This window comes from Elaeis guineensis, chromosome 6, assembly GCF_000442705.2.
Source record: "Elaeis guineensis isolate ETL-2024a chromosome 6, EG11, whole genome shotgun sequence".
Taxonomy (NCBI): domain Eukaryota; kingdom Viridiplantae; phylum Streptophyta; class Magnoliopsida; order Arecales; family Arecaceae; genus Elaeis; species Elaeis guineensis.
Window position 1 is genome coordinate 123684956 of NC_025998.2, and position 60479 is coordinate 123745434.

General features: G+C 39.8%; 3 protein-coding genes and 1 non-coding gene across 7 annotated transcripts; 1 reads left to right on the forward strand and 3 right to left on the reverse strand.

Moving 5' to 3' along the window:
* Window positions 1-4245: 4245 nt before the first annotated feature.
* LOC105060050 (uncharacterized) lies at window positions 4246-25948 on the forward strand. 4 transcript variants are annotated; one of them, XM_073259712.1, is made up of 7 exons: window positions 4275-4833; window positions 4954-5178; window positions 5599-5724; window positions 10000-10068; window positions 12328-12364; window positions 24684-24749; window positions 25075-25948. In XM_073259712.1, exons 2-7 carry the CDS (start codon window positions 5169-5171, stop codon window positions 25094-25096), a joined length of 330 nt encoding a protein of 109 aa, XP_073115813.1. In that variant the 5' UTR covers window positions 4275-4833; window positions 4954-5168; the 3' UTR covers window positions 25097-25948. The 4 variants fall into 4 exon arrangements, with proteins under 4 accessions (XP_073115814.1, XP_029116297.1, XP_073115813.1 ...); XM_073259711.1 differs by having other exon boundaries at window positions 4275-4655; window positions 4834-5178; XM_073259713.1 differs by having other exon boundaries at window positions 4246-5178; window positions 5659-5724.
* Window positions 25949-28059: 2111 nt separating this feature from the next.
* On the reverse strand, window positions 28060-28166 carry LOC114912689 (small nucleolar RNA R71). Its single transcript, XR_003798441.1, has one exon. It is a non-coding gene; the product is annotated as a small nucleolar RNA R71 (small nucleolar RNA).
* A 14477-nt stretch (window positions 28167-42643) lies between these two features.
* On the reverse strand, window positions 42644-47162 carry LOC105036109 (transposon Ty3-I Gag-Pol polyprotein). The gene is made up of 6 exons (XM_073260115.1): window positions 46976-47162; window positions 45982-46558; window positions 44914-45891; window positions 44676-44820; window positions 43392-44561; window positions 42644-42877 (listed from the first exon to the last, which is right to left on the reverse strand). The coding sequence occupies exons 1-6, from the start codon at window positions 47160-47162 to the stop codon at window positions 42644-42646; spliced, it is 3291 nt and encodes a 1096-aa protein (XP_073116216.1).
* Window positions 47163-54732: 7570 nt separating this feature from the next.
* On the reverse strand, window positions 54733-56345 carry LOC105060047 (fatty acid elongase 3-like). The gene has a single exon (XM_010943634.4). It carries the CDS (start codon window positions 55891-55893, stop codon window positions 54979-54981), a length of 915 nt encoding a protein of 304 aa, XP_010941936.1. The 5' UTR covers window positions 55894-56345; the 3' UTR covers window positions 54733-54978.
* Window positions 56346-60479: the final 4134 nt, after the last annotated feature.

Consider the following 60479-nt stretch of genomic DNA (forward strand, 5'->3'; position numbering starts at 1 on the left):
GTTTCCTTCTGGCTCTGGACTATCCAAGTCTATACCTCAGTCATCATCCGGATCGAATCCATTTAAAAAGTCTTTCAAGACTGTCCCAGGATGAGCTCCTGGCCGGCTGTCCCACGTACCAAAGCCGTGAGAGGCTGTCCCAGGCATAAGCTCCTGGCGGGCTGTCCCAGGCATGAGCTCCTGGCCGGCTGATCCACCTGTAAGCTAGTGGGGGCTGTCCCAGGCATAAGCTCCTGGCGGGCTGTCCCAGGCATAAGCTCCTGGCCGGCTGTTCCACATGACAAGGCTAGTCCATACCATATATCTCTTTCTTTTCATTTAATCATTATGTGTTGTATTCATCAATCAATTCTGTCTTCCATTATGATCAATTCAGATATGTCATATCCATATAATCATGCCATCAATCTCTGATACATATATATTAACATAACATACTCATGCTCAAAATCAAATAACAGTATCTCAGATATAATAATTTCATCAATCTCAAATCCGACGATGCAAAACCAATAATGCAAGACCAACAGTAAAATAGCATATATATAATGGTGATCATGTACAGGGATTCTTACCTTTACCGGTGACTGATCCAAACACAGAAATCAATGTTCTTCTTTGATTTATGAATTTCTTTAACAAAATATTCCACTCGATATCATATGCAGACAATCATCTCTTCATAACCCTGATCAAATATAAAAATCATATATAGAGAAAATTATCGATAATCGATCCTAATAACACAGATCGAGGACCTCTCTTAGAATTAATCAAAATTAGGATTTGTCTATGTATCAGGATCCTCCACTGATCCATAAAACTTCTAGAGAGAGAAAATCCATGAAGAGAGAGAAAATTCTAGAGAGAGAAAGTGGAGAGAGAATCTTCGTATCTTTTCGATGAGGCAATCATGGTCGAGACCATCAGAGGTCCTATCAGGATGACTCAATATGAATCAAGTGTTATAATTTTGAATAGAATCAGACTGGAATCAGATCTACCGCACGAATTTCGGAGCAATCTCAAATCATCTTATTTTCATCCTCAAGTTTATTCTAGGGTTCATGATGCAATCAGAGAGGAAGAAAAGATCCTAGAGAGACAAAATCCGTAAAGAGAGAGAAAAGTCTAGAGAGAGAATCTAGAGAGAGAAAATGTAGAGAGAGAAGGTACAGAGAGGAGAGAGAAAAGAGAGAGAAAGAAGAGAGAAAGGAGAGAGAGGAGAATTCTCTCCTTCTTCTTCTTTTTTATTTTATTTTATTTTATTTTTATTTTTATTTTTTTTCTCTTTCTCTTTTTCCTTTTTTTTCTTTTCTTTTTCTTTTTCCTTTTTCTTTTCTTTTTCTTTTTCCTTTTTCTTTTCTTTTTCTTTTCTTCTTCTTCTTCCTTTCTTCTTTTCTTCCCGCGGCCTCCCTTGGCTGAAACAGGGGAGGACCGTGAGGTCCCCCCCCTCGATGGCTCGGGCTCCGACGGCTTGACCGGAGATCCGGCAACAGGTGGAGGCGGCGGTGAGCAATGGACGGCCGGCGGCAAGGTTCGGCCGGCAAAAATCAAAAAGAGATCGAAAAAATAGGGGATTTCTTGTTCATGGATTTTCCGGCGAAGACGGTGGCCGACGGCGAGGCTTTGGGCCAGGGGAGAAAGGAAAGAGGGAGAGGAAGAAGGGGAGGGGCTTACCTCGAGCTCCGGCAGCCGAGAAGAACTCCGGCAATCTTTTCTTTTCCATCTAAGAACCCGCGGATCTTTTTGAAAAAAATCCCTCAATCTCTCAAAATCCCGTGATAAAAACCTAAAGGAAGGGGAAAGGGAATTTTATAGAGGAGGAATCCGGTTTTTACTCGGATTCTCCACTCCTTTTCACGGTGGGAAGAAGACTCTCAACGGGAGTCTTCTTCCTCCCGATTCCTCTGTTTTTTTTTTTTTTTTTTTTTCTAGGTCGTTACAATTGTCTTCATCTCGAAAGCACAAATAATAAGCAAAAGAGACAAATTACAGAACTAAAGAGAATTCAAAATTTTATATGTTTTCTTATAAAGCAATTTGTTTATTTCATAATGTTGCCCGACATTATTTGGAATTGAATACATTCCATTGTTCGATGTTTTAGACTGAAGCCAAATCTCGTCCATGACTTTCGCTGTTGCCATGGTTTTAAGCATTTGTGAAATATCCACTACTCTCATGATTCTTTCTCATTCTTCTTGGACATTGATGTTGGAGAGGCATATCAAGAAATAAATTAATAGCCAGTTTTCAATATCCATGACTACAATGAAGATGTATCATGCTTGATGATTATATTTCTGTTAGAAACTAGATTTGGTATGCGGACTATCTATCCAGAGGACTTTGGGTCTTGAAGTTTAAAAGTTTCCAAAATTACATTTGATATAACCTGTTTCCATGGTTTCTCTATGCATTTAATTTGGTAATATTTATTGTAGATTTTACCATGAACTTTTAATATTTAACCTTGTTGCAGCAACAATGGCTGTAATATATATTGCATATTTTGTTCTGTTGACTTAAAATTGTTCGCTACTTTGGTGGTTGTCATATTTTTGCTACGGTTATCAGTTGTCGTTCACTGGTTCCCTCTTGCCATGTAGAATGGCAGACCAGCTGATTGAAAGGGGAACAAAGGAAACAAAAATCTTAATAACAATATGCAACTGCTCTCTGATTACTGATTTTGTCAAGTCATAAGTTGCCTTTGTTGACCATCCCATGCAATACCTTCCCCAATTCTTCTTCCACTCACCTCCTATTATAATCTGATCATCCATATATTTTGCAAAGAAAATTGAAGCAAATTAATGTTTAAATTACTTGCATACTAATAACTTGAATGGTGCTGGCTGAATATAGAGATAGCTGGACGATGTACTTTCCTACTGCAAGTAAATTAACTAAAATTGATAGGTAGCGCACCTGCACTCTCACCGGAAGCATATATTCACTCACCCCAGATTGAAAATTACTCGTTTCAGTCATCTGCTACTGTTTGGAACCAAATTGATGGCTCCCATAACTTTCATTTACAATGTTTTTAAAACGAGCATTGTTTGACAAATGCTTTTGCATGTGTATTGGGTTGAGTAGATAACTTGTACCAAGTAACTTCAATATGATGTGTTCTCATTGTTGTCTACTTTCATGTTTTCCATGAAGCTGAGGGAGTATGTTGATGATACTGAGGATTACATCAACATCATGCTGGATGACAAACAGAACCATCTATTACAAATGGGGGTCATGCTAACCACTGCAACCTTGATAGTAAGCGCCTTTGTCGTACTAGCTGGCATATTTGGCATGAACATCCAAGTTGATTTGTTTGATGAGAAGAAGTCTGGTATGCACGAGTTCTTGTGGACTGTGGGTGGTGGAGCTACGGGAAGTATATTTCTGTATGTAATTGCCATTGCATGGTGTAAGCATAGACGTTTGCTTGAGTAATACCTTTCAGCCATCTTTATTTATACGAGTCCTTTTAGTTGGGACAATACTAGGTTAGGAGTTCTTCATTATGTGTGTATTTTGTGAACTTATATTAGAAGAGGCTTGGCCCTGGAGTTAGTGTACTGCTTTATTGTCCTTGTGTTTTATGTTGTATGCAACAAATAAAACTCCTACTGTTGTTGTATGAAAATTTTATTGCCTTTGAACCGATCTTATGGCAAGATCGTTTTTTTGTTTATTTTTATCCATTTTAGCATCTGTGAAGTCTGTCTGTCTCCATGTCATTGCATATTTACTATAATGCAATGCTTCCTTTCTGCATCTGATCTTTCCTCAGCCTGAGGGTATTTCTTAGAATTTCAAACAGGCGATCAAAGGCTTATACCACCATCTGGAAGGCTGCCTTTGGGGTGAAATCATTGGAAGGTGGTTGGTTATTCAACAGAAATTTCTCAAATATAGCCGGGTATTTAACTTTATCTTATGGAGACCACAGCTTGTACAAATGGAAAAAAAAAAAAGGGCCATCCCACGGCTTTATTAGTTGGACCAGGTCCAATGGACCACGCCAAATCCCACGGTAGATAACATGCCACGTTACCCTTTGTACTTCACCAAATTTCCGATTGCGCGTTACGCGCCGTGCATATGCTCCGAGATTTGACCTGGTCCATGCAAAGACTCTTCTCCCATTTTACCGTGTTTCCCCGGGGGTTGGCATGAAACTTGTTTGGGACAATTTATGGGTATAAGTAATCTGCGGTTCAATATATAATAACGAAGATAAATATTTCGTTTAATATAAAACCCAAAGCCCCCCATTACGGGTTTGTTTTGGTTAAAGAAATGGGTTATTCACCAGAAATGGACGGTGATGATACTTGCGGCGTCAAGCAACGTCTGGCCGAACTATTCTATTGGGTACCAAATTAAAACGCCTCACATCAATTTTCCGGTATATCTGATCCGCGAACGATACCAATAAAAGCTACGCCCCGTGAAACGCCGCTTGAATACCCAGCTCCCCTACTCTTCCCGCTCTTCCTCTGAGGTTTCCTCACACCTCTCCTGCGATCGCTAGTGGCGCTTGATACCGTCCTGTACCGCCTCAGCTGCGACGTCCGAGCTCACGAAGGCGACGTAGATCTTATCTTGTCTCTCCCTCTGTTTCGCCCTCTTCTCTCGTTTACGTGCGAGCCTTTGATCTTATTCTCCGCTTCGATCTTCTTGCTTCTGAGATTTTCTTAAAGTCATCTCCTAGATCACCCAAATTCTGTTCAGGATCGGAATTTCTAGGGTTTTCAGTGAAAACCCTGGCATCGAAACTCCAAGATTCTTGGTTTGATTGCTCTGAATTTTCGTGATCAGGTTCGTCGCATCTGTATGGCATCGAAACTCCGAGATTCTTTGTTTAATTTTTCTGATTTTTCGTGATCGGGTTCGTGGCATCTGTATCTGTGGCGATTCTGGATTCACGGCGTCCTCCAGGGACAAGACGATTAGGTTCTGGACCCCGAACCTGGACCAAAAGCACCGATACGTTCCATGGAAGACTTGCTGGGCTCTCCAGGGGATCGTTTCGCTGGGGGGTGGGATTGTGTCTGGAGGGATCGACACTCTCGTGTTGCTGTGCGACTTGAGCAAGAGAGAGATTGTGGAGACGATGAAGGGACTTCAGTATTAGATCACTGGTCTCACCGTTGATGAAATTGGGTATATTATCTTGTCATCCATTGACTGGTAACAATGTTCCGGTGATTCTTTAAGATGTTGTTAGTTAAAGTCAGCTTCTACGTATCTAACTGCACGAGATCATAATGATTTCTTATCTTTTTTATCATATTTTTATCTTTTGTTGCAACTTGTCATGTTTGATTCAGTTGTTTCTAGCTTTATGGATGTCTTTTTCTGTGCTTAGTGTGTTCACTGATTTTTGTGAAATAAGTGATTCATTCAGAGGTGCAAATGCATGTGCCTGTACTTCAACCCCTCCTGCAATATAAATTTACATGATCTTGAAATACAATACATGTTGAAACCAGTCCAAAATATTGATTTTTTATTTTTTTTGGTCTATTTCGATAAATTACTCAGTCTTTTCTTCTATTTATAAGTCCTTTTTGAAAATTCTAGTTGCTGTGCCATCATATACTGAGCTCTTGTCTTATGGTGCAATACAATGGTGGTGGAAAGGTCATGCTATTGAGTTTTGGGAGGCTTATAAGGTTGCTGTTCAAGCAGTTATGAAGCAATCTAGTGGTGAGCTAGTTACTGGTATTTTTTTCATTTTTTCAAGTGATATGGAAAATTTGGAAGAAATTGTTCGTTAAATTTTATCATGTAGCATGGTTATTTGCATATATAGTTTCATGACCCTAGAATTCTCTAGCCTTTAAATCATGAAGTTGAGATAGACTATCGACCCTTTGAATTTGAAAATTTTACTTTGGATTTTACGCAAAAAGTCACCACTAGTTTCTAGTGCTGCTGAAGTGTGTAGATTTATATGTGATGTCGTTTCAAATTGGCAATTCTCTCAACCCAACAAACTTAGAAGCTGTGGCATTTGAACATTGTTTCTTTACATTCATCTTATTCTTTTATAGTAAAGAAAGCTTGGTAAACTCACATAATCGATCGAAGGGACATCATATCTTGCCTAATAATTCTTGCAACTCTCTAATTGAAAGCCAAAATTGCTTTTAACATTAGGCATCAAATGATGAAACCTTACAATTTTAGGCAGCACAGTTTTCTGATTAATGATTTGATGAGCTTGGATGACATGGTGATATAAATGTTCTTGATGATGATTCAACTCTGAAATTTTTGGTTTAAGTTGGGAGAATTGTCATGACAAAGAGCCACTTAAGCAAGGTTACTTGAAAAAACTATTGTGTGAGTAATGTGTGAGGCATGTATGCCATAGATTGCTTAAAACTCTTTCATTCAAATCATTAGTGAGCTTCCTAATTTTCAGATGAAGTTTAATGATGAGGTACTTACATAGTTCACACATTTCTACAATGGAGAATTATAGTTAAAAAACGGAGATTACTACTATGAACAACAGTTATATTTGTGGAATGAAAGCTTTTGCTAATTATTTAGATAAATAAGGATACAAAAAGGTTTTGGATGATCCCAATTGAAGATCCAAATGATTCTTTGGGAGCAGTTGCTGCACCATCATGTCAGTAGTGACTAACTTTAAAAAACCAAACAAAATGAAGTTGCTCGGTAGCTGGAAGAAAAGGTTAAGGCACAAAGTGGGGAGGGAGGAGTGCTGGCTAGCATGAATTGGTCCATGCAATGAAAGATGAGGCTGAATATGTGACCCCTCAAATAATCAAAAGTTGCCCTTTAATTTTCAGTTGAGTTCCAAGCTTTACCATGGGATGAAAAATTGGTAGAAGCAATCTAATTTTTGCTTATTTCCAGTGATAGTGGCTCTTAGTGCGAAGTCTTGGATTCGAGAGATTGAGTATCTTAGTCAATTTTAGGTTATTTTCTAAATCAGGATTAGGTCTTGTGGCATTGTAGATTTTCATAATTCTGTTTATGCGTGTTTAGAAGAATTATGCTAGTGTCTTAATAGTATGGTGTTAAAACTTTTTCGCCACTTTTATCTCTGTGAAGTAGAAGAATGTAGGTACCTTCACTTATGATAATCTATGCTGTTAATGTTGGAAAATATGTCTCAAAAGCCAATCGTCAACCTGTTGATGGTTGAGCAACCTTGTATTGTAATTGATTTATTAATAAATAAAATATATTTTTGGCATTTTCATCATAAGTTTTCATTTTCTAATGAACTCCATTGTTGTGATAAAATCCTTAGAACTATTTAGATTCGATAAAGAGAGGATTTATCGATTAGTCCTTAAAACTGTTCACGATCAAATGATAGGCTGTTAATAAGGACGACAGCTTCTATCGAGCATAGGTCGCTGTAGGCCATATGGGTTGGTTGTCCTCTTAACCAAGGAGTGTGGAGACATTAGTATGGCATACAGATGAGATGTAAGGATACATCGTTATTGAACGTGACCAACTCCAGAGCATTTTGCTGTCAAGAATATCTTTGATGGGATATAAATATAAATATCCCTTAGACCTGAGATCACTTCAGTGACTTGCAAGCAACTCACTATGCTTTGGTACTGGACTAACTGAATTTCTAATTCAGTGACGGAAGGCTTCTGGGCACAGTCAAGTACTTGCGAAGTCGGAGTGTAATCAAGATGGGATTGACCACTCCAAGAGTTGGAGAAGAATGAGTCGTTGTATTTTAATTTAGCAAAATCTTGGCCAGGATAATCCATCAGATGGATTTGATATTTTGAAATACAATGTGGACAACCTGATTAGAGTTGACACTTGAACTCTGAGGTGTCCTATGAGCATTTTGGTCAAGGGGATGAATTATATGGAAACTATATCCGCATGGGTTCTAAGAATATTGTTCTACACATTCGACCTATCCGGCCATCGGATACCATTGCTAGATGGTCATTTCGATTGGTACAAAAATTTGTTCCTGTGCTACCGGCTTAGGTTCGGACCTATGAGGTCACGCACATTAGAGTTCACGATCCGATCGGATGGTTGATCAACGATTAAGAATCGTTCTAGGGTTAAACGATCAATATGATTAACATTTAACCTAGTGCAAGTGTTGTAGGAGGATCGATTAGCAATTCGATTGCTAATTGGCTTAATTTGATTAAGCCAATGGGTTGAGATTAAGTCTAATTGAATATGGTTTAATTAGATTTGGTTTGGGCTTGATTGGATTAAGTCCAATTAGTTTATTGGATAAGCCAAGTGCAAGAAAAAACTAGTCCTAGTTCAATTAGGACTTGGGTCAACCTAATTTCTAATTCGATTAGAAACTTAAATCAAATTTAAATCTAATTTAATCTGATTAAATTAGGTTCTTAATTGGGTTAAGGCCTATTTTAATTGGGTTGATTTGGTTTTGGTTTGATTTGGTTTGAGAAACCAGATTGGAACAAGACATAGATTGAATCCTAGTAAGACTAGGATTCCACCTTGCGTCAATTTAGCCCCCACGTCCACTGTCTCTTATCCCATGCCCACTCTCTCTTATTTTGTGCGACAAAATTTCTCTCCCAGGTCTTCACACACGCCCAAAACTTTTCTTTCTTTCTCTCTTACATGGAAAGTGGTTGTGGATCAAGTCAAAGTAAGAATTAGTTTGGATTTCAAATTCTATGAGATAGAGTTTTAGGAAACCAAAACTCTTTCCTTATGGCACTGATTTTATCTAGATTTTTTCTGGGATTTTTGTGGCTTTTATGGCACATAATATGCGCCCTTTGCTGGTGGTCCACCCACAAAAAGAAAAAGGGGGCGCCCAAGAGTTGGGCGCCTCTTGTCTTGCCATGTTTGGATAATCTTTGACTAGGTATTTGACCTAGATAAGGACTCTATCATATCTCTCTATTTAAAACGAATTTCTTCATGAAATTTTCGTGAAAAACAGAGAAAAGAGAGACCTTTGGGGCGTGCAAAAATCAGGGAGAAAGAAGGTTGGGGCGTGGAGATACAATAGATACAAAACTAGGTGTCTAGGTGAGAGCAAAGAGAAGAAGAAGAGGGTCTTCTTCTAGGGTTGCTGTGTTCACCTCTTCCCTTCCTTCATCTTGAGTTTTCTGAGAGTGTCTCAGATTTAAAACTCCTTCTTCTACTTCTCATCTTTGGAAGAGTCCTAATCAAGAAGAAGGAGACATCTGATCGACCATTGAAGAAGGATCAGTGCAGTACTAGCATACTGTGCTGATTTTCTGGATCAGGACTTCTGATCGTGATTCGTGGGCTCATGTGGACGATTCCTAGAGGTCGGACGTGTGTGCGGCTCGCAACATCATCTTCAAGTCCAGATCAGCAAAGTTAGAACATCTAACTTGCAAGCTAATAGATCTGATCTATTATATTTTACATACATTAGATGTAGTATAGAAACATGTTGATATGATCAACATGTAGTTCTTGCTCTTTATATTTTAATTTCTGATTTAATGCCATGTAATAATCATGTAATAGGATCTTAGATTTAGGGATTCTCCGATTTTATAAGATAAATTTTGATTTATTTTAGTCTTCCGCTGCCTGATCTTGAAAAAATTTCAAGATCTAACCTGAAACCCTAGATCTAGTTCCTTCAGTTAAATTGTATACAACATCTTTCTACTAATGAGATTGGTGGTATACAACCTTTCTTGTGGAGGTTAAGCTTTGGCAAACTTTTGCAACAAACAATAAGCAGCAGTGAGTATAAAAGTGAAAAACTTGTAAAAAAGGGTAAAACAAGTTATGCCCATCGACACGTAGAAAATGCCTCAATTTAATTATAACGCTTCCGAAGAACTTGATTATGACTTAAATTGACATCTTAAGTACTTAACATAGTCTGCATGCATGGGTATGTATAATTATTTGTATTGTGTATATATATGTATTCTTGTTAAGAAGCAGCATAATATGACTGATTTGTTATATGCTATCTAGGTTTGAATGATACAACTCTTAAGCTGTGGGGAGGAAGGACCTGTTTAAACACTTTTATGGGGCACACAGGTTGGTCATAATTGTTTTCCCATCAGTGTATCAATTTCTCTATTTTTTTTTTCTAGTTGTCCTATAGATTATTGGTAACCTTATCTCATTGTCAATGTCTTTGTAAACTCCTTGTATGTTCTGCTCCCCATGTTTTTCTCTTTAAATATTCCTTTTCAGTTAAATGTTTTTTAAAATGTTTATGTATAGTTGGTGCACTATTTGTTTTCTTGATCCAAACCAACAATACAGTTCAGGCTTAAAGTATACTTTTTTATACTTTGAAAAGAAATCTAGATAAAGATGCATTTAAACTATGGTCTTATTTACCATAGTAATAAGTGCAATTATCAAATATTACACAATCTAGTTATCTAGAGGCACAAAAGAATGGTTAATCTACTTATCTAGAGGCACAAAAGAATGGTTTCTTTCTTGTTGAATTCATTATGCTTGGCATTGTCATAGTGTATTTGCTAAATTTGATAGGTAAATAGCTGTTATTTACTTATTTGTGGTTGTTGGTTTATTTTTTCTGACTTGTTTCAGTTTGTGCTTGATTTTGCATTAGTGCAAGAAAAACTTTAGGATGTATTAGTATTATGCGAGCCATTTGCGCTTGTGCTGGTCACTTGGTTGCATGGTGCTGTAAAGTTTACCATGCAACCATGTGGTTGGCCATGTGGTTGGGCTCACAGAAACTTTTGTAATTGTAAAATCAGAGTTGCGGGGAGTTATGCATCTATATGTCCACCATCCAGTCTTTTCTTGCCTCCACCTTCCATATTTAGTTTTTTTTTAAAAAAAAAAACTGAAGATTTTTATGGGATATATCAAAGTTTCTTGTATTGTGCCAGTGCTGGTGAACTACTGGTATGACATGTTTTTCATGAAGACTGCAATGCTAAGGGATATGCAAGATAGAAAGGACTGTAGTTGGGGAGCTAAGATATGATATTTTATTCAATTTATTTAAAATAGACCAATTCTGATTGCTTAATAAAAGTACATAGGTGGAATTTTAGACACAAAAATGAAGTTCTGAACTGATATATAGAAATGTAGGTAATATATCCTACATACCAATTATCTTGATATACATCCATGTAAACAGATATAGAACAAGATGATCTGGCATGGACAGTACAGAGATAGGCACTATCTAATGCGCCAACTGACAGGTACACATTATAGTAATTGTTTGGTATGGATGAGTACTTCAGTAATTATTTCATGCCTCTTTAGAACAACTATCCTTAGACTAGGGTACAAGCCCTCGTTGCATTATATGTGTTGATTCACTATGTTAAGGTACTCTCTTTTCTTATTAATGTCTTAGTGTGTGTCTAACTTTTGCACACCTAACTTTAGGTATGGATGTTTTCTAACTTTGCGGATTGTTCTTGTAGATTATACACATGTTACATTTTTGCATACAAATAATGGAAAAATGCATCAAATACAATGATGGAAGGTAAGAAACACTAATCTTGGAAAATGACCTTCTAGGGGATGATAACCTTCTAAAATATGATAATCTTCTAAAATCCTCCAATTTCAAGTGGTTTTGGGAAGGCTTCTTTTCTTGTAGAAATCATGCCAACTGGCATTTCATGCCACAATAAAAGAAAAAAAAGACTGCTGTAAGCAACAAAATCCCAAAAGGAAGGCAGGACAGATATTCTCTGTCCATACAATCCATATGTACAGAGACAATAGCAGACTGATACTAAATTTGTATGTGTTGTAATGTAATTACACTACAACAAGCTATACTGCTACTTTTAACAACCATAAACCATGTAATATTACATGTGATTGATGGATGCTTAACTATTATCTAGATGTTTACAACTTGGTTTGAGTTCCTAGCTTAAATTTCTGAAAAGTATGCTCATCTTTAGATTTGATGCTAAGGCATAGATTAATTGTGGAAACTTTATCCTAACAGTTGTTTCCATATACCCTAACCTGAGGAAATTAGTTAAGGATGTTTACTTATGGTTATCATTGCTTCAGCCTTTTCATCTCTGATTTTGTATTTTCTGATGTGGACTAAGACAGAGGGAATGAAAGTTTGTTTTTTATTTTACAGCCCATATATGTGTTATTTTCTTTGGGAATGAAAATTTCTTTGATGGAAACCTTATCTTAACAGTCGGTTCCATATTTCCTTACCTTGAGTTATCAAGGTTGGCTGCCATTGTTAAAATTTTAAAAGACACATCACATTATCACTGCAGTACATTTGCTGATGTTGACTTTTTCTTGTTGTTGAAGATATTGAAGTCCTGCCCGCCTTCAGTGGTCTTTCCAGGTGAGTCCTCTCTGACATTCAGCACCTTTTCTACCCTTCTGCTGCCAAAGGTGCATTGCACAATGTGTTTGCAGAATTATTTCATATATATTATCATGCATACCGATACTGTGAATATAACTATGTTACATATCTTGGCTTCAAAGCGCACAATGGTGTGATTTACAGGCTTTTGTTATCCATCTTGATACATATGCTCCCAGGAGATTACTGGTTCCTATTATTACATATATGTCATTCTAGTTGTCTCCCAAAATTCTAGATTTTTGTAGATATATTCTCAATATTCTTTTCTTTGTTTTGAACAGATGTTCGGTTATTTTCCTGCAATTTTTTTTTTAAAATGATATTGATTCTGCCAAAGGATCATGACAATTTTCTTAAATTAATTTGGTTCAAAGTATATCTTCTTGAGTCTTTTATCGGTATTTTGTCCTCTCTGGCCCCAACCATTTTCTATTAGGTACTTGAATTCCTTTTTGCTGTTTGTTTTCCTCAAGAGCCAAAATTGTCATCAAGCCTGTTAAAATTATGTGATACTTTCATCCGTTGGATGCCTACCCCCCATCTAACCCCATCTACCTGTACCTACATTTCTTTTTCTTGGTGCCTCTTCAAGTCACATGGCAGATAATCAAAATATCATAATCTGATAATAAACTAATATATTTAGGCTTTTTTCTGATTTCTTAATTCCTATCTTTATCCTTGTTTATGTGATATTTGCTTCAGCATCCTTTTCTCCACTATTTTTAACCTTGGAGCATCCACTCTTTTGGTTTCCCAACATTTTGACCATGCATCACCGGTTCAAGTGTTCTTTATGCATTTCACCTTTAGGTTTCCCCAACATGTACCTATCACTGTGTATCTCATCCACTTGTACTTCTCCAGATATTATAATCCTTGTTTTGATACTCATCAAACTTGCCTCCTATATACACTGTTTTAGAATGTTTTCATGCTATTTTCTGTCATAAAATTATTTCTAATCATTCAAGATGCAGAAGTAGTTTGCTAGTTTAGTGGAGTATCAGAAATGAACTGGCAATCAATTACTATCTGGTTAGTCAAGTTATTTTTTTCTTGTCTGATGGACAGTCAAGGTTATAAAGCCTGTAGTAGCATGTATTAGGCATCACATCCTAGATATTTAACTTCTAATCTCATATTACTTTGGATAATGATAGGAACCCTTGTGCATTCTCCCACATATTCTCACCCACCTGGATATGAAATATGGTTAGTCACCAAATCATTTGCCATATACAAATGATTTTACAAATTCTAGCTATAAATGGAAAGCTGGAACAGAATCATTTGTTCATCCAAAGTTGAGGAGTTGTTGATAGCTGCAAGGTGCCAGATTTCTAGTTATGCTTTAACACCCAGAAAATGTTCAAAAATTCAGTGATGATTTGTTCCATCTGTAGAAATTGGAAGAGGGTCTCCTTATTACAAAAAATGTAGAAGTTTTTCCAAAGGTCCTAAATCAGAATCTTAGGATCTGAAACCATGGAATTTATGTCCAAGTGTTAAGAGCCAGCTTACTAATTTACAAAAGCACTTCAGAGTGTTGGGATGCATGCTTGCAGTCCTCATATTGGCTGCAGGATGCATTTTTTGTGATTGAAGAAAGAAAGTATAGAGTTGTAAAGCACATCGAATATGCATATCTTATGTACTATAAAATAGACATCTACGTTAGAGTTTTGCAAAATCAATCTCCAAAAATCAGAGATGGTCTTAGCCATGCCTATGCATCTCTAGGACTTTTATAGAAAGAGTCCTTACCTGTTTAACATTGCTAAACTGGAGTTGGAGTGCCTAGGGCGCACGTGCCATGGCATGGGTTGCTGGTCTTAATTGCATAGGTCACAGGTCCCTGCCACACGGGTCGTGGAACCAGCATGAGTTTTGTCTTGTTGTGAAAGTTTGATGTTAGTTAATTCTAGAAAATTTTGATTTTTGCGAACTTTTTTTTTGAGAACTTTTGATGTTCTTAGGAAAGTTAGTAGTTAAGGCTCTTATAGTTAGAATATTTGGAGCCCCACATTGGAAGGTTGAAGAAAAGAGTTCTCTTGTGCCACTTGTAAATACCCCAATAGGACGACTCTTGTAATCATATTAGAGATATTTGAGTTATTGATTAGTGAGAATTCTCTTGTGGGAGTTATTCTTGCCTTTTCTCTATTCTCTCCTCCTTTTTAGTAGATTCCTAAAGTTTGTGAGCAAAAATGTGTGAGAGGTATATCCTTGGTATGGCCAGCCAAGATGGTGTTTTCAGCCTTAGAAGAGAGTAATCTACCTCTACTCCTCTTCCAACTACCATCCGTCCATTCTAACACCTTGCATTGTATATGCGGTAGTGGGATTTCTACTTCACACAATTGGTTGCATTGACATATCCTTCCTCTTTCGAGTTTTCAATCCAAATTTAACACCTCCCGGATGTCAGTTGGTATTAGAGCATGGCTTCAAGATGCTGCCTTGTCATTGTAACATTGAAGATCATGTTGAACATATATGAGATGTGCATGACATTGAATTAGATGAACTGCACCACTGGCTTCAACAACTTCAACAAGAAAATTAGTGGCTTCGACAACAACGAGAGCAATGTGAATGCCGACATTATCAAGTTCCAATCACTATCTTGATAGAGAACTCTTTAATAATGAAACTGAGTGTTCCAATGAAAAAGTGAAAAATTTCAATCTGTTCTACAATAGAAAATCGTCTTCGTTGAGCGAAGAAGATACCCATTGTTGACACGAATGAATATATCATATCACAACCATCGCAACTTCGGTATCAAAATAGACATCCCTGACTTTGAAGGATATCTGCAACTTGACGAGTCCATTGATTGGCCCTATACTATTGGTTGACTCTTCAAGCTTAACGAAATTTTTGATGATTGACATGTGAAGCTAGTCACCATCAAGCTTAAGAAGTGCGTATCAATTTGGTGGGAAAATCTAAAGCGAGAATTTAAGCATGAATAATGTGGCAAGATCCGAATTTGGGATAGGATGCATTATGAACTCAAACATAAGTTCCTACCTGATGATTATCGCTAGAATAAATTCCTTAAGCTCCACAATCTTCAACAGCATGACCTGACCATAGAAGAGTACATTGTAGAATTCAAACTTCTCATGATGTACAACATTAAGGAGCTCAAAGAGCAAAGTATAACACAATATCTTGGAGGACTGAAGTCTGAAATTGAGCAAATCACGCAACTCCAACCCTATTAGATGCTGAATGACATGACACAATTGGTAATAAAAGTCGAGAAGTAGCAACTAAGAATAAGTAATTCATACTTCCTGAGGTATAGAGATGGGGCATCCAACCGGAGAAGTTCCATGTCAAAAATGTCAGCATCGTCTAAAGCCAACACCTCCTAACCACCTCACGAGAAGGATAAAGGTATCCTCAGCAACCCTAGCTGTTCCAACACCATCGCTTCCAACTGCTGCAAGTGTTTCAAGTGCCAAAGGTTTGGATATATTATATTCGACTGCCCAAATAGAAAGCTTGTCTCTTTGGTGGAAGAAGAGTCGTGCACAGAACAGGAACAAGAAGATTAGCTAGTCAAGTGGGATGAGGAAGACACGAGCAAAGAAGAGCTAGTCCATGCTGATAAAGGTGAAGCCTTGATGGTCCAGCAAAACGTGAATAAGACCATGTTAGCTAACAAAGAAAATTGGTTACGCCACCACATCTTCCACCTTAAATCAACTCCACATTGCAAGATGGAGGAATCCAGCCAAAATTTGATATTCCAAGTACCTCATGCATGTGAGGATTTTCTTTTGGCATCAGTGGTCAGATATTGCTGATCATGGTCTAGAACTGGAATCAACAATGTTGGGTACATTAAGCAATGAATGCTACCTATGTCTTGCTGAAAAAGAAGATCTGGCTCTTGTGACTCTGAGGCACTCAATTAGTGGTGCTGTTATTGGACTGATACTACATCATAATGGATATGAGGTTGTTCAGAATCATTCTGAAGATTTTAAAGACAGGCAAGGAAGTTTTCAGTATCAAGATGAATGAGACAAGTGGAAGTGAAAATTCAGAACCTTTCTCAATTGAAGGAAACAAAAATCTGCTACAGCTGAATATAGATTCTTTCATGGATCAGTATGTCGATACACTCCCTATGACCTTCATGCAACTACGACTAGTAGATGAACTGGGCTACCTTGGAAGAAACTACAAGTTCTTCAATGAATCCATCTTGTATCCATTTGGCAATGGTCTGCACTATAAAAATTTCTCCTACAAAGTGGTTTCAGTTCAGAAGTCTGTAGAGAAGAAATTGGTTTTTAATTAAAATTGCCTATCAATGCCCTAAAAACAATCAGCATATATTCCATATGTTCTACTATTTTGGTTGAAGATTTGAATTGCAATAAAGACAACTTTGGAGATCGAAGTGATCAACACAAGAAGTGTTGATGGCAGTGATGTTGTGATGCTACTCATGGTTATCTAAAGGATTGCAGAAAAGATGGATGACATTAAATTATGATGCTGACATGGAAAGACTTTTGAGAAAAGGATCTCAAACTTCTGGCTGTAGTGCTCTCAAAGAACAAGTACTAAGACTAGTGCTGAATGGAACAGTATCAGACTATCAGCATCCATCATTTTGTTGCCAAACTTGAGGAAATGGAACTGAATGCCAGTGAAGACATTGGAGCAAAGGGAACCATAAAGAGTCTTCCTCAAAATGGCTGCTGGAGTTTGAGAGAATGCAGCAAGTGGTAGTTGACCTTTCAGATACATGCAATGTTTTCATTGTCCATAGAACTTACTTCTTCCTGCTCTTCAAATGCGATCCAATAGATTTTATCTACATGGAAGTGAAACAAAGGAGGTTATCCTTTTTAAAGGACACTTTCTCTCGAGGAAATCTTGATAAAAATGGTTGTTTTGCTTTGGCATGATGAGCGCCAACTGCAGATTGAATTCCTGCTCCAGCATGCCATGATGAGGTTCCCTCTCTTCTTCTTATTCCTCTCCTCAAATTTTCTCCTCTTCTCCATAAACTGCTGGGCTGGAAACCTCCTACTTCGATCTTGTTGACTCAATGAATAAGATGTTTACTCCTCTTGCTTCAAGCAGGACACCCACCTCACGAAGGAAAAAAGGTAGGTGTTGTGAAGGGGGGGTTCAGCTTGCTTGTAACTCAAGTAAAGACTTTGGGTTTCCAGCAAGCCACTGCTATATCTATTTCATTAGGAATTGATGATCTTTTAATGATACCTTATAAGGGATGGTTAGTCCAAGTCACTAAACAACAAAGTTTGATTTCTAAAAAACACCATCATTATGGAAATATATATGCAATAGAATAATGACATCAGTCCTTGGATGGGAATGAATCAAAAAAAGGTTTATCGTACCTTATCGAATCTAGAATCCTAGTTCCTTTTAGAATTTGTGCCACCTTTTGATGCACATAGTATTAAACCATGGGTCATACCAATCATTTTTTTTTTATTTTTTATTTCTATGAAAATATTAGTCAAAATAAAAGCATCAAATGATGTGTTGCCATAGCGTGCATACTCTTTTCAAGCGTCGTTACATAAGAGGTGGAATTCTGCTTTCAATTTTGTACGGCAATATGACCAGGAAAAAGAAAGGGCTTTTGCCTTGAGATCCATGTGCAAATCATTGGCGACATCATTGAGGGTTGCCTAAGAAGTCTCTTACTGTATTGGGGACCAGTTGGTTGGGCTAGGAAGTCCAAATCATGGCATTGGTTTGTTCTTCAAAAGACATAATGATACACTTGTCCCACCCACTACGTGGTGCCTGATCTGAAGCCATGGAATGATTGAAAGACTTGTTTTTGCACCCTACCCTTTCCAAAAGGCTGGGCATCCTGTTTTAATTGAATTGACTTAGTTCGTGTATCAAATAGTTGGATAAAAGTGGGTACTTACATGAACTTCATGGCTGCTTCCTTAAAGTCGCTATGCTGGGGGTTGAGAACTGGTTCAAAAGTCGAAGGTGGTCCAAAACGAGTTAACGCGAGTTTTCGAATGATGCTTTTTCCCATTTTTGAACATCCCTACACATAAAAAGGTATAGATGCGGCTTTTCGGGGCATTGGATTCTCACCAATGTTTGCATTACTCAAGCCAACATTCTCGCTTCTGCTTCATCCACACCTGCTTGCGCAGGTGCTTCGGCCACTTCTATATGATACTGATTGTTGTTTCATTGAATTCGCTTCATTAATAGGCTCAAGATTCAATTTTAACCATTATGGATTGGTACCAAAATTGAGTCCTAGGTAAGTGGACCTAACTTTAATAGCTAGTATAGTAACAATGAAAATGGCTCCTTAGGGAGATTGTATGAGCAAATGCTTAAACCAAAAAGCTGATTTGGAATTATCTTTCATTCCAAGGCAGGCTTGTGGTCTAGACTCCTCTCACTTCATTCATGATAATACATTCTTATGGCCTAGACTCCTCTCACTTCGTTCATGATAGTACATTAGTAGTCCCTAACTCCCTTAGATGTGTATTAGTCAGACTCGCTACAATGCCTCTATCTCCTATTATAGGCTGATAGGTTCGTTATATTCTCTCTACCCGTTGAGGTACCCCAACTCATCGCCCTCTCTAGGACAACCTCTAGCCTTCTAAAATGAGCTGTACCGAGAGAGAGGAATAGCCTCTTTTGAGTTCCTCGTAGCAAGTGGAAGTGAAAATACTACTCTCTTGTTGAGTACAAAGAAGCCGAGTGGAAAGCACAAAGACTTCTATTGTAAGAATGCCAGCCTAGTTCAGTCAAAATTAAGGATTGTCTAGATGTTTGGTGGCTCTGCTACTCCTACAAAGTAAATGGGGATTATAGCAAGACCTATTTGCTTTGGATAATGAATGCTACAATCAATAATCAACTCTTCTTCAAGGTAGCCAAGCACTCCACCATCGTCACCATGGATGCTAACTACAACTATAGCTTTAATTCTATAGCCGAATACTTGCAGCTTATTGACAATCCAAACTTTTCAATTGGTGGTGTGTTCACAGACTTTCCTTCCACAGCATTAGTGGCTATACCTCACTTAGCACATAACAAGGATAATATTGCTGATGCACTATTGCCTCCAGCCATCAAAGTCTGTAAGATAGCTCCTTTGAAGATTCTGAAGCCTATCAATGATCATGCCTACAAAATTGAACTTTCTAGAGACCATGTAGTTTTGCAATATTTAATGTGGCTAACCTATTGCCGTACTATGAAGATCACGAAGACAAAGAAAATATAGACTCGATAATGAGTCTTCTCCAACTAGGAGAGTATGATGCCGGAGTGCCTAGGACATAGATGCCACCACATGGATTACAGGTCCTGACCGCATGGGTCTTGGATCCTGGTTGCATGGGTTACAGAACCCAATATGAGTTCTGTCTTATTAGCAAAGTTTGGTTTTCGTTAATTCTAGGAAGTTTTGATTTTTTTTTTATGTTTTTGAGAATTTTTCATGTTATTAGGAAAATCAATAGTTAGAATTCTTTAAGTTAGAATAGGACTTGGAATTCCACATTGAAAGGTTGAAGAAAAGTCTCCTTGTACTGCTTATAAATATCCCAAGTGGGGCTTCTCTTGTGATCTTACTAGAGATACCTGAGTTATTGATTAGTAAGAATTCTTATTCTTGCCTTTTCTCTATTCTTTCTCCCCTTTTCTTGATAGAGTCCTAGGACTTGTGAGCGAGCATGTGAGAGGTGTATCCTTAGAGTGGCCAGCCATGGTGGTGTTTTTGGCCTTAGAAGAGAGTGATCTACCTCTACTCTTCCAACTACCACCTATCTATTCTAACATCTTGCATTGTAGATGCTGCAGTGGGTGTTTCCACCTTGCCAGAATCGGTTTCTCTGACATACCCTTCCTCCTTTGAGTTTTTAGCCTAAGTTCAACATCTCCTCAGCATCATAATCAGCTTATTGTTGTTCCAATTATTCTACAACTAGTTTTAATTCCAATAAACAAAATAAGTTTGTCACAACTTAAACATGTACTATAGCAAGCCATTCCCCATCTAAAACTTAAATTTAATTAATTAATATTTAAATATTTCTTTGAAAAGTTTAAAAATGTTGGGTTTCTCTATTGAAGGCAAAAAAGAGATTATAGCTTGATGGAGTTAACATAAGTACTAGGGTAAGAATTATGGGAAAAATGAATGAATGAGAATGAAGATTCAAAGTGTACACTTCTGGAATAATTGAATGGGCAAAAGCAAATATTTTGAAGGCTAAAAATTATGATTGTTTTATTTCTTGTAAAAATATTTGTTTGGATCTTTGTCCGTTATTTGAATTCCCAGATTCTGGACACATTGTCAAGCTGCCAGTCGCTGTTTAACAAGAGTGCACATCTATCTTATGCAACACTACTACTGAAGCTTCTTATAGTGCATATATAAATATCAAGGTTATAAATTCTTTGGTATATTAAATGTTAATCATGAAATTCAGACCCCTTTTCAGTGCCACTAAAACTATCCATATCTGCCATCTCTAAATTTGTTAACTCTGTGAGTCTTTTCTAATGATTTTATGCCTGTTTTGAAACTTCTAATCATTTTTTATCAGGTATGACTGAAAGGGGCCTCAGTCATAACTATATTGTCCAATATTGACTTTTCTTTAGAATGCCTAGGTTGAAATTTGAATTGTTAATGCATTTCATTTTTATCCTTATTTTTTTTTCGGATACATGGAAACTATGATAATAGTTACCTCTGCAAGCTTGTCACATTTATGTTGTATAATTGACTCCTGGAAAATAATTCTAACACTTTATGGGTTCTTCTTAGATATATCCGCTGTATGAGAATCACCCTTGGAGGGGGGAGACAAACTCAAATTGTAAAGTTTATTCATATGGTTTTACTAAGTATATAGGTGTATGTGTTGAAGATCTAAATTTGAAGGTTAAAGGCATTCAGTTCAAAATTTACGTATTAGACCTGCTCCATAGGCATCAAGATCTCTCCTTGGATTGTTTGTACTTATTTAAATAGATTCTGTTAGATTTTCTGGATTTGCTAAGGACTTAGCATCTAACGCTCTAGTGACCATTGCTTGATATCCTGGTTCGAATTTGAAGTTACTTTGATCGGGTAACCATCTTCCACTCAACTGTGAGTAACTTGAGTGGAGAGGTGCCATCTGTGAATATTGGTTTAACTTGTGGGAAAATTGCTAACTTTGAGTCACAAGATGAATAGTTTTCCTGCTTTTTTTCTCCATAAACAGTCGTGATCTTTTTGGAGGTACACTCTGATTCATTGAAGAAATAATTGATTAAATGAAAGAATAAGCTAGATGAGATTAAACATCGGAAGGATCATACTGCAGTTGTAACTTCTCATCCATGTATTACATTCTGCATATGCATATAAAAAGTACATCATTACATGACCTGATATTCATGCCCTGTTATTTAAGCTTGTACATGCCTACTTGCTCTTTGTTGTTGTCAATGATTATGTCTATGGCTTAGAACATATAAAGAGAATTTTATAATCTGGTAATAAATTGAAGAAAAGAGTGTAGTGTGGGTATATTGAGTATAAAGTTTATACCTTCAACAGCACATGCTCAAACAATTTCCTTGGTCGGTTATATTTGACTTCTTCTTCATCCTAAGACAAATGAGAAACATGGTCAAACTTGCCACATAGCACCGTACATTTACGTGAGTAATACTTAGCTATTTCCAGCAGCAATTCCAAGTAGGCATACCATAATCTTGCAGAGGCTTTACAACTGAAGTGACATTTGCAGTAGATTGTTCTTGAGCCACTTTTGCTTAATTACTACCATCTCCAGAGCAACTTGATGAGATTATAGTCCATATTTGAAGATCAATCCTATCATCCTAGATTGTGGTTTTTCAATGTCATTTGGCATCTATCTATTTCATATGCTTTCTCTTGTAGATTTATGTTCTTGTGGCTTGATCAAAGAATTCTTAAGGATCCACTTTGAATTGCTGTGGTCTTTTTGCTGGTATTAATGATTGGACATGTAATTATCATACTTAGATGGTAACGAAGCGATTGCAAATTAGTTCTTCCTCCTCTAGCTATGTAATACCTCTTTCTTGTCATAGTGCGCATGGCCTCTCCTTATAAACTCTGGTGCTAGTGAGAGCTTCTATATGATTCTTATACCACATGCCTTTAATCTTTTCTATGGTGATAACCATGCAATCAATGCATTCATTTCAGACCTTGATTGTCTCATGGGGGTTATCTTTCAGCTTTGTGGTTAGGTAGTTTGTCCCTTGAAAACTAGTATAAAAAAACTTAAAATAATAAAGTGCATCTCTTACCATGCCTGCAGTCAATGGTGTCATCTTCTTGCAGTTTGCAATTGATAGCACTTTTTAAGAATGATTGGCAAACTAGATTCACAAAGCCAATCTTTGATATAATTGAGGTGGCCCAATGAGAAGGCTCTTGCCATTGCAGCACCTAGGGATAATCAGAATTACAGCCTTAGCCCCGCATGCAGAGAGGTTATTTTTTGTGTTTCAGGTCATAATGAATCAAGATAGGCTGAATTGATAGTAGGCCCAATATCACTCGGCCACCAATCTGGTATAGCACTGGTTTGATATGATACCGACACTCAGTATGACTTGGTGAGAACCGGCACGCAATATTTTTATTATTTTTGTTTTCTCAAGGTTTTTTTTTATATTTAATGATATTTTATGAAGATTTTGAGTAATTTAAACATGAATTTGATGTTTTTTGAGGTGTTTTGATATTCTTCGATGTGTTGCTTCCTTTTCTGCATACTTTTTATTTACAAAATGACTATAATGTCAATGATAAATATAGTTAAAGTACATATATCATTATATTCATAAAGAAAAATAAAATATGGAATAGATAGTTAATATAAATACAAGCCAACATTTAAAATCTCGTGGATGGGCAATGCTTCTTATTGATATCGGAGTCATCTTTGTATGCGGGGGGTTCAGCCCAATTCTCTATCTACATGGCCCCTAGGTTCTATAAGCACGTCATGTGCGGGGTGTGAGTGTGGGAGAACATGCTCAGCATCGAGCCTGAATTGGTGCAAATTGCCTCGATATTGCTTTGAATCATCTGATTCAGAGCGCTTTGCTTATTTTTCTGACCCGAGGGGGCCATACGGTCCTGGTTTAGCCCCAATATGATATGATATGCCTATACTGTCCGATTCAAGATGGTACGGCGTATCTTACAATGGATAATACTTTACTATCCATAACAACAAATAACACGACTTACCCCAATTAGGTTATACTCCAAGATTTGCGGACTTGGAGCTGGATCTCATGCTAGCTGGCCAACGGTACGAGTTGGCATGCCCCTTATTGGATCGTATTATGTCTGAACTGACATGAAAATGAGGGAGAATCAAGGAGGAAGAGAGAGGAAGGGAGAGAAGGAAAGGAAGGCCGATGGAGATGCCAGCGATGGCGACCAAAGGGCCGCAGAGACCTTTAAGGCTCCGCGGTCCTCTGCAAGAGAGATAAAGAGAGGGGGAGTGAGAGGAGTGAAGAGAGAAGGTGGCAGGGAGGCCGCCGTAGCCATTGGATGTTGGAAATCCACCCACAGCATTCATAATTTCGAAACAAAGGCGGGTTGCCCTTGTTTTGTCATTTTTTTTAAATTCGATTCATAGGGAAGCTGGCAATAATGAATTTGCCAGCTTCACTTATCTGCCTTCCCCTCCGTCCATTCCTCTCTCTCCCCCTCTCTTGATCTCTCTCTAGTCTCTCTCATAGAGGACCGTGGGAGCCCTGAAAATTTCGACGGCCCTTTGGTGGCCTCGGTGATCCTCCTGTGGCCTCGACAGGCCACCGTTAGCCTTTCCATCTCTTTTCTTCCTCTCCTCTCTCTCTTCCTCTTTTCTTTTCCCTTGCTCCATTTTCACGAGCATTTGGACATTTTGTTCAGAATGCCCGAACTGCACTGGTTGGCCATCGGTACAATTCGGCACACCCCGAACTATCTGGTTGGGGGTGGTTCAGCATTTCATATATACTCCATAATATAATTGAGGTTAGTCTCTTTTTTATTGTGGATAGTAAAGTATTTTCTTGTTATATCTATTTTAGGTTGTCATGATTTTGATTGTGACAGGTTTTTTTTATCAAATTTCATTTTCTAAGTAAATTTAATGTTTTCTGATGTGCAAGTGAAATAATTTCATTTATCATGAAGCCCTTATTCTCTTTTCTTCCAATTTCTTTATTATTGCAGCTATGCTATTCTTTTGGTCGAAATAAAGGATACAGCCAGTGACAAGTTCTCTATGCAGCACTTGAAGTACGGCCAGTTTAAACTCAATTCATATCTTTCTTTCATTAGCTTATACTAGAATGTGGCATGTGCAATGAACATGTTATTTTATTTTTTATTAAAAATAAAATTTATATGAGTAAATAATAAAAATTGCAAAGGACATGAACCTTTAACATTGTGGTTAAAAATCATATGGAGAAAAGGGAAATGCGCGGATGGAACATGATGAGATAGGGAGAGATCGTGTGAGGAAATTGATAAATACTTTAATTAAGTCATTAGAAAGCATTCAATTTTATCAATTACTTTTTGTTTATTAAGATTTGATGGTTTCTGATTTATTTTGCAGAAAATTGATAGATTGGAATTAATTAATTTATATGGACACCGGCGTGACATGGATGCAAAACGGTGCTAAAACAAATTATTTATTAAAGGACATATGCGGCATTAGAACAAAAGAATAAAGTCTTTTTGAAACAAGAGGGATTTAAGAGCATTAAATGATGTGGGACCCGTGTGTACTTAAAAGCAACAGAGGGAAAACACAACATTGGCTGGGCGTGAGTTCAAGGATTTAAAATGATGTGGGATGCGTGGAGGACTTTTGACGTGCGGCTGGGCTTCTTCATGTGGTTGGCACATGGGATTCAAACGGGCAGCAGTTCACGCGGAAGCTGGGAGCGCATGGGGGTGTTTTGGCAGGCTTCAAAGCAATGGAAGAATGGACGCATGCAGGTTCACGGCGGACAGGTTTGTTTGTGCACGGATTAAATGTGAGGCAGACTGAAACTCAAACAAATGGATAGTCACGCAGCATGCGGAAATGACTGCATGCGGCAGACGGGCTTGAGATACAGGACACACTTGGGATGCGAGAACAAAGGCACAATTAACACGGATTGAAGCTCTATTTAAAGAGAGGCGAAGATGCACCGAATAATTTTTCATCCCACCACCCGGCCACCACCATTATCCATCTCTTCTCACATCAATTCTCTCTATACACCTCCACCCTCTTCTCCACTTCCATCCTCCTTCCAAGTTGCAGTTGGGCATTTTTGCGAGCACCAGGATTCCAGCAATCAGCTCCATCATGCGCTGCTAATTCTGTTCAACGCGAAAAAAAGAGGAAGCTTTTGTACTGAGTAGTTTGTTTTTATTTCTCAAACTTTTGTATTCCGTTCTTATTGCAATAAGAGAAATTATTCTCTTATATGTTATGATTTTCCATTTCCATTAAGAATCACGTTTAGAGCATTTTATTCTCTCTCGAGACAAGCCGTGATCTATGGATATAGATTGTGCTCTCGAGAGATAGGCTGTCTCCAACGTGAGTTCCTTCCCAAGTAGGGGATCAACCCTGACTAGCCTATGCTCAAAAGGATACAAGTTGTGCTTTTTCAAGATAGATTATATCTAGATTGATCTCATATCTTTTGTTTGCATAAGTCAAGAATACATCTACTTGGCAAAAGTGAAATCAAAATCTTGAGGCTTTCTTCTCCTGCTTGAATCTACACTATATTATTAAGTTTGCAATTGTTAGTTTAATCTTTTAGTTAATTAGACCGTCACTATTTTTCTATAATTTATTTTAATCTCACTTTTGAAACAAGCGCTCGAGATCCTTGTGGATCGATATCTGGTCTCACCACATCTATATTATTAGTCAGACTAGTTTAATTATCTTTGATCGCCTCATGACAAGGTGTATCAAATTTTTAGCGTCGTTGTCAGGGATCTTGATACGATTGATTTGAAAAAAAAAATCTTTATTACGTTGTTTTGTATTCTCTTGCCTTCTTAAATTGCTTTCTAATATTTTCTTCTTATTATTACAGGTCAAAAAAAAAGGGAGCAAGAAAAAAATATATTTTACTGCTTTTCAATTTTTATTTCTTGCTTTAAATTACTTTTTATATGGTAGATCTTTATGCTTTCTAGCTAGATTGTCTTAATTGAATAGTTAAAATAATTACTTTATTTTGCATAACTAACTTACTACTTATTATTCTTAGAGATTTCTTATTTTTTTTAATAGTTTAAAATAATTTACTATTTTTTTTATAGCTTAGTGATTTACTTTTTTTTTAGACTTAATTACTTAAACTTACTTTTCTGCAACATCTAAAAAAAATCAAAAATCAAAAGAAAAAAGCTATAAAAAGATAAAACCTTAAACCCTAAAAATTTTTTTTTTGACATTTCATAACACTTAACTAAAATAGCGTAATCAAAAATATAAAAATAAAATCTCTAACTTGATTGGACACCTTATTTGATTTGCATTGCATCTCCATAATTAACTTTGAGAGCACTTAACCTATTAATCAGATAAGATAGGGATTTTATCACCTTTTCTTAGCCCAAAAACTACATCTTTCATCTTGCATAACCTAAACCTCTAATTTAAAATTAATTAGACGTTGACCACTAAGGTGTTTGAGCTCACTAGGACAAGGCACTCAGAAGAGTTGAACTGGGTCAGGATTGACTAGTTGACTGGTGTTTAAGAAAGGGGTTTAGGGATTACATCCCGAAGAAAGGTGGTTTTCTAATTAGATCCGTTGTGAAAATACGGAAAATCTCCCACCGATCTTATTCTTACCTGGCTAGTTAGCTAGTTGGTTTATGATTTGGAAGGCTCTAAGACGGCCTTGGCAGTTAGGAGCTGTCTAGATTTTGGATAATCTAGGATAGAAATTTGATTGAGTAAGTGTTTGACCAAAAAAAAAATTTAACTCCTCTCTTCTTAGATTAAGGACTCTTAGGCTCTTCTCTGTAGACTTCTTTCACTCTTCTCTCATTTTCAAAAAAATAAAATCTATAAAAACTGAAACTTTCTGTGTTTGCTCTAAGGTAAAATTGTAAGGTGTATGCTTTGTCGTAGATTGCTACGATCAGAAATTCAACCTTTTGATCAAGAATTATAAAGAATCTTTAGAGCCAAGAGACGTAGACAAATAGATCAAAATCAGGAGAATAATTCACCTAGGCAATTGAAGGAGTACTTTACTCTCCATATATACAGGCACCTCCCGTAGAGGTGACCCAGTATGAAATTAAGTCCAGTATAATTCAAATGTTACCCTCATTTTATGGACTTAGTAACGAGGATTCTTATAAATATCTTGACGAATTTCTTGAGATATGCTCAACTGTCAAAATTCACAACTTCTCCGATGATGCCCTTAGGTTGAAATTATTCCCTTTCTCACTTAAAGACAAAGTCAAATATTGGCTACATATTTTGAATTCGATGACTATATCAACCTAGGACCAGCTTCAAGGGGAGTTTCTCAAGAAATATTTTCTTATAGAAAAAACTAATCAAATAAGAAAAGTCATAACTAGTTTTTTTCAATTAGATAGAGAAATGTTCCATAAAATATGGGAGAGATTAAAGGATCTTATTAGAAAATATCCCCACCATGTGTATCCAAGTGGCAGTTAGTCCAGTATTTTTATGATGGACTATTTGAAAGTGTTAGGATTTGACGCCTCGAGATTCAGCCCACATTGAGCCCACAGTGAGGTTCGCGGCGAAAAACGGAGTCCAACGAGACCAAGATCACCTGAATCGGAGCTCGGATGGAGGAGATACGAGCTTTTGAAGTCGGCACGAGAATCGAGGCGGCGGAGGACCGCCGGCGACCGGCGGCGGACGGCAGCGGCGCGGCCGCAGGCGGCGGCGCGCGGGACGCGCGTCCCAGGCCCGCGTGGGACGCGGGACCCAGGCCCGCGCGGGACGCGCGACCCAGCGGCCTGCTGGCCCACCCCCGGTCCACCATGGGCCGGGTGGTCCACGGCGCGGCCTGTGGACCGCGTGGGCGTTTCCCACGCGTTTCTCGCGGTCCACGGCACTATTCCATGGACCGGAGCGCGATCGGATGGCCCAGAGAGATCCCGGTCTTGATCCAACGGTCCGGAGGGGTTTTTGGCTTTGTTTAGGATTCCTAACCCTTTTCTAATCATGTTTTAAGTCTAGTTTAAGCCTTAAAAAGGCCTGAGAACGAACAGAAGGGGGGTGCTCGGGTTTTCTCGCCGCCGTACGAACCGTGGAGAGAGAGAGGCGCGGGTGTGCTGTGAGAGAAGGAGCAGGAGGCTCCTGGACAGCGGTCGCCAGGCTCTTCAGGGGTTCAGGGGGGTCTCCAAGAGAGAGAGAGCTTTTGTGAGGGGAACTTCATGTGAGAGAGAATTGGGTGTACAAGGGTTGAGGGTGAGGTCTCCTCTTGTAAAATTTTCTTTTCATAGTGAAGTTTGCATGTCCCGTGGAGGCGAGCCCTTTTGTGGCTGATCCACGTATTTTGATTGTTTTTCCTTTTGTTTTGTTTCTTCTTTCTTCCTGCTGCATCGCGTGGTACTGAAAGGATCTTGGGAGGTGGTGTCCTGGCCAGACATCCACCCAACAAGTGGTATCAGAGCAAAGGCGGTACAAGGACGCAGATTGCAGTGGTGGTGAGCAAGACTGAAGATGGAGAAAACAGGAACAATCAGGATGGAGATCAACAAGTTTGATGGTAAGAGCAATTTCTCCTTGTGGCAGGCAAGGGTAAAGGACGTGCTCATCCAACAGGGGTTGATCGATGCTCTCTTGTGCGATGAGAAACCGACCACCATGGAGGTGCGGGATTGGAAACGGCTACAGATGCAGGCGGTGAGTACCATCCGTATGTACCTGGCGGATGAGGTGGTGATCCATGTGCTGAGCGAGACTTCCCCGACGGTGCTGTGGTCGAAGCTCGAGGAGTTGTACATGGCGAAGTCTCTCACCAACACACTTTTCCTCTGGAGGCAGTTTTACCAACTGCGGATGACTGAGGGACAGAGCGTGCAGGAGCATCTGAGCCACTTCCAGAAGATCCTCACCGACCTTCTCAGCGTTGGCGAGAACGTTGAGGAGAAGACCAGGGCGCTGGTTTTGCTGGCGTCACTTCCCCCTTCGTACGAGTCCTTGGTGACTGCTCTTCTAGTGGGGAAGAGCACTATCAAGATGGACGAGGTCACCGCGGCGATACTCCAGAACGAGGTTCTCAGGAGGGAGAACCCAGCTTCGAGCTCAGGTGTCGATAGCTCAGCTTTGGTGGCTTCTGGAGGTGCAGGAGGCGGTAGACGGAGCGACAGGAGATCGCATCGAGGGCGGTCTAAGTCCAGGAGGGACTTGAGCAAAACCAGGTGTTACCGGTGTGAGGAGTTGGGGCATCTAGCCAGAGATTGCCCTCAACTGAAAAATCGGACGGTGGCTGCTGTAGCGACGGCCGGCAGCGATTCAGATGGAGATGTCCTGGAGATATCTGACGAGGTATCTACTTCTTCCCAGCAGTGGATATTAGATTCTGCATGCCCCTATCATGTGTGTTGCAGAGAGGAGCAGTTTGACTCCCTGGAGAACAGTGAGAGCACTGTATATCTGCCGGATGGATCGAGCTGTGCGATCAGAGGCATTGGGACGGTCAGCTGGAGGACACATGACGGTGCAGTGAGGAGATTGGGGGAGGTCCGATACATACCCGATTTCAGGCGGAATCTTATCTCACTTAGCAGACTGGATTCGAGAGGCTACAGGACGGTAGCTGGTGGAGGAATCCTGAGGGTGCTACGCGGCGATAGGATTGTGCTGGAGGGGAAGAAGGGGAGCAGAGGACATTATTACCTGGCAGGGAGCCCAGTGCGAGGTGGAGCATCGGGAGCCAGGTGGAGCCCAGAGCAAGGTGGAGCTCCAGGAGGCGGATCGGGCACGAGACAAGAGACTCGAGAGGACGAGAGGCGACGTCGCAAGGTAAGATTCCTATTGCCGCAGGATGATGCCCCGAGCAGGTCTCAGGTCAGGAGGAGCACAGCATACGACGGAGATGGGATCGAGCAGCCTGGCTTGACTCCCATGTTTGCCCATCCATGATCAGCAGGCGATTGCCCCAGGGCATGGGGGCGCGGAGATCCAGAAGCTCTCGGAGTTTGGAGGAGGCCGAATATCGAGTCGAGGTGGAGATTGTTAGGATTTGACGCCTCGAGATTCAGCCCACATTGAGCCCACAGTGAGGTTCGCGGCGAAAAACGGAGTCCAACGAGACCAAGATCACCTGAATCGGAGCTCGGATGGAGGAGATACGAGCTTTTGAAGTCGGCACGAGAATCGAGGCGGCGAAGGACCGCCGGCGACCGGCGGCGGACGGCAGCGGCGCGGCCGCAGGCGGCGGCGCGCGGGACGCGCGTCCCAGGCCCGCGTGGGACGCGGGACCCAGGCCCGCGCGGGACGCGCGACCCAGCGGCCTGCTGGCCCACCCCCGGTCCACCATGGGCCGGGTGGTCCACGGCGCGGCCTGTGGACCGCGTGAGCGTTTCCCACGCGTTTCTCGCGGTCCACGGCACTATTCCATGGACCGGAGCGCGATCGGATGGCCCAGAGAGATCCCGGTCTTGATCCAACGGTCCGGAGGGGTTTTTGGCTTTGTTTAGGATTCCTAACCCTTTTCTAATCATGTTTTAAGTCTAGTTTAAGCCTTAAAAAGGCCTGAGAACGAACAGAAGGGGGGTGCTCGGGTTTTCTCGCCGCCGTACGAACCGTGGAGAGAGAGAGGCGCGGGTGTGCTGTGAGAGAAGGAGCAGGAGGCTCCTGGACAGCGGTCGCCAGGCTCTTCAGGGGTTCAGGGGGGTCTCCAAGAGAGAGAGAGCTTTTGTGAGGGGAACTTCATGTGAGAGAGAATTGGGTGTACAAGGGTTGAGGGTGAGGTCTCCTCTTGTAAAATTTTCTTTTCATAGTGAAGTTTGCATGTCCCGTGGAGGCGAGCCCTTTTGTGGCTGATCCACGTATTTTGATTGTTTTTCCTTTTGTTTTGTTTCTTCTTTCTTCCTGCTGCATCGCGTGGTACTGAAAGGATCTTGGGAGGTGGTGTCCTGGCCAGACATCCACCCAACAGAAAGACATCGACAAATGATCGATTAATAACTACAGTAAATTAATATAAATAGTATTAAATTAAGTGTTAATTGATATTTAATATTGGGAGTTTGATGCTTGCTATGTTAATTTCAGGTAATCAAGTCCATCATACTCAAATATGCTCTTCAAGTGTATTTAATCAAGCCCAAAAGATGATGTTTGAGCCGGAGTCCAAGTCCAAACGAGAGGAGCGCAGGTGGGGAACGAACCGTATATTCACATGTGCGTGCGAAATGTGTTGGACCATAGCACGGAAGAAACGGGTCGCGCGAAGGTCCGCATGGGCATGGTTTGAAAATCTTATGCATGTGGAGAGTGAGCAAAGTTTTGGTTTGCATGAGATTATATCAAAGCCTGTGATGTTGGTGGACCACTAAATTAATATGGGAGTGTACCATGGAAGCATGCCATGCAAAGAATCCATGTGAAGCATAAGACAACGTGAAGGGGGCATCAGCAACACTACATTTGAGTTTAAAGTGGAATGCAAGTAAATGCATGAATTAAATTTTGGGTAAGGCTAAATGTGGCGTGGTGCGTGGCATTTTACGCATAGAAAGGCATGACGTGGTTGCACGAACGTAAAAGCATGGTGTGGAGCTTGGAGTTTTACGTGGAAAGGTCGGTTGCTGGAAGCGGGAGCTGGTCTATGCACAGGCGTTGTGCAGCTTTGAAACGGGCAGAACCGACGCGTACGAGGATTTGCGGAACAGACGCACGCAGAGGCAAACGAAATCGACGGGCAGTTAGGACGCGGAGCGAAAGCAAGCTACGCGGAGGCATTGTGAAGCGGGCGGAACGGCACGGGAGCTGCGGAATGACGTGGAAGCTATGGAACAGACGCGACACAGATGCAGTTTGGAGTTTTAATAAAATGGAAACCACAGGAGCGAAGGAGGGGATCAGAAGCCGGCGATTTTTCTTTTCTACTTAAAACCATTTCCACCACCCTTCTCCATACCTCATCTAGCCCAGCCATCCAAACACCTCCACCATCTTTTTCCACACCGACACCATCCTTCTCCACACCAAAAATCTCTCTCTTCTTGGCATCATCTGTTAGGATTTGACGCTTCGAGATTCAGCCCACATTGAGCCCACAGTGAGGTTCGCGACGAAAAACGGAGTCCAACGAGATCAAGATCACCCGAAACGGAGCTCGGATGGAGGAGATACAAGCTTTTGAAGTCGGCACGACATTCGAGGCGGTGGAGGACTGCCGGCGATCGGCGGCCGGCGGCAGCGGCGCGGCCGCAGGCGGCGGCGCACGGCCCAGCCGGACGCTCGGTCCAGGCGGGCGTGCGGCCCAGCCTGGCGCGCGGCCCAGCCGGGCGCGCGCAGGCCCGCGCGCGCGAGCCAGCCCAGGCCCAGCGGCCTGCTAGCCCCTTGCCCCGGTCCACCGTGGACTGGGCGGTCCACGGCGGGGCCTGTGGACCGCGTGGGCGTTTCCCACGCATTTCTCACGGTCCACGGTACTATTCCGTGGACCGAAGCGCGATCGGAGGGCCCAGGTGATTTCCGGTGACGATCCGACGGTTCAGGAGGTTGATTTGGCTTGTTTAGGACTCTTAAACCTAATCTAATTAGGTTTAAACCCTGTTTAACCCTTAAAAAGGGTCCTGTGACGAACAAACATTGAGGTGGTTCGGATTTGCGCCGTACGAAGCTCGTACGAACCCGAGAAGAGAGAGAGAGGCGAGAGTGCTGAGAGAGAAGGAGCAGGAGGCTCCTGGACAGCGGTCGTCAGGCACTTCAGAGGTTCAGGGGGGGTCTTCAAGAGAGAGAGAGCTTTTGTGAGGGGAACTTCTAGTGAGAGAGAATTGGATGTACAAGGGTTGAGGGTGAGGTCTCATCTTGTAAATTTTTTTTTTTCATAGTGAAGTTTGCATGCCCCGTGGAGGCGAGCCCTTTTGTGGCTGATCCACGTATTTTGATTATTTTTTCTTTTATTTTGTTTCTTCTTTCTTCTTGCTGCATCGCGTGGTACTGAAAAGGTCTTGGGAGGTGGTGTCCTGGCCAAACATCCACCCAACAAGTGGTATCAGAGCAAAGTAGTACAAGGACGCAGATTGCAGTGGTGGTGAGCAAGACTGAAGATGGAGAAGACAGGAACAATCAAGATGGAGATCAACAAGTTCGATGGTAAGAGTAATTTCTCCTTGTGGCAGGCAAGGGTGAAGGACGTGCTCATCCAACAGGGGTTGATCGATGCTCACTTGTGCGATGAGAAACCGACCACCATGGAGATGCAGGATTAGAAACGGCTATAGATGCAGGCGGTGAGTACCATCCGCATGTATCTGGCGGATGAGGTGGTGATCCATGTGCTGAGCGAGACTTCTCCGACGGTGCTGTGGTCGAAGCTTAAGGAGTTATACATGGCGAAGTCTTTCACCAACATGCTTTTCCTCTGGAGGCAGTTCTACCAACTGCGGATGACTGAGGGACAGAGCGTGCAGGAGCATTTGAGCCACTTCCAGAAGATCCTCACTGACCTCCTCAACGTTGGCGAGAACGTTGAGGAGAAGACCAGGGTGCTGGTTTTGCTGGCGTCGCTTCCCCCTTCGTACGAGTTTTTGGTGACTGCTCTTCTAGTAGGAAAGAGCACTATCAAGATGGACGAGGTCACCGCGGCGATACTCTAGAACGAGGTTCTCAGGAGGGAGAACCCAGCTTCGAACTCAGGTGGCGATAGCTCAGCTTTGGTGGCTTCTGAAGGTGCAGGAGGTGGTAGACGGAGCGACAGGAGATCGCAACGCGGGCGGTCTAAGTCCAGGAGGGACTTGAGCAAAATCAGGTGTTACCGATGTGAGGAGTTGGGGCATCTAGCCAGAGATTGCCCTCAACCTCAACTGAAAAATCAGACGGTGGCTGCTGTAGCGACGACCGGCAGCGATTTAGATGGAGATGTCCTGGAGATATCTGACGAGGTATCTACTTCTTCCCAGCAGTGGATATTAGATTCTGCATGCCCCTATCATGTATGTTGCAGAGAGGAGCAGTTTGACTCCCTGGAGAACAGTGAGGGCACTGTATATCTGCCGGATGGATCGAGCTGTGCGATCAGAGGCATTGGGACGGTCAGCTGGAGGACACATGACGGTGCAGTAAGGAGATTGGGGGAGGTCCGATACATATCCGATTTCAGGCGGAATCTTATCTCACTTAGCAGACTGGATTCGAGAGGTTACAGGACGGTAGCTGGTGGAGGAATCCTGAGGGTGCTACGCGGCGATAGGATTGTGCTGGAGGGGAAGAAGAAGAACAGAGGACATTATTACCTGGCAGGGAGCCCAGTGCGAGGTGGAGCTTCAGGAGCCAGGTGGAGCCCAGAGCGAGGTGGAAGTCCAGAAGGCGGATCGGGCACGAGACAGGAGACTCAGGAGGATGAGAGGCGACGTCGCAAGGTGAGATTCCTATTGCCGCAGGATGATTCCCCGAGCAGATCTCAAGTCAGGAGGAGCACAGCATACGACGGAGATGGGATCGAGCAGCCTGGCTCGACTCCCATGTTTGCCCATCCATGATCAGCAGGCGATTGCCCTAGGGCATGGGGGCGAGGAGATCCAGAAGTTCTCGGAGTTTGGAGGAGGTCGAATATCGAGTCGAGGTGGAGATTGTTAGGATTTGACGTCTCAAGATTCAGCCCATATTGAGCCCACAGCGAGGTTCGCGGTGAAAAACGGAGTCCAACGAGACTAAGATCACCCGAAACGGAGCTCGGATGGAGGAGATACGAGCTTTTGAAGTTGGCACGACATTCGAGGCGGCAGAAGACCGCCGGCGACCGGCGGCGAGCGGCAGCGGCGCGCGGGACGCGCGACCCAGGCCCGCGGCCTAGGCGGGCGCGCAGCCCAGCCTGGCGCGCGGCCCAGCCGGGCGCGTGGCCCAGGCGCGCGCAGGCCCGCGTGCTGGCGCGTCCCAGGCCCGCGCGCGCGGGCCAGCCCAGGCCCAGCAGCCTGCTGGCCCCTTTGCCCCGGTCGACCATGGACCGAGCGGTCCACGACGGGGCCTGTGGACCGCATGGGCGTTTCCTACATGTTTCTCACGGTCCACGGCACTATTCCATGGACCGGAGCGCGATCGGAGGGCCCAGGTGATTTTCGGTGACGATCTGATGGTTCAGGAGGTTGATTTGGCTTGTTTAGGACTCTTGAACCTAATCTAATTAGGTTTAAACCCTGTTTAACCCTTAAAAAGGATCCTGTGACGAACAAACAGTGAGGTGGTTCGGATTTGCACCGTACGAAGCCCGTACGAACCCGAGAAGAGAGAGAGAGAGAGGCGAGAGTGCTGAGAGAGAAGGAGTAGGAGACTCCTGGACAGCGGTCGCCAGGCACTTCAGGGGTTCAGGGGGGTCTTCAAGAGAGAGAGAGCTTTTGTGAGGGGAACTTCTAGTGAGAGAGAATTGGATGTACAAGGGTTGAGGGTGAGGTCTCCTCTTGTAAAATTTTTTTTTCATAGTGAAGTTTGCATGCCCCGTGGAGGCGAACCCTTTTGTGGCTGATCCACATATTTTGATTGTTTTTTCTTTTGTTTTGTTTCTTCTTTCTTCCTGCTGCATCGCGTGGTACTGAAAAGATCTTGGAAGGTGGTGTCCTGGCCAAACATCCATCCAACACCATCTTCCCTCATTCTACTGCTGCAACCATCTTCCAGCTGCTGCTCAGAAGTCTCCTTAACCCCAGGATGTCAGCAAGCAAAAGTTGCATGGCCGATTAAATTTTTCAGTTCTCGAAAAATCTCAGAAGTGCTTGTAACAAGCAGTATTTTTATTGTTTTATTTATTTTTGTACTTCTCCTTTCTATAAAACAAAAGATCTGCTATTAAATGCCTATTTTTTTATGCTCTTTTAGTTATCTTGTATGCATCTCATCTTGACTAATCTGTACTCCAGAGAGACGGATCATGATCTAACAGGTATGGGCCGTGTTTCCATCAAATAGGTTATATCTTTGTAGGTGGCATATAGACTCATTGCATAGAAGGGTATTAACTGTCTGTTAAGTAACCAGGTGAAATTCCGAGAGATCTTCTTAATTCGTGAACTACTTCTCTGATAGCATTTGATTTACTTTGATTTTTGTTTGCATTATTTTAGTTGATCAATTAATTTCAATCATTCTTTAATTCTAGTACTCGAACGTAATTCAACCCACGATCCTTGTGGATACGAATCTGACTTACACTATCTATATAGTTGAGGTCAGTAATTTATCTTTGATCACCTCACGACAAGATAAATTATCGATGCATCATGCATTCGGATATTCGTGCTTAAAAATGAGAATGAGGCATGGCAACTGTTTGAAACTTTAAGCGAAAATTCATTATCATATGTCTGCCTTTACTAGAGATAAACTCATGTTAAACCCAAAGAGGGGTGGAATCTATGAAGTAGGAAACTTCATAGATATCTATTATAAGGTAGATGAATTATCCCAAAAGTTAGATCGATTATTAAATATAAGACATTCCTCTTCTCCATCTAGTTAGATGCAAATTGCATATGCGTTATGTTCAAGCCCCACTCACTTTGTGAGTGAGTGTCCAGCTGCACCACAGTTTCCTGAATACATACAAGAGCAAGTCCATCAAGCCCAAACTACTCATAGACCAGGGAACAACCTCTATTCTAGCACAAACAACCCGTATTCTAGTACATACAATCCTGGATAGAGAAACCATCTGAATTTCTTGTGGAAACCACAACCTGTGGCTCCCTCGATGCAACAAAGATCAGGTTATCCGGATGCGACTTATAGGCATCCACCCCAGCCACAATACCAAAACCCTCCTCAACCCATCTCGAGTATCTCTAGCTCAACTTTTGAAGAAAAAGTGCTACAAGCACTTAAAGGACTAAAAATGAACACCCAACTCCTTTATACCCATACACAATCAATAGCAAAACTAGAGATCCAGATAGATCAACTAGCAATAGCTTTCAATAGGAGGGAAGAAGGCAAATTACTCAATCAACCAATCAGTAACCCGAAAGGACAGTAAATGGCTGAGAGCTCCATTGGCTCTGAAACCTATCCCAAACATGCGAAATCTGTAATGACCCTTAGAAGCAGGATAGTTTTAAACCAGCCAGAGAAAACTCAACAAATAGAACAAGCAGTACTAACTAAGCCAGAAAAGAACAATACTGAGGAGAGGAAGGAACCAATTACTCCAGCACCTATACTTAAGGCTTCGTTTCCCAATGCACTAGAATCCCCTCTGCCTCTCGACAAGAAGGATATCAAGATTAATGAAATGCTAGAATTATTTAAACAAGTCTAAATAAACTTACCCCTTCTTGATGCAATTAAACAAGTCCCTACATACGCCAAATTTTTTAAGGACCTGTGCACGCAAAAATGTAAATCTAAAGCATACACACCAAAGAAGATCCAACTTACTGAGCAAGCCAGCTCAGTCTTCCAATACAGCCCCACCTAAACTCAAGGATCCTGGTACCCCAATCATCTCGTGCGTAATAGAGGACCTGACCATTAATAAAGCTCTATTAGATTTGGAGGCAAGTGTTAACCTTCTCCCGAGTTCAGTGTACGAACTCTTTGATTTTGGAGAATTGAAATCCATGTTGATTACCCTACAATTAGCCGATAGATCTGTTAAGGTACCGTATGGGATGATAAGGGATGTGCTTGTCAAAGTAGGTGAATTCTACTTTCCAGTAGACTTTCTTATTTTAGATATGGAATCTGATGGTAACCCAAGTCAAATCTCGATTATCTTAAGTAGACCCTTCCTAGCGATCGCTAACGCTTGTATTAATTGTAGGACTGGAGTCATGGATGTATCATTCGGGAACAAAAAGTTAAGGTTGAATCTTTTTAATGCTGCTCTGGGATCATCCATAAATGATTATGGCGAAGTAAATGCATTAGAGGAACTTGTAGAAGAAGCTGAGCCTACTGTACTTTCACAGGACCCTCTACAGGCCTGTCTAGGTCATTTTGATGTAGATAATTTCAATATAGATGGGTACATGGGAGAAGTGAATGCCTTATTAGAGTCATCCAATTCAAAGGCCACTCCTCCATGGACTGTGAAGTATGAACAATTACCTACACCCTCTAGCACACCAATGGCTCTATCATTAGAAGCACCACCTATAATAGAATTAAAGCCACTCCTGGTCACATTAAAATATACATTCTTAGGACCCAATAATATCCTCCCAATATTCATTGCGGCAGATCTGACCTCTGACCAAGAATCTCAATTTGTAGGTGTCTTAAAAGAACATAAAGAGGCAATTGGATAGTCAATTGCCGATCTAAAAGGCATTGACCCTCCATCTGCATGCACCACATTTATTTTGAGGAAAATGCCAAACCCTATAGGGACATGCAGAGGAGATTTAATCTTGATATGCGGGAGGCTGTAAAGAAAGAAATGGTGAAGTGGTTATAAGGATTATCTATCCGATTTCAGATAGTAAATGGGTCAGTCCCACCCAAGTAGCACCTAAGAAATCAGGTATTATGATGGTGAAAAATGAAGAAGGTGAACTGCTTCCAACTCATACAACAACTGATTGGCGAGTCTGTATAAATTATAGAAAATTGAACAATGTTACTAGGAAGGACCATTTTTTATTGTCCTTTATTGATCAAATTCTAGAACGATTAGCTGGTCAGCACTTTTTCTGCTTCCTAGATGGTTATTCAGGATACAATCAAATATCTATGTTTCCTGAAGATCAGGAGAAAATCACCTTCACTTGCCCTTATGGAACGTTTGCTTTCCGACATATGCCATTTGGACTTTGTAATGCGCCCATGACATTCCAGCAGTGCATATTGGCCATTTTCTCAAATATGATGGATAAATTTCTAAAAGTATTCATGGATGATTTCTTGGTATTCGAGACCACTTTCGAAGATTGTCTCAATAATCTGGCTAAAGTACTAAAACGATGTATCTAGACAAATTTAGTGCTAAGTTAGAAAAAGAGTCATTTTATGGTCTGAGAAAAGATTGTGCTAGGCCACATAGTTTCTGAAAGGAGGATTGAAGTAGACCAAGCTAAAGTGGAAGTAATTTCAAAACTCCCACCCCCAACTTTAGTCAAACAAATATGATCCTTTCTCGGCTATGCTGTGTTTTATAGAAGATTCATCAAAGATTTTAGCAAAATCTCTAGACCCTTGTGCAATTTGCTTGCCAACGAAATTCTTTTTGTCTTTGATGATGATTGCCTTAAATCCTTCCATACACTTTGCGTAGCCCTAATGAAGGCACCAATTATTAAGCCCCCTGATTGGTTCTTTCCCTTTGAGATTGTGTGATGCATCCAATTTCACAATTGGTGCAGTGCGAGGATAAAGAATTAATAAGAAACCTCACGTGATCTATTATGCTAGTAAAACTCTTTCAGATGCCCAATTGAATTACACTACTAAAAAGGAGTTATTAGCTATGGTGTTCGCCTTAAATAAATTTTGATCATATCTTTTAGGGTCTAAGGTCTTAATCTACTCTGATCATACGGCATTAACACTTGCTCTCTAAGAAAGATATGATCCCTAGGTTGATCAGATGGATTCTTCTTCTTCAAAAATTTGATTTAGAAATTAGAGATAAGAAGGGTTCTGAAAATATGATAGTAGATCACATTTTTAGGATTTTAGTCGAACACACAAAAGGCACCGTTAAGGTCAAGAAAAGATTTTTTGATGAACAACTTTTTACAATCTCCTCTAATCAACCTTCATGGTTTGCCCATATTATCAATTATCTGGTCACAGGATAAATCCCCTCCCATTGGTCAAAACAGGAGAAGGATCGATAATTCTCATAAGTTAAACACTACTTTTGGGAGAAACCTGAACTATTCAAACACTGCCCTGACCAGATGATCCGTTGGTGTGTTCCTGAGAGTGAGTTTCAAAGCATTCTCATATTCTGCCACTTTCTAGCATGTGGGGGATATTTCAGTGGGAAGAAGACTGCAGCAAAAGTGCTGCAAAGTGGGTTCCACTAGCCAACATTATTCAAAGATGCACACATCTTTTGCTGTAGCTGTCCAAGGTGTCAATAGATGGGAAACATATCCAGAAAGGATATGATGCCCCTAACCCCAATTTTAATAGTAGAAATTTTTGACATTTGGGGAATAGAATTCATGGGACCGTTCCCAGTTCCTTATGGGTTTGAATATATTCTAGTGGCTGTAGATTACGTCTCTAAATGGGTAGAGGCTGTGGCAATCCAAATCAATGATCACAAAGTTGTGATCAAGTTCATTCAGCATAATATCTTTAGTCGGTTTGGATATCCAAGAGCCATCATAAGCGATGGGGGTACACACTTCACAAATAGACACTTTGAAAATTTAATGAAAAAATATGGGATAACCCACAAAGTTGCCACATCTTATCACTCCCAAATAAGTGGCCAGGTAGAGGTCCCAATAGGGAGATCAAACATATTTTAGAGAAGACGATCAGGCCCGATAGGAAGAATTGGTCGGTGTGATTAGACGATGCATTATGGACTTACCGTACTGCTTTTAAAATACCTATAAGAATGTCTCCTTACCGGCTTGTATTCGAAAAAGCTTGTCATCTATCGGTAGAATTGGAACACCGTGCATTTTGGGCCATACAAAAATTTAATTTTGATATGAAAAATATAAATTCTAATAGAAAACTCTAATTACATGAGTTAGAAGAGCTACGCAATGAAGCGTATGAAAGTGCTAAAATTTATATGACTCAAACTAAAGCATACCACGATAAATTCATTGCACGAAAAATATTTGAGCCTAATTAGAAAGTGTGGCTCTTCAATTCTAGGTTGCATCTTTTTTTTGAAAAATTTCGCTCTCGTTGGAATGGATCCTTCATCGTGACCCAAGTATTTTCCCATGAAGCCGTAGAACTCAAAGATCTTAAACAAGGGAACACTTTTAACGTAAATGGCCGATGTTTGAAACCATATCTGGAACGAATCAATGATGGGGAACTAATTGAATCTGTTGATCTAGTGGATCCAATTGAATGATACTCAACATAGTCTGGCTGAAGACTTTAAACTTAGTGCTTCTGGGAGGCAACCTGATTTATGCATTTTTTTTCAATTATCTATCTTCTTTTTTTTGCATAGAAAAATCTTAGAAGGACAATCAGCCAAGTTGGGAGAAGCATCCAATCCAAGTCTCAGATGGAGTCACGAACAAATCACACCTACAAAAGAAGAACCTCTCATCTGACATGAACGAGCACATCGAATCCAAGTGGTATCCTTCCTTCCAATTTCTTTCTCTATTTTATTTTAATTTATTATTCTTTTCTTTCATTAGGGACAATGAAAATAAAATTGGGAGGGAGATTAATTAAATTAATCAAGTTCTCATGTATGATCATAATCAATTTTATGTATCAGATTTTGTCTTGATTTAAAGTCAATCGGATATTCTAATTGATGAATGATTAACGACTTAAATAATTTTAGAGATATTGAGGGATGAATTATTAAGAAAGTCCAATAAATGATAGAGTTTAGACCAGAATAAATTTTGGAGTGATTTTAGAACCTAATGCCCAATGATCTCAATAAAGAATCTACTTTATAAGGATATAAGTGGAAAGGTCAAAGTATGCATAAAGTCCACCTTAAAAGTCTATTTAGATTAATAAAATAGTAAAGTGGGTAGAATTGTAGATAAGATTTGAAAATTCAAGAATGCAAAAACTAAGATCAGAAGAGAAGAAAGTTGGGAGGGAAAGAGGCTTGGTTTCTTATTTCATTCTCATAATCCTTCACAATATTCCGAGCCAGCTTATTTATAGCAGTAGATGCTCAAATTAGTACAACACCTCACAACTAATCCAACAAATTTTGTTATATTGTTATTATAACAACAAATTATGTTATTAGCTAATCATTTGAGCCTAACTAATATTTGAACTTTGCCTTCAGTTAAGTTCCACCTGCTGCAATTCCCCCCACTCAAGCAACTTTGTCCTCAAGGTTAAAGTCAGGGAATCGCCTTTTAATGTCTTCCCATAACTCCCAAGTGGCTTCAGAAGGAGATGAATCATTCCACTGCACCAGAATCTGAACTGCAGCAGCATTTCTCCTCTTAACAATCCTCCTGTTCAGAATCGCAATGGGAAAAGAAACATCTGGTTGGTAACTGAGTGGTAGATCAGTAACAGCTTTTTGCAATTTACCCAGCTTTCTCTTAAGCATGGACACATGAAAGGTAAGGTGTATTAAAGCATCACTAGGCAAATCTAAGGTATAAGCAACTGATCCAACTTGATCAATTATTCGAAATGGACCATAGTAAATAGGTGACAGCTTTTGATTGCTTCTCTTAGCTACTGTTGTTTGCCTGTAAGGTCTAAGCTTGACATACACCAAATCACCAATCTCCAGCTTTCTTTATGTTTTGTGCTTATCTTCTAGCTGCTTCATGCGACCTTGAGCTCTCTTCAAATGATACTTGAGAACATCAAGTATAGCCTCTCTCTCTAGCAATACTTGATCAACTTCCTTATCCTTAGAATCTTTAGGAAAATATGGAAGGTGGAGGGGTGGCGGATATCCATATAAGGCTTCAAAAGGAGTTGTTTGTATTGAAGAGTGAAAATTAGTATTGTACCAGTACTCTGCAAGCAAGCCATCTGCTCCACAACTTGGGTTTCTCTATACACATACATCTAAGGTATGTTTCTAAGCATTTGTTTACAACCTCTGTCTGGCCATCTGACTCTGGATGATAAGCAGTTGACATATTCAACTGGACTCCCTGTGTTTTGAAAAATTCCTGCCAGAAACTGCTCACAAATACAGAATCCCTATCACTGACCAAAATGTTTGGAAGTCCATGTAATTTGAATATATTGTTGGTGAATGCAATAGCCACAGTTGCAGCAATGTAGGGATGAGAAAGTGGCACAAAATGATTGTATTTAGTTAATCTATCAACTACCACCATCACCATCTCCTTGCCATCTGATTTAGGTAGTCCCTCAATAAAGTCCATAAACACCTCTTGCCAAGGTCCCTCAGGTATAGGTAGTGGTTGTAGAAGTCCTGGATAAGCAATATTTTCAAATTTGCACCTTTGACAAATATCACAGTGTCTAACATATTGTCTAATGTCTTGTTGCATTCCCTTCCAGTGGAATACTGCACTAATTCTTTTGTAAGTTCCTTGCATACCCGAATGACCTCCAATAGCTGTATCATGAAATTGTTGTATCAACTGATTTCTTAAGCTCTGGTTTGGGCCAATCACTGACCTTCCTTTTCTTCTAAGTTGTTGCTGGTACCAAGTATATGATAAGTGGGAATGTGGTTCCAACTCCATTTCCTGTATTAATTGCTGTAATTTTGGATCTGCTTTCCAACTTTCTTGAATCAAGTTCATTAATTCATTTTCATGAGGTATGGCACTGATGGAGAGCAGCTGTGAATTTTGTATCCTTGAAAGTGCATCTGCAGCCACATTCTCTTTTTCTTGTTTATAGCATATCTCAAAGTCATATCCCAGTAGTTTTGTTAACCAGGTATGCTGGCTAGGTGTATTCAATCTTTGCTCCAAAAAGAATTTTAAGCTTTTGTGATCTGTTTTAACTATAAAATGTCTTCCTACCAAATAATGAGCCCATTTTGTCACAGCTAGTACCAATGCAAGCATCTCCTTCTCATAAGTGGATAATGACAAATGTTTATCGGAGAAAGTCTTACTTAAGTAAGCAATTGGATGTCCATTTTGCATGAGAACAGCCCCCATCCCAGTTCCACTAGCATCTGTCTCTACAGTAAATGGTAGGGAAAAATTTGGTAATGCTAAAACTGGAGTTTGTGCAAGTACCGCTTTGAGCTGCTGGAAAGATGCTTCAGCCTCACTAGTCCACTTAAAATCCCTTTTCTTTAGTAAGTTAGTCAAAGGTTTACTGATCTATCCAAATTTAGCAATAAATCTTCTGTAATAGCCAGCTAAACCCAAAAAACTCCTTAACTGCTTGACCGAAATTGGTTTGGGCCACTCAACTATTGTTGCAATCTTCTTCGGATCAGTTGCAACTCCTTCAGCTGTGATTAAGTACCCCAAATATTCAACTTGTTTCCCACCAAAGGTACATTTACTCTTTTTAGCATACAATCTGTTTTTCCTGAGAGTGTGCAGAATTTGTTGAAGGTGTACTAAATGTTATTCCATATTCTGACTGTAAACTAGAATATCATCGAAGAAAACAAGCACAAACTTTCTCAAAAATTTTTCAAAGACTTCATTCATAATCCTCTGAAATGTCGACGGGGCATTTGTGAGTCCAAAAGGCATGACAAGGAACTCATAATGCCCATGATGAGTTCTAAATGCTGTCTTATGAATATCTGGTTTGAACATCCTGACTTGATGATATCCTGACCTTAAATCAAGCTTAGAGAAAATAGTAGCACCATGTAGTTCATCTAGGAGTTCCTCTATTATAGGTATAGGGTATTTGTCCTTGATGGTATTCTTGTTTAGCTCCCTATAATCAATGCACATTCTCCATGTATTGTCTTTCTTCTTAACTAAGATCACTGGTGAAGCATAAGGACTTGAGCTATGCTGAATGACTCCATTCTCCATCATTTCCTTAATTAATTCCTCAATCACATCCTTTTGCAGAGTAGAATGTTTGTATGGCCTAATGTTAATTGGTTGTGTCCCTTCTTTCAAATTTATCCTGTAATCAAAAATTCTGGAAGGTGGTAGAGTTTTAGGCTCTTGGAATACATCCTCATAGATCTGTAGCAAATCTTGTAACTGATATTCAGCTGCTCCTTCCTTAAATAACTTTGCTGAATTGTCAGATTTCTCTAGGTTCAAAGTTCTCATTAGGCACAAATATACCTTTGAATATGCATTCCTTTTAAGTAGCAACTGATTGAGTTGTTGTGGCTCTATTGATGTGATTTGGGAGGAGCTAATACCTTGTAGAGTGACTAGTCGCTTTTGCCACCAAAATTCTATTTTAAATTGCTTGAAATTCCACTTGATATCTTCCAAAGTAAATAGCCATTGCACCTCTAAAATCATGTCACACCCACTAAGAGGTAGTAAGAAAACTGATGATGCGAATTGTATTCCCTGCATGGACCATTGGAAAGTGCCACATTTACTAACACACTTCAGCCTTGCACCATTAGCTACTTCTACTGACAAGGGATCAATTTCTTTAGTTGTACACCCTACCCTTTTGACAAAAGACACATCCAAGAAATTGTGTGTGCTGCCTGAATCCACGAGTATATGTATCATTCTCTTCTTGTACCATCCTTATAACCTCATTGTCTGATTGTCTTGATTACTCATCTTTCCCAACAAGACATTAACAGATATATGAGGTGTTTCATCTTTAACATCCTCAATAGCTGAAATGTCACCGACTTCTTGTACTTCTTCTTCAAGTTCATCTGGTTCATGTAAATAAAGTCTGTAAAGATATTTTCTCTGACTTTTGTGCTCAGGAATGAACTTTTCTTCACACCACATGCATAAACCTTTAGCTTTCCTATCATCCATCTCCTTAGCTGATACTCCTTGTCTAATTGACTTGGTATTAGCCTCAATCAATTTTCTAACCGGTGGTGTGGGTAGCAATCTTGGAGAAGATGAGGGTGGAAGAATTACCCTGTTTTGGTTGGTGTTTCCCTTGTATGGCACCCAGGATGCAGTTCTTGAACTATCATGAGGGTTGCTACACTTCACTTCACTGTTTATTACCTTGGTTGATGTTCTCAGAACCCCTTTTCTCTTGGCGTCCCAAACTGCACTTTGAAGCTTAGCACAAGAATATGCTTGTTGCAATGTTTTTGGAGAAAACAACCTCACATGCATTTCCAATGAATCTTCTAAACCCCCTAAAAAAAAAGTCATAGCAAGATCCTCTGATATATTGGTTTTACTCAAAAGAACATCAAAGGCTTATATATATTCACTAAGAGTGCCTGTTTGCTGCAACCTTTTGAGGTCAGACACAGGGTCTTCGAAGGCCCCTTCATGAAATCTAATCAACAATCCTTCAACAAATTCTTTCCAGCTTGAAATCATCAAAGAATTCCTATTTCTCATCCAATTTTGATGCCATTGCAAAGCTTGGCCATCAAGATGCATTGAGGCTAACTTAACATGCATATCATTAGGAGTTCCATCCAAAGAAAAGAATTATTCACAACGACAAATCCAACCCTTAACTTCATCTCCACTAAATCTAAGAAATTCCACCTTAGAGAACCTAGTAGGAGCTTGATAAGTAGGAGGATTTGTGTTGGTGTTACCTGATGGGCTTCCATCTTGCAATTTCTGCATCACCTCACTCTGCTGCCGCGATAATTGCAGCATCATGTCCTCCATTCTGCTCAAAACTCTTTCAATGGTTTCAATCCTCTGAAATGCGTCCTTTGTGGACTGCCGCAACGACTCCTCCACACGGCGCAACTCAATCCCTCTGGTGTTATCTGCCATTGTTGCTTGATTGAGATGCCCACAGGTATGAAGATAGTGGCTCTGATACCAATTGAAGTGGGTAGAATTGCAGATAGGATTTGGAAATTCAAAAATGCAAGAACTAAGATCAGAAGAGAAGAAAGTTGGGAGGGAAAGAGGCTTGGTTTCTTATTTCATTCTCATAATCCTTCACAATGTTCCGAGCCAGTTTATTTATAGCAGTAGATGCTCAAATTGGTACAACACCTCACAACTAATCCAACAAATTCTGTTATATTGTTATTATAACAATAAATTCTGTTATTAGCTAATCATTTGAACCTAACTAATATTTGAACTTTGCCTTCAGTTAAGTTTCACCTGTTGCAAATAGGTTTTTAGCATCCTTCACTGAGTAATCGGGTCCTTCGTCTAAGCGTTATGCTTGACGTCAAAAGATGAGAATGTGAAAAAATCTCTTGTAGAGTCAATCTTAACTTGTGGTCTTTTTGACTCGAGTCAGTAAGCCTGAGGGGTGTTTTACACCTAATATCCTAAAGCCAACTGGTTTGAGAGTCATTGGCCTAAAATTCATTACTAAGGACAACTAGAAAGTTTAAGGGATTAGGATATTGCACTGACTATATATGAATTCAAAAAAAAAAAAAAGAAGAGAGAGAGAATAAGGGGACTAAACTGTAAGAAAACATTACACTAAGTCCACAGCAAGTTAGAGGACTTAAAGAGTGAGGTGAAAAATTGGCAAAAAAAAAACTTTAGAAATTTTTATGGACTTCACTCAACCACTGGACGGATAAAATTGACAATTCGATGAAGTATCTCTTTAATAATCTAGCTAGGTATCAACTAATATTAGAATTGCTAAGATAACTTTCATTTTAAGAATAAATTGGTACATACTGCTGATTTATCTATTTTACTAGAAGATGAGTAAAATTTAAGTTGGAGAATGTGGTAAACGCTGAAACCAAATCATTAAAAAGTACTTAATTTTATTAATTATTTTTTATTTATTAAAAATTTAATATTTTTTTTTTTTTTTTTTTTTTTTAGAAAATTGATAGATTGAAATTAATTAATTTATGTGGACACGACACCGATGCGGAAGGGTGTTAAAATAAATTATTTATTAAAGGACATATGCAGCATTAGATGAAAAGAATAAAGTCTTTTTGGAACAAGAGGGATTTAAGAGCATTAAATGATGTGGGACCTGTGTGTACTTAAAAGCAACAGAGAAAAAACACAACGTTGGCTGGGCGTGAGTTCAAGGGTTTAAAATGATGTGGGATGCGTAGAGGATTTTTGACGTGCGGCTGGGCTTTTTCATGTGGTTGGCACACGGGATTCAAATAGACAGCAGTTCACGCGGAAGCCGGGAGCGCATGGGGGCATTTTGGCGGGCTTTAAAGCAATGGAAGAATGGACGCGTGCGGGTTCACAGCAAATGGGTTTGTTTGCGCGCGGATTAAATGCGAGGCGGACCGGAACTCAAACGAATGGATAGTCACGCAGCATGCGGAAATGACTTCACACGGCGGATGGGCTTGAGATACAGGACATGCTTGGGACGCGGGAATAAAAGCATAGTTAACACGGATTGAAGCTCTATTTAAAGAGAGGCGATGATGCACCAAATAATTTTTCATCCCACCACCCGGCCACCACCATTATCCATCTCTTCTCCCATCAATTCTCTCTACACACCTCCACCCTCTTCTCCACTTCCATCCTCCTTCAAAGTTGCAGTCGGGCATTGTTGCAAGCACCAGGATTCCAGCAGTCAGCTCCATCATGCGCTGCTAATTTCGTTCAACTCGGGAAAAAGAGGAAGCTTTTGTACTGAATAGTTTGTTTTTATTTCTCGAACTTTTGTATTCCTGTTCTTATTGCAATAAAAGAAATTATTTTCTCATATATTATGATTTTCTATTTCCGTTAAGAATCATGCTTAGAACATTCTATTTCCTCTTGGGATGAGCCGTGATCTATGGGTACGGATCGTGCTCTCGAGAGATAGACTGTCTCCAACGTGAGTTCCTTCCCAAGTAGGGGATCAACCTCGACTAGCCTATGCTCAAAAGGGTACCAGTCATGCTCTTTCAAGATAGTTTATATCTAGATTGATCTCATATCTTTTGTTTGCATAAGAATATATCTACTTAACAAAAGTGAAATCAAAATCCCGAGGCTTTCTTCTCCTACTTGAATCTGCACTATATTATTAAGTTTGAAATTGTTAGTTTAATCTTTTAGTTAATTAGACCGCCACTATTTTCTTATAATTTATTTTAATCTCACTTTTGAAACAACTGCTCGAGATCCCTGTGGATTGATATCTGGTCTCACCACATCTACATTATTAGTCACACCAGTTTAATTATCTTTAATCGCCTCATGACAAAGTGTATCAAAAATGCATGACACTAATTATGGATAAATGTTAATGATCAAACATCCCGCATGGCAAGCACATTAGAGTTGGCATTATATAGTAGAATAGTTAGTTTGGTTTGTGCATGACATTAGTATCTTAAAGATCCTATTGTCTTTTAATCCAAATTCTAAAGCTCATTCTTTGACAATTTTGCTTTATTCAAATATATTGGTCGTAATCTTCTCCCTTGATGGCTTTTAGATTGCAGAAGATGGGAACCAAGATGTTTGTTAAAAATTCTGAGTGCTTGTTGCCATTGGTTCACTAGCATCTTTTTTGAAGTTTAATTTTATGCTGCAATTGTTCAGTATTTATTTGAATTTTGGCATCTAAATGTCTACAAAACCATGTACTAATTTGCTTGAAGGTATCCATTTTCCTAGAATGCTCGAGTGTCTACATCAAGGTTTAACATCTTGGTACCGGACCCCATACCGATACCATCCTCATATGGACCGGTACAACAAGGTTAGTATGATATGGTATGTCCTGTATTAAGTGGTACGGCAAGCACTAGTTTACATACATATGCTTGCACATACACAAAAATATGTGTATATGTGTATGCACCTATAAGGTTCGCCATCTCGGTACCAGATTCTATACTAATATCGTCTTATTGCAGTGTTGATATGTTGTATGGTACAAGACAGCGAGACATATCGAGTGTCGGTTCGGTATAAGAATGCATATTGGTTCATTATAGAATTGCCCAATATAGTATAGTATCAGTTGGTGAGGCAAACCTTGTGCACCTACTTAAATACTTGCTAGATATCTATGTTCTGAATGCTGATGTGCATTCATCTTGCTTGTGCTGCTTTCAATCTCTCTCTCTTTAAAAAAAAAAAAACTTTGGAAATGCTAGCTGCAGTATATTTCTGTAATCATTCTTCCAGATCAGTGGTTAGTTATCATATTGCACTATAACAAGTGCTCTTTTATCGTCTTCAAGCTAATTGATCTTCTAGTGTCTAGAAGCAGATTCATACCCACCTGATCAACTAAGAAAATAATTAATAAAACAAATTTTCCATGCAAGAAGAATAGTATTTAAGTGAGTGAAACTACAGAGGACACAATCAAACCCCCAACCAAAATAATAATAATAATAATAATAATAATAATAATAATAATAATAATAATAAAAAATAAATAAATAAATAAATAAATAAATAAATAAAAGAAATTTTCAGGAAAAAAGAAAAGGACACCAGAGTTCAGATTTGGAACAAGGTACATTTCTGCCTCTTGATGTCATGGCCTTGCCTTGACTACCTTTGGAAAATCCTCCTAGATTTGTCTCTCTCATAAGCCTATACTATGGATTAGACACATTTATAAAGTCCCTAAACCTAACCCCTGTTATGGAACAAGAATTCCTTAATTGCCAGACTGAACACTAACAAGAAATTTCAATGTGAATACCTCTACTAATAGAATCCTGGTTACATTAGAATTTAATGCAATATTCGACGGGTCTATCTTGAAGGCATGCTTTCCATGTGACGAGATTTAAAATATGAAAGGAAAAGAAACTGGAAAATTGCTTTTTCTATTGTTCAAGGCTAATCAAACAATCCAGTCCTTGACTCTGAAAAGCAATGAACATGTGATCTGGTGATATGAACATCAACAGACCACATTCCTTCAAAGATGGAGCATAGCATTTTGCAGTCACATTATAATAGCATCAAATTCATTGTTGACCTGAATATATTAGCTCTTCTATGGAAATACATTGATGCCAATTGCATATTGTCATATTGAATGAGCTCTGATGTCTAAGGCATGTTGTTTTTTTTTTTTCCCTTCCATTTTCTCTAGCTCATTCAACAGACATGGAGGGGCTGCTTGGATGCCTGCAAGGAGTGAGTATGTGCAGGTTGGTTCTTACATGGCTACTAGCGAGAGCTTGTTTAAAAGTGAAAGAGAAGAATTCTTCTGATTGGGGAACTTCAAATCATACAATCCACAATAGTTGGGATGCTGGAAATTACCCTTTATAATAGTTGAGATCCTCTAGTTTCTTCTCTCTCATCAACACCACTTCCATCAATTTTGGCCACACATGCAGTTTAGGGACGGACATTTTATGCCAGCATCTAAACATGCCTGCAATGAACAGTTTTATCTGCTATTAACTGTGTTACTGCTTCACAGTTAATTCTGAATTTTTTACATTCTGTTCCTAAGGTGTAAGATTGTCATCTACTTGTGGAAATATTAGTTCCTTCAAATATTTGTGCACCCATGAAATCTGTATGTCTTTGAGGAGGTCAAGAAAAATGCAAATGGTTGCCACATTGAGGGGTTTATCTGCTAATAACATTGCAAGTTTTCTCCAACTGTTTTCCTTGATTATTTTAAATTAGATGTTAGATGACATGTAAAGTTGGTTGCAATTTATTTGGCTGTCCAAAGTGTTGCAAAAGTTTCAATGAAATCGAAGATTGTGGAAGTTGGAGGCAACAGTGAAGGTTATAATAAAAGCTGCATAAAGCCAATGTCGACCACCACTTTTGTCCCAAATTTCCCATTGATCTTTGTTGTGCTTATGATTCTAAATGATCATGTGCAGGAGCTTCAGTGCATCCAGCTAGATTTAGTCCTGATGATATTAGCTTCTCGATTTTCCTTGTCGACGCAGCAACTCAGCAAGTTCAGACATGCAAATTAATTCTAATAACATAAGCTGAAAAGCAGCCCTTGGCAAAGAGAGGCTCTGTTATGCGGTGAACCAACAAATATGATGGTCCGGTGACATTTAGGTCAGACTTCAATGGCTCGGAATCAACATGACCTGTGCCATGAGCTCAGCCAAAATGGCAGCGTATATTTGTATCCGCCTTCAACTGATATTGTCACCTACTTGTTTCAACTTGGCTTGTCATAGCATTGCGAACTTTCAAGGATCGCATTTGATTGTTTCCGTCTCTGCAGCTTCTTGGCCTATGGATTTTTCTCCAGTACAGAAACTTTTAAATTTTGTTTTAGTTTGCAACGGGACATACGTCTAGGTGACAAGTGACATCAAATAAGGCTTAGCATGATGGTTCCTCTGGACGGTGACCCGCACTCTTTTTCTTGTAGGGACGCAATATGTGGGGAGCATGAATTCCATTCGTCACCTCAAAGGTTCACGTCAGAGCTCGAGCACGAGAGGATTTCGCACCTACTATTGGCATAGCGTCCATCTTTGAAAAGTTTATTCCATGTTTTAACAAAATTTATGGCATGTCCTACTCTTGGGTTTGACCAGTTAGGCAGCCGTGTAGAAGACCGGCGTAGCCCTACGTTGTCGTATCCACCATGTGGGTGTTTTGGTGCGGCATATTCGTCTATTTGATCTTTCATGATATGGATGGATCTCAGTTATTATTTTTTCTATAGATTTTGGCTGAAAAGGGCGACCTGACCTCTTGATTTGAAGACCATGTACATGGAGCCAAGTGATATTTCCTGGACCGTAAAGTCTGGTACAGGGATCAGCATATCGTTGGAATCTTTTAACGGACGGTGGGATATATTGAGGGCAATTCTGTCAATAATGATTACATTTTTTTTTTTTTTTGGCTCGTACCCGTAATTTACAGGTTTATATAATTTTTTAATTTAAAGATATGAAGCATGAATTTGACTTTTTTTAATAAAAAAATCATATATTAGAAATCTCTATCGTAAAGAAAATTTTTTTGTGCACCTCCTGTGGTGTAGAAAATCCGATGTGGAGCGCACTATCTCATCCGTTTGAATCATATAGCCATCATTTTTCAATATGTCTATTTAATGTCTGTAATTTTAATTTTTTATTTGAAATTTTGAATGATAAAAATATTTTTTTAAAAAAAATTATAATATTCTATATCGATGTTACGGTATCATATATTGAAATTTTTATTTTTTATATAAAATATTATAATTTTTTTATAATATATTATAAAAATAATTTTATTATATAAAATTTTAAATAAAAAAATTATAAATATTAAATATATGTTGGTAAGTGAGGGCTATGGCTCAACAGGACGAAGTGGTGCACTGCTGGTCGGATATTTCTACGGCCCCGCGGTACAAAGAATTTCCATATCGGTGGCAACTTGACTATGTTGTCACGATTCGAGGAGATTCCGATTGAGGCTTGGCAGGCAACATGTCAAAATCATTCAGAGCATTTAGATAACAAAACAACAACAGAAATTTTCCACGTGTGTCGCGTAATGCTTTGGTGACTTTGACGAAAGCTGTTTGTTGGTGGTAAAATGAAATTACACGTACAGCTTTTTTAATGTTTTCGGATGGAGAAATTATTTTGGAGAATCAGCCGTGCCTGGGATGGCAATAATATGGGTGGACCGGCCGTGGCCAAACCCAGTTAATTAGCGTTACATCTTGATGTTTCACCAAACATAAGAAAACGTACGCACGATGGAAGGAGCAACAAGACGAGAAGAAACCGCTTTTGTTTGCCGCTTGCAGTAAAGGATGATAAGCTCATGGAGGTCAAGGGATCTTGCACGACTCGAGGAGTGCAATCAGGAGAGATGGTATCATTCAGATTTCATGTGTTTGTTTATGAGAAGTGAGTTTGTATCACACAGATTTCATGTGCCGGTTTATGATAATTGAGTCTGACAAGGCCTTCTGATGCTAAGTTTGGGTCCACCTTCCCATCTGCAAAGCCCGGCAAAAACTTCATGACACTTCCGCAGGCTAAACTACTAGCAGCCAAAAACTCTCATCTGGTGGCCTGGATGACTTCCTGATAAGATCCATTCTAATCTGAAGAAAACTTCATGCCGGCAGGCAGGCCCAGACGGGCACAACCTTCATGGACGCTCTTTAAAGCATGAAATGAAAATGCTCGAGGGAACAATAAAGGAATAAAAAGAAACTTTGTGAGAATGCTGGAAAGGAAAGCTAGCTTCAGTTCAAATATTTAGATCTTGCTAGACAAAATTCAGAGGCGGGATTTAATCAGGGAAAGAATATTTATATATTGGCCATCAGAAATGTACCTAAGTTGCATTGCATCTTCGCTTTTTATTCTTAAGAAGCTTATTTGAAAAAAAAAATTGAAGCATTGGATTTTGATGACTAGGAAAGAGAGAGACAAAAAAAAAAAAAAAATACAAAACAATCAAGCAAAACTTCAAGAACTGTCTGTCGCTCTCTCTATGTTTGAATATATAAAGTATATTATACAAAAAGGGCACTTTTCTCCTCTTCCCCAAGAATTACTATAATTCTCCCTCTGCCTCTCCAAATAATTCATCATCTAATAATATTTCACCTATACAAACGTGGAGGTGACGGAAAATGGAGAAGAAGAGTGGAAGAATTCTTATTCCTTCTCCCTCCTCATCCTCTTCCTCCAATCACTTTATTGAATCGCAATCATTGCTCTTTCTTAGCCTCAGAAGATCCGGAATTATGAGTCGGGTAACAACGGACGCTGCCGCAGTCGTCGTCCAAGGCGAGACCTTTCCGCCTCCTGACCGCCCTCTTGACGTGGAAATCGACGAAGAGGACGAGCAGCGCGGCGTTGAGCACCGAATTGAACACCCAGGCGCCGATCCCGTTGCAGCCCCCCTTGGAGAGGTGGAGAAGGAGGACCCCCAGATGGCACACCAAATTGCACCCCAGCAGCCCCACCTGGCACGCCACCACCACCGGGAAGCACGAGAAGGCGCCACCGCCGGCCACGGGCAGCCCCACCCCGACCCAGAACCGGCAACCGAAGACCACCACGTGCGCCAGCGTCGCCGACAGAATGGCCACCACCTGGAACGACTGCGAGAACTCGAGCCAGAGGAAGGACATGCACACCAGCGCCGAGTGGCTGAAGAGCCGCGCCAGCGCCCGCGGGCGCCGCCGGAGGATCGCGATGAAGGTCCGAAGGAGATGGAGGAAGCGAGAGAGGTAGAAGGCGTAGGACCAGAAGAAAACCCTGCCGGTTGGGCGAGTCCCGAGGGGAAAGCAGAGGAGCCACTGGAAAGGCGTGGTCTTGGTGCGGCGCCAGAACCAGCGGGTGTCGCGGATCTCGGCGACGGAGGAGAGGAGGATGCCAGCAAAGATGGTGGCGGAGGCGAGGGCCATGGCGAGGGAGTGGATGGTGGGGAGGGGACCGAGGGGGACGGGGCGGCGGCGACCGGCGAGGCGGAGGACGAGATGGAGGAAGAGAGAGAGGCAGAGATAGAGCGCGATGGCGGAGAAGAGGAAGGACCAGGTGGAGCCCCAGGATTGGGCGTGGCTCCACCGGAAGCCCACGATGGCGGGGTGCTCCGCTAACCAGTAAGTTATTCCCCTCATTTTATCCCCGGAACAGGGTTGGAATAGGAGGGGAGAGAGAGAGAGAGAATGGATGGAGAATTGGGGATGGAAGAAGCGAACGAGGGCGAAGAAGGCGGCTGGGGCTAGTTTTGTGGGGGCGGAGAGGAAAAATCTACGGTTGGACGCTTGCAGGGGGGCTTGGTAGGTGTTTGTGATCGCTATTAGGAAGGAACGCACAAAATAGATTTATAGGTCTACCGGTGAAAAGGTCTTTGATGGGTGGTATGGCGTGCACTGCGGTACACTGGTGCTTAAACGCTTCATTTCGTTGGCGGCGGGCTAGAAATTTTGGTAGTTAGTCCAACCTGGATGGTTTCTTGTTGCTTCATTTCGCTATTGGTTCTTGGCTTGACTGCTATGGAGATTTAGCATTTTAAATTTTGGTTGGTCCCTCACATATTTTTCGTCTCATCTCATCTGTTGTATCATCGGCGTAGCCAATCATTAAAGGTTAAAATGTGAAATGACAACCAAGGACTGGATCATAAATTTTCTTTAATGTGCAATTTAGGTGCCCATCTACAATTCAGGGAGGACTTTAAGACCTTGGATGCAATTCTTTCATTAGCTTTTGGTACATTCATTTACATGATATGGTGGCTATTTCGACCTTGCTATATACTATATTAGATGTTATTATCCATGTTTATGCTATTAGTCTGATGGAGTTCTAATATTCAATGCATCCATTTGATCCCTATTTGAGAATGGTTGAGACATTTAGGGCTTTTGTTTCAACTTTGAATTACATATGGTGCAAGTGCAGTTTATTTGATTTTTGCCCCAGCTATTGAAGCTAATTGTTTGGTCGGATTACCACATCAACAGAGCCCCCTCAAAGTGGGGTGGGTCTCGTATTTGATCGGTGGGAGGCATATGTTTTCCTATTTTCTCATGTTGATTGGGCCATCCAACCTGAATTAAAAAATGGAGTAAGTGGTAAGCTATAACATAAAATAAAAAGGATAAGCTTCATTGGGTGTGAATAAGTTAGTCCTTACGTCAAATTACTACGCATCAATATATCTCACTTCTGCTTATGGATACTGTCCACGAGTAGTTCTATTGAATTGTTTATGTTTTCTCTAACATGATTGGTGGGCCTGTATTTATGTCACCTTGAAGCTACCATTCTATAAGTGCTGCATTATGTGTTTTTTGGCATGATGATCTAATCATGAATTAATGAAACAAATTAAATTCTCCGTATTTAACTTTTTATTTAAGGTATTATTGAGAGTAGCATAGTTCTCGGTCAAAAAAAATGTCGTAACTTGCATATATTTTGGCAAGACCTTCTTCATATTTTTAATTACGTTGGTTTGGAGTCTAAAATGATCGATAGAGATGATGAACTTTTATATTCAAAAGCTGCTGAAAGAGACAAAAGAGGGGTCCTGCTCGTCCACATCTTTACCTTTTTTAAATTTAAGGCATTAAATTTACACTTGCATAGCTTTCTGAAGGCGTGTCGGTAGTCAATACTCAATAATCTATACCGCGGATTCAATTGAGATAAAAAATATATATATAGAGGATGTGCTGTTGTGATTAGATAGCTTTCCGTATTGTTTAAGTTTGTATCTTAGTTATAACAAGACAAAACTGCCCTCTCAAGCAAAAAAATAAAAAATTAAAATTAAAAAATAAAAAAATAAGTCACATTAATTTATTTATACGTGCTGCCATTTGATTTAAATAAAAAAATATTTAGATAAGATTAGCTTTATTTAGTATCCTTGTATCTTAAATGTTTTAAAATAGTTTCTGAAGTAAATTAAGTAATTCAATGTGGTCACAGCATCCTTCATTTGCTTGGGCTTATAAGATTTCATCATATTATTTTTATACAAATTTTTTAGGATTGAAATATCATTGCAAAGAGTATTTTAGATGGAGAGGAAAAATAAGGACAGAGATGGTTTAAAAAAAAGAATGATGAAATACCAAAAAAGAGAAAATAGTGGAAGTGGATAAAGCTCAGGACTAGATTAGATAAAGAAAATAATGAAAATAGTGATGCGGTTTAGATAGAAAATTGAGGTATTGGAAGAAGAGGAAATGGTAAAATTGAGAGGGGATGAAAAGAGAAGAAAGGATATTTTTTTGATAAATAAATTATTCTAGTAAAAGTAAAATTATTTTTTATGATGTCATTCGGTGTTGGATGCTGAATGCAGCTCAAATCAATTGAACCACTTAATTAAATTTAATGATCATTTTGAAATTTTTTAAATTTGAAAGATGTTAAATAAAATTGATCCTAAATTGGGGGGTACTGTTTAAATAATTGTTATGAAAAAATCCATGCATATGTATATATTTTTAATGCAAAAATTTAAATGATTGTGTATTTACTAAAAATTTAAAAGGAATTACCACTGCATCAAATGAGAAGTAGCACATGGTTGTCCATGATTACGAAGGTGAGTAGGTGCAGGGTGGAGGTCGGGTAGGGAGGCATGTTCATGAGATAAAATTTCCATACCATCTCATGTAGTATTAAAGAGGAAATTTTGGCCAGAGAATGTGAAGTGCCACCTAACCACTCCACTTATTTCGGCAACGAATTAACTTCATCACAGGATATTCTTTTGGACCCCTTTCTCAACCAAACACCCATAGCATCTACCGTACATGTATGGTTAATTCATTCATATTCCCCAACTTTTTATCATGAAGCTAAACACCACCTTAAGGAGCACCTACTACATGGGTTAATCAGAAGTTGAACTATAAAGTGACAGAATTTGGGAAACTGAGAACACTTTAAAACGTAAACAAGAGACCCAAGGTTTGGTGGAGCTCCACTTGAAAAGAAGAGCCTTTACATGTGCGACACACTGACCTAATTAGTTTTCATTGTTTTGTTTGCATGAGAAAAACGTGCCTCATTATGGGCTTGTCTTTTATTTTTATTTTAAAACATCTATGAAAAAGTTGATATAGAGATTTTTGCTTATTTGTGAAATCTTTAGAGATTTTTGAAAAAAAAAGCTAGTGAAGTCATTAGATTTATATTTTCTGTATTATTTGTGAAATCTTTAGAGATTTTTGCATATTTATTACTTATAAAAAATACATAAATAAAGGCAAGAACCGGCAAAAATTTCTTGCAAGTGCTATCTCCAATGTCAATTTTGTTAAGACATTTGACTAATTAATTGGGAAACAGAAATACAAAAATAACAATGATACCAAATAGGAAAATACTTGTTTTGAGTTTTTGTCCTTGTCATTTGATTGCTTATTATGGTCATTGTTTAGGTATTGTTGAAGTAAGTTGCATTAGGTTAAAAATGGTACCACTATATTTTATTCCCTTGTTGCGGCAAAAATTCGATCCACTTGCAATCATTACTTAACGAAGTAGATCTTTCACCTTTGCCCAACCAATCCACTTCCCCACTTAATTGATAAGACTTATTACCTATCTTTTTGCTCAATGGTCCATGAGTTACGAGATGGACAAGACTTAGCTACTGAGAATCTTGGTATAAAGTTTTTGCTACAATGTCAAATGTGATGTGTTGTTCATAATCTAGTATATATTTTTTTTTCTATTTTTGAAAAATAACCATGAGTGCGACCAATCAAACCATAGAAATTATGAAAGAATCATCCATTTTAAGCACTTGAGGAAATATCTTCTAACGTTTCCACGTAAAATCTCCTCTCAGCAAAAGACAGTTGTACAAATCTACTAAATTTTGATCATTCTTCATCATATAAATTTCTATTGCCACAGGCAAAGAGAATATTTATATGGTTGCTATGTTGACCTATATGCACAGACCAAGTTGATGCAAAAATTCTATTACAAAAAGCTAGAGATTACATAATCAAACATTTTCCTTCAAATCCTTTCTTTTAATACAGCAGATTTTTAGAATACTCGAATTATTCTCTTCTTTTAGGATTATAAGAAATACATTTAATAGAGTAAGTCGATTTGAACTCGAACTGGTATTATAAAATAATCAGATTGGTCTGAACATACTCAGCAATCTCAAAGGTCTACTTCGCAATAGAGGTAAACTACATATGCTAAAGTCTTGCACATGTAATCTATAAGAATATGAAAGAATGCTATGGATATTTGAATAAGATGACCACTTGACTTTGACTCACTAAAAACGGTTTCTAGAACCAATTCCCCAGCGTGGACTTTGAACCAGTAAAATTTGCTTGAAAGACTAGAAGATGTGCGAGACCGCGAATAGGAATCATTTGTCAACCAACTCCCACCCTTCACGACTTGAAATTTCCATTCCAAGGCGACTCTACCTCAGCAAACGTTTATGATATGAAATTGAACCGTAACGCTAAAGCTATGATTGTTTTTTGTATTTGTTGGAGTCAAATTCATACGTAAATCTCGGAGGACAATGACCCAAATGTCAGTAAAGTCTATCCACGTGGCATGGATTAAAGCATTGATGAGTTGGCCCTTGGACATTTTTCTCATGGGCAATTTAAGCCTATCCATGTTCCAGAGCCCATTTAATGAATCTGTTGGCTTGTCCCTTGTGGATTGAGGAAATCTAGAAGGTCATGTTTTAAGG

Excerpts from the sequence above, each read along its gene's own strand:
- LOC105060047 (XM_010943634.4), bottom strand. The coding sequence starts at position 55,893 with ATGAGGGGAATAACTTACTGGTTAGCGGAGCACCCCGCCATCGTGGGC.
- LOC105060050 (XM_073259712.1), top strand. Across the intron at positions 10,069-12,327 it reads CACTTTTATGGGGCACACAG|ATATTGAAGTCCTGCCCGCC; the intron begins GTTGGTCATAAT and ends TTGTTGTTGAAG. Across the intron at positions 24,750-25,074 it reads TTCTCTATGCAGCACTTGAA|AAAATTGATAGATTGGAATT; the intron begins GTACGGCCAGTT and ends TTTATTTTGCAG.
- LOC105036109 (XM_073260115.1), bottom strand. The coding sequence starts at position 47,162 with ATGGCAGATAACACCAGAGGGATTGAGTTGCGCCGTGTGGAGGAGTCG. Across the intron at positions 45,892-45,981 it reads CAAGACAATCAGACAATGAG|GGTAGGGTGTACAACTAAAG; the intron begins GTTATAAGGATG and ends TTTTGTCAAAAG. Across the intron at positions 44,821-44,913 it reads TTTGAAAAATTTTTGAGAAA|GAAAAACAGATTGTATGCTA; the intron begins GTTTGTGCTTGT and ends GCACACTCTCAG.